The 72,089-nt window shown below is 45.7% G+C and overlaps 1 pseudogene; it reads left to right on the top strand.

The window, feature by feature from the left end:
• The first annotated feature begins 42,547 nt into the window (after positions 1-42,547).
• LOC123396830 lies at positions 42,548-46,289 on the top strand (annotated as a pseudogene).
• The last annotated feature ends 25,800 nt before the right edge of the window (positions 46,290-72,089 follow it).

Genomic DNA, 72,089 nt, shown 5'->3' with positions numbered 1-72,089 from the left:
GTCGTGACTATGCCGATGAAATTGCCGGATTATCTAGTACTCTTGAAGAAGAGCGCACTCTTCGTTTGGCTCTTGAGGAGTCATATAACGATGACTGCACTAAAATGCAAAAGAAACTGGATCATGATGTTGTTCTTACTCGCATGCTTAAATCTGAAAAGTATGCTCTTGAGGTTGGCCGTGACAGACTCAAAGAAGAGTTTGACATACTTGACAAGGCCCACAAAGCCTTGAAAGGTGCTCATTTCGCTCTGAAAGAGTCTCATGATCAACTCCAAGCAAAGCTTACCAAGGAGATCTCTACTTGTCCTCCCTTTGTGCTAATTGATAATACTTGTGCAACTAACCCTTGTTGTGAGCATGTTCATCTTGTGGAAGAAAATGCCAAGTTAAAGGAGAAACTTGAGAAGGGCCTTGTGTCATGCAGACAAGGTGAGAAGAGTCTGAACGATCTCTTGAGCACTCAAAAGGGTGTTGTAGGAAAGGAAGGAATTGGACTTACCTCCAAGTCAAAAGGTAAAAGAAAGAACAAGAACAAACGATCTCTCACCCTCATGGACATCTTTGTCAAGGAGGGTGAGGGTACTCAGAAGGTGAACAGGAACAAGGTGGACTATGGGAACCTCAAGAAGGGCATAGCCGCTCCTACTAACACAGCCGGCAAACTCAATTCCTCTTATGTGTTATGTTGTGCTAGTGATGGGCATGTTTATGCCAGATTTATTGGTTCCTACGATGAAGATATTGAATGGGCTATCTGGGTTCCTAAGACCCTTGTCTCTAACATGAAAGGACCCATTAAAAAATGGGTACCTAAAACCAAGCCTTGATCTATTGCAGGAGTTTGCTTCCGGTGGGGTGTCATGGTTGCTCGATAGTGGAGCAACAAATCATATGACCGGAAGCAAGGACTTAGTGGTGGATGTGCACCCTTCTCCATCTATGCCCACCCATGTCCAATTCGCTGATGCATCCTCGTCAAAGGTATTGGGATTTGGTAAGGTGGTCGTCTCTCAAGATTTGTCTATTGAGAAGGTCATGCTTGTTGAGTCTCTTGCCTACAATTTACTTTCCGTTCGTCAACTTGCAATCATGGGTTTTTCCACATTCTTTAATCTTGACACTGTGGTCCTCCTAAGGAGCAAGACTCTTAAAGTAGCCTATGTTGGACATGTCGAAAATGGTCTCTATGTGGTAAACTTTTCAAAGCGACCCACTAAGACTGCGACATGTCTAATGGCTAAAGTTGACGTGGGCTGGCTTTGGCATCGCCGTTTAGCTCATGTCAATATGAGGTCTTTGCAAAGTCTTCTGACAGGGGACCATGTTCGTGGACTAACAAATGTGAGCTTTGCTAAAGATCGTGTTTGCAGTGCTTGCATTGAAGGAAAGATTCATGAAACTGCTCATCGTCCATCAACTCTTATCTACACTAAGAGGCCATTGGAACTTCTTCACATGGATCTGTTTGGTCCTCCAACATTTGATAGTCTTGGAGGCAGAAAGTATTGCTTAGTAATTGTTGACGACTACTCAAGATATACCTGGGTATATTTCTTCAAAAGGAAGAGTGAAACTCAACAAACGGTTATCAACTTTGCCAATGAAGCGCAACGTCAACATGAAGCAAAGATCTTGATGATTAGGAGTGACAACGACACCGAGTTCAAGAACTACACCCTAGATGAGTTTCTAGGTGATGAGGGGATAAAGCACCAATATTCTGCACCATACACCCCTCAGCAAAACGGCGTGGCAGAAAGGAAGAACCGGACCTTGATAGACGCGGCAAGAACAATGATGGCAGAATTCAAATCTCCATACAACTTCTGGGCAGAGGCCATCAACACAGCATGTCATGCGTCCAATCGGCTCTACATCCGCAAAGGCTTGAACAAGACTCCGTATGAGATTCTAACTGGAAACAAACCCAATCTCAAGTACTTCCGGGTATTCGGTTGTAAGTGTTTCATTCTCAAAAAGGGAGCTCGGTTAGCTAAATTTGATTCTAGAGCACATGAGGGTATCTTTGTTGGTTATGCTACAAACTCTCATGCTTACCGTGTCCTCAACAAGTCCACAGGACTAATTGAGGAGACGTGTAACGTAGAGTTTGACGAAAATAATGGCTCCCAAGTGGAGCAAAGTGGTCTTTGTGATATAGGTGACGAAATTCCTCCCGAAGCCATAAGAAGAATGGGGATTGGTCAAATACTCCCCATTGAGGAACCCCTTGTGGCCGAAGGAGAAGGACAATGCTCTACTCAAGTGGAGCCATCACCCCCACAAGCCCCACACGCTTCCGATGAACAAAGAGAAGACTCTCAACAAGTTGATCAAGCTCTCGGTCAAGATCACTTGCCTAACAATGGTGATGTGCCCCATGATATTCAAGCACTACCCCAAGACCCCGAACCTACTCATGATCAAGATCAAGTGCAACCCCGAGATCTAGAACGAGTAGAAGCACAAGATCAAGATCAAGAGCAACCACTAATACAAGATCAAACTAGTGAACCTGCTCAAGTCGAAGGACAAGATGATCAGGAGACTGTCTCACAATTCCCGTCTGGAGCTCCAACAACCGGCTCAAGACGCAAGGGCAAACAGAAGCAACAAGTCGATGCTCCCCCGTTATCTAATGAAGAACTCTTGGAGCGCCGAGCAGCCAAGCATGCGAACAAGCTGAGAGTCAAGTCACATCTTATGAAGAATGTCCTTGGCAGCTTAAAAAGGGGAGTATCCACTCGTCAACAGCTTTGGAATTATTGTGAGCATCACGCGTTTGTCTCGTATTGTGAACCTCAACAGGTACAGGAAGCGCTCGATGATGAGGATTGGCTTATGGCCATGCACGAAGAACTTAACAACTTCGAGCGCAACCAAGTCTGGGATTTAGTGCCTCGGCCAACGGAGGAACATAATGTCATCGGGACCAAATGGATATTCAAGAACAAGCAAGATGCAAATGGAATTGTGATTCGAAATAAGGCAAGATTGGTGGCTCAAGGCTACTCCCAAGTCGAGGGTATCGACTACGGTGAAACCTTTGCCCCTGTCGCTCGTCTAGAATCTATTCGCATGCTACTTGCTTTTGCTTCTCATCATAACTTCAAATTACAGCAAATGGATGTGAAAAGTGCATTTCTTAATGGTCCTTTAAATGAGTTGGTATATGTCAAACAACCCCCGGGATTCGAACATCCCAAGCTCCCAAATCATGTGTACAAACTCAATAAGGCACTCTATGGTCTTAAACAAGCCCCACGCGCGTGGTATGAGTACCTTACTGAGTTGTTACAAGATCGTGGGTTTGAAATTGGGAAGATTGATCCCACTCTTTTTACTAAGAGGGTTAAAGGGAATTTATTCATATGCCAACTATATGTTGATGATATTATCTTTGGCTCTCCTAACATTTCATTCAATGAAGAATTTGCCGCGCTAATGACTGAGAAGTTTGAGATGTCCATGATGGGAGAGTTGAAGTTTTTCCTCGGATTCGAGATTAAGCAAGGTCTAGAAGGGACATTCATCAAACAAGCCAAGTACACTCAAGACATGCTCAAACGGTTCGAGCTCGAAGATGTCAAACCGGTCAAGTTTCCCATGCCAACCAGATGCAAGCTTGACAGTGATCCAAATGGTAAAGCAGTGGATCAAAAGGTATACCGCTCCATGATTGGATCCCTCCTTTACCTTTGTGCATCTAGACCGGATATTATGTTGAGTGTAGGGATATGTGCACGGTTTCAATCCGCACCAAAAGAAAGTCATTACATGGCTGTCAAACGAATCTTTCGATATTTGGCTCATACCCCAAACTTTGGCCTCTGGTATCCCAAAGGAGCAAACTTCAATCTAGTTGGCTATTCTGACTCAGACTGGGCTGGAGATTGTGTGGAGAGGAAGTCAACATCTGGAGGGTGCCAATTCCTTGGTCGCTCTTTGGTAAGTTGGTCGTCAAAGAAGCAGAACTGTGTCTCCTTATCATCCACCGAAGCTGAGTATGTGGCAGCTGCAAGTTGTTGTGCACAATTGCTATGGATGAGGCAAACTTTAAAGGATTATGGTGTCACTTGTGACAAAGTGCCTCTTCTATGTGACAATCAAAGCGCCATCAAGATCTCCCTCAACCCAGTGCAACATAGCAAAACCAAACATATTGATATTCGTCATCAATTCATCCGTGAACATATCAAGCTAGGTGATATTGAGGTTCATTTCATTCACACTGAAGAGCAACTTGCAGATATTTTCACCAAGCCACTTGATGAAGCAAGGTTCCGGGAGTTAAGGCACGAGCTAAATATCATTGATTCGAGTAATGTGGATTGAAACTAGGCATATTGTACCTCACTTCACATTTCATCTTGGTCTAGATGTAGGCATGGACATAGGGGGAGTGTTGTTCTCTCAATGAACTCTCCCTCCCCCCATTATGCGTAAATCAATCTAGTCTTTCACTTTAGCCATTTTCAAATGGCACTTGTGCCTCAAAGACGAGCATTGGTCATGAACCCAAGGATAATTCTTCGCGGTGTCATACCATTGTCTCAAACATAGGTGGCCTCGGCCACCGCCCCTCCATCCTCTCTTACGTATAAAGGAGAGGATATACTATGACAAGTCGATACCTCTTCTTAGAAGTCATCCCTTTTTTTTCTCACTTGTCATATGCCCAAGTTTTCCCGCCTTCCCTAGCCGTGTTGAAACATGTACAGCGGTACTACCGCCAGGGTAGCGGTACTACCGCCAGGGTAGCGGTACTACCGCCAGGACCCTAGCGGTACTACCGCCAGGGGTAGCGGTACTACCGCCAGGACCCCAGCGGTACTACCGCCATGGTTAGCGGTACTACCGCCAGAGTTCAAAATCGAACTCGGCCGGCCGGAATATTTCTAGGGTTTCGAGGGGGAGCGGTACTACCGCCAGGGGGAGCGGTACTACCGCCAGGACCCCAGCGGTACTACCGCTGCATCCAGCGGTACTACCGCTGCACTCCAGCGGTACTACCGCTGCCTATACCCCTTGGGCTATATAAAGGGAGGGGGAGCCCGATTTTCAATCTATTTCTTCTTCCTTGCGGCTCCTCCCTCCCCTACCCCGAAAACCTGCTGCTTGGATCTTTCTTGGAGGAGCTCCCTCTTCCCGTTGGTGTGGAAGGCTGATTTACTTCTTCTTCCTCCTCCAAAGCCATGAATCCCGGTAACAAAAGCTCCTCCCCTCTTCTATTTGGTTGTTTTTCGTGTTCTAGGGTTAGGAGCATTGGGGATGGCATTCATCTTGTTGATCCAATGGCTGGTTGCTAAGATTGCTGCCGTGGTCTATGGTTTCATCGTCTTAGATCGGATAGTTGAACCTTTTCGTTTAGATCTAAAATGTGCTCTCTCTCTTGCCTATGCATGTTTGTATCTCGTATTACTATGTGTTCCTTTTGACAATAGGGCTGATGGATACGTATTTATGATTATATATTCAGTCCATGCCCTAGAATACAAGTTTTATATGTCTAGATCCGACAGTCAAACCCCAGCGGTACTACCGCCAGGACCCAGCGGTACTACCGCCAGAGGTAGAGGTAGTACCGCTTTGACCCCCAGCGGTACTACCGCCAGGACTGGCGGTACTACCGCCAGGACTCCCAGCGGTACTACCGCCAGAACTGGCGGTACTACCGCCAGGGCCGACGGTACTACCGCCAGGTGTGGCGGTACTACCGCCAGGAGCATTCACGGTGTTTTCTCCTTGGGCTTAGCAATGCATGTTTTCTTTTGTTTCTTTTCTCTGCACTTTCAAGATTCATTGCCTTGACTTTTCGTGTTGCCTCTTTTTCGCTTTGTGGTCTGTGTCACAAGTGGCTCTGCTCGCCGTTCGAATCCCCCACGGGACACGGCATCCAAACAGTTTCGCAACACAGAGGCGCCCGAGGGGTCTGCCACGTCTGGTCTCCCCCCTAAGAAGAAGTCCTTCAAAAGGTTGCCCACAAGGACAAGAGGGTGAACATCCGAGCAATGTCTCCTAAAGAGTTTCTGCAGTTTCGCACCAAGAACCACTATCTCCAGGAGAGGGAGACGATCGAGGGAGTTGAAAATGTCTGGGTTAAGGACCATTGCAGGATATATCGAGATGTCATTGGAAGCTTCAAGAAGAACTACGTCTCTGTCCAGTGGATTGATTTGGCACATCTTCAGCGGCATACAGATTACTTTGGTGATGCTCTTGCTTTGATTGACAAGATGGGGCTCAAAAACATCATCACCTTCAAGACAGATTTTGATCCCACGGCAGTTGCTCAGTTCTACGTCACTGTTCATTTCTCCCATGATGAACAGCGCTCCATGATTTGGATGACTGGGTCACAGAAGATGACTGGTTCCTGGTCAGAGTTCATGCAGTTCTTGCACATTGATTTTCAGGGTGCTGACACCCCTCTTGGGCTGCGTCCTCACGCTCCAGTCCCCGCTGATAAGGGCCTTGCAAAGGACAGACTGCAGCAACTATATCTGAGGAAGGGGGTGCTTCCCAAGCACCTGGACATTATGCACCGCATCTTTCGGAACACCCTCTTCCCTCGGAGTGGTAACTTCGATGAGGTCCATGGCGTCTTGGCTGAGATGTTGTTACTATGTGAGGAGGCTATGTCTGTGGAGTCTGCTCAATTGGATATTGCAGATGTGATGTTCACAGAACTATGGAACTGCATCATCAACCGTAAGGTCCCTATCTACGGGCCTTACCTGTTTGCTTACATCTGCCACAAGTGGCAACAGGCATTTCCGGGTGAGGTGCTCTACGCACAGTCTGACTATATTGTGCATGACCCAATCAAGCTGCGCATCAAGGATAAGTGGACCAACCCATCTTCCTCCTCTCAGCAAATGGACACAGATACAGAGACCGCTGCTGGTAGAGGACCTGCCTCTCAGCCCCGCTCGTCTGCCATGCCATCGTGGGCTATCAAGTTGCAGGACAAGATGAAGACTCTCTTCTGTATGCAGGCCAAGGGTCAGTATCAGTCACACGTGGCTGAGAAGCAGAGCCGCCAGAGGCATAAGCGTGTTCTCAGGACCTTGGATGTGGACATCTCCAGTGGCTCAGAGGACGACATCACGCCGGAGGCCACCTGGATGCAGGCTCAGGGGTACCAGTGGTCGGGTGATGAGGCGGAAGATGAGGAGGAGACTGACCAGGAGGGGACCGACGAGTCTGGTGATCCGGAGGACGAGGAGTAGCTACCTGTGACATTAGGTGTGCCCCTTTTTGGTGTCTTGTGCCAAAGGGGGAGAGAGTCTAGGGATTTGATTTCTTTCGAACTTTGCATTGCTTTGCTGATTTGCTTTGAACTTGGTTCGCTTTGTTTGCTATCGTGTGTGAGACATGATCTACCCTATGTGAGTTTAGATTTATTTCCATCATATGCTGTGAGTCATATGTCATATATCTCCATCCTTTTTATTCTCATATTATTATCCATGCAAATCCGGTATTGTCATCAGTCCACCAAAAAGGGGGAGATTGTTGAGGCATAATTTATGCGTAAGTAATTTTGGTGATTGATGACAGTACCGTACAGGACTAATCGTGTGTGTCAAGGTTTCAGGCAACATTCGTCAACGGCACAAGACGACACGACTCCTCTCTTCGGGAACGGAAGCACGGCGCTATCTTAGATTCTCTTCATCTGAGTCATAGGAAAGCCGTACTATTAAGAGGGGATCCGTAGTGGAAAGGTTTGGGTGGAATCTATCTTTGCACACGCACATCTCTATTTTCTCCCTTTCCTTTATCCTTGGAGTGGCCCTCGCCTGTTTGTTCTTTGCGTCTCGGCAAAATGGTCCCCAGCGGTAGTACCGCTGGTCTACCAGCGGTAGTACCGCTGTATCCAGCGGTAGTACCGCTGGCTGGCGGTAGTACCGCCCCTGTTCAGCGGTAGTACCGCCCCTGGTCAGCGGTAGTACCGCTCCAGGTGCCCTGTTCCACCTGCCTAGCGGTAGTTCGTGGACGGACCCTTTTGCGAAGACTTTCTCGGCGGTAGTAGTGTTTATACACTACCAAGGGCCAGCGGTAGTACCGCTGCTCCAGCGGTAGTACCGCTGGAAGCCCCAGCGGTAGTACCGCCAGACAGCGGTAGTACCGCTCCTTCCCAGCGGTAGTACCGCTGGATCTCGGGCAGAGAGTGGGAAAACGGTCTGAATTTTCCCCCCACTATATAAAGGGTTCTTCTAGCTGAGGAACCCTATCTCTTACCTCTCTAAGCTCCATTGTTGCTCCACAAGCTTAAAAGTGCCCGATCTCTCTCCCTAGCCAATCAAACTTGTTGATTCTTTAGGGATTGGTTGAGAAGGCCTAGATTCACACTTCCACCGAGAGAAAAGTTGATTCCCCCACCTATCCCTTGCGGATCTTGTTACTCTTGGGTGTTTGAGCATCCTAGACGGTTGAGGTCACCTCGAAGCCATATTCCATTGTGGTGAAGCTTCGTGGTCTTGTTGGGAGCCTCCAAGCTTTGTGTGGAGTTGCCCCAACCTTGTTTGTAAAGGTTCGGTCGCCGCCTTCAAGGGCACCTATAGTGGAATCACGGTACCTTGCATCGTGCGAGGGCGTGAGGAGAATACGGTGGCCTTAGTGGCTTTTTGGGGAGCATTGTGCCTCCACACCGCTCCAACGGAGACGTACTTCCTGTCAAAGGGAAGGAACTTCGGTAACACATCCTCGTCTCCATCGGTTCCACTTGTGGTTATCTCTATCCTTTACTTTGTATTTGCTTTCTCTTGTGACTATATCTTAGTAGTCTTAATAGCTCTCGTTGTTAGCTTCTATAGGGTTCACCTCATTGTCATATTATTTGTGAACCCGTATAGTGTTTACCTTAACTTGCTAAGATTAATTAAAAAGTGGTCGTTGTCTATTCACCCCCCCCTCTAGCCAACCATATCGATCCTTTCAGTGTTGTTGCTTGATAACTGGATCACGTCATTGGGAGAATCACGTGATGGACTAGACCCAAACTAATAGACGTAGCATGTTGATCGTGTCATTTTGTTGCTACTGTTTTCTGCGTGTCAAGTATTTATTCCTATGACCATGAGATCATATAACTCACTAACACCGGAGGAATGCTTTGTGTGTATCAAACGTCGCAACGTAACTGGGTGACTATAAAGATGCTCTACAGGTATCTCCGAAGGTGTTAGTTGAGTTAGTATGGATCAAGACTGGGATTTGTCACTCCGTGTGACGGAGAGGTATCTCGGGGCCCACTCGGTATTACAACATCACACACAAGCCTTGCAAGCAATGTGACTTAGTGTAAGTTGCGGGATCTTCTATTACGGAACGACTAAAGAGACTTGCCGGTAAACGAGATTGAAATAGGTATGCGGATACTGACGATCAAATCTCGGGCAAGTAACATACCGAAGGACAAAGGGAATGACATACGGGGTTATATGAATCCTTGGCACTGAGGTTCAAACGATAAGATCTTCGTAGAATATGTAGGATCCAATATGGGCATCCAGGTCCCGCTATTGGATATTGACCGAGGAGTCTCTCGGGTCATGTCTACATAGTTCTCGAACCCGCAGGGTCTGCACACTTAAGGTTCGACGTTGTTTTATGCGTATTTGAGTTGTATGGTTGGTTACCGAATGTTGTTCGGAGTCCCGGATGAGATCATGGACGTCACGAGGGTTTCCGGAATGGTCCGGAAACGAAGATTGATATATAGGATGACCTCATTTGATTACCGGAAGGTTTTCGGAGTTACCGGGAATGTACCGGGAATGACGAATGGGTTCCGGGAGTTCACCGGGGGGGGGTGGGGGCAACCCACCCCGGGGAAGCCCATAGGCCTTGAGGGTGGCACACCAGCCCTTAGTGGGCTGGTGGGACAGCCCAAAAGGGCTCTATGTGCCAAGAAGAGAAAATCAAGAGAAAAAAAAGAGGAGGTGGGAAGGAAGGGAAGGACTCCCTCCCACCAAACCAAGTCCAAGTCGGTTTGGGGGGGGGGGAGTCTTCCCCCCTTGGCTCGGCCGACCCCCTTGTGGCTCCTTGAGCCCCAAGGCAAGGTCCCCTCCCTCCCACCTATATATACGGAGGTTTTAGGGCTGATTTGAGACGACTTTTCCACGGCAGCCCGACCACATACCTCCACGGTTTTTCCTCTAGATCGCGTTTCTGCGGAGCTCGGGCGGAGCCCTGCTGAGACAAGGTCATCACCAACCTCCGGAGCGCCATCACGCTGCCGGAGAACTCTTCTACCTCTCCGTCTCTCTTGCTAGATCAAGAAGGCCGAGATCATCGTCGAGTTGTACGTGTGCTGAACGTGGAGGTGCCGTCCGTTTTGTACTAGATCGTGGGACTGATCGCGGGATTGTTCGCGGGGCGGATCGAGGGACGTGAGGACGTTCCACTACATCAACCGCGTTCACTAACGCTTTTGCTGTACGATCTACAAGGGTACGTAGATCACTCATCCCCTCTCGTAGATGGACATCACCATGATAGGTCTTCGTGCGCGTAGGAAAATTTTTGTTTCCCATGCGACGTTCCCCAACAGTGGCATCATGAGCTTGGTTCATGCGTAGATGTCTTCTCGAGTAGAACACAAAAGTTTTTGTGGGCGGTGATGTGCGTTTTTCTGCCCTCCTTAGTCTTTTCTTGATTCCGCGGTATTGTTGGATTAAAGCGGCTTGGACCGGCATTACTCGTACGCTTACGAGAGACTGGTTTCATCGTTACGAGTAACTCCGTTGCTCAAAGATGACTGGCAAGTGTCGGTTTCTCCAACATTAGTTGAATCGGATTTGACCGAGGAGGTCCTTGGATGAGGTTAAATAGCAACTCATATATCTCCGTTGTGGTGTTTGCGTAAGTAAGATGCGATCCTACTAGATACCCATGGTCACCACGTAAAACATGCAACAACAAAATTAGAGGACGTCTAACTTGTTTTTGCAGGGTATGCTTGTGATGTGATATGGCCAACGATGTGATGTAATATATTGGATGTATGAGATGATCATGTTGTAATAGAAAATATCGACTTGCACGTCGATGGTACGGCAACCGGCAGGAGCCATAGGGTTGTCTTTATACTAACGTTTGTGCTTGCAGATGCGTTTACTATTTTGCTAGGATGTAGCTTTAGTAGTAATATCATGAGTAGCACGACAACCCCGATGGCAACACGTTGATGGATGATCATGGTGTGGCGCCGGTGACAAGAAGATCGTGCCGGTGCTTTGGTGATGGAGATCAAGAAGCACGTGATGATGGCCATATCATGTCACTTATGAATTGCATGTGATGTTAATCCTTTTATGCACCTTATTTTGCTTAGAACGACGGTAGCATTATGAGGTGATCTCTCACTAAAATTTCAAGACGAAATTGTGTTCTCCCCGACTGTGCACCGTTGCTACAGTTCGTCGTTTTGAGACACCACGTGATGATCGGGTGTGATAGACTCAACGTTCACATACAACGGGTGCAAAACAGTTGCGCACGCGGAACACTCGGGTTAAGCTTGACGAGCCTAGCATGTGCAGACATGGCCTCGGAACACATGAGACCGAAAGGTCGATCATGAATCATATAGATGATATGATTAGCATAGGGATGCTTACCACTGAAACTATACTCAACTCACGTGATGATCGGACTTGAGATAGTGTAGGTGGATCATGAACCACTCAAATGACTAGAGAGATGTACTTTTTGAGTGGGAGTTTAGCAAATAATTTGATTAAGTTGAACTCTAATTATCTTGAACATAGTCTAAGTCCACTTTGAATATATTTGTGTTGTAGATCATGGCTCACGCGACAGTCATCCTGAATTTTAATACGTTCCTAGAGAAAGCTAAGTTGAAAGATGATGGAAGCAACTTTGTAGACTGGGCTCGTAATCTTAAGCTAATCTTACAAGCTGGGAAAAAGGATTATGTCCTTAATGCTGCGTTAGGAGATGAACCACCCGCTACGGCTGATCAGGATGTTAAGAACGCTTGGTTAGCACGTAAGGAGGACTACTCAATAGTTCAATGTGCAGTCTTGTATGGCTTAGAACCGGGACTTCAACGTCGCTTTGAGCGTCATGGAGCATTTGAGATGTTCCAGGAGTTGAAGTTTATATTTCAGAAGAACGCCCGGATCGAGAGGTATGAGACCTCCGATAAATTCTATGCTTGCAAGATGGAGGAAAACTCATCTGTCAGTGAACATGTACTCAAAATGTGTGGGTACTCAAACCGTCTAGCTGAGCTAGGGATTGAACTCCCGCAAGAAGCTATCACTGACAGAATCCTTCAATCACTGCCGCCAAGCTATAAAGGCTTTGTGTTGAACTACAACATGCAAGGGATGAACAAGTCTCCCGGCGAGTTGTTTGCGATGCTAAAAGTCATAGAGTCTGAACTCCGTAAAGAGCATCAAGTGTTGATGGTGAATAAGACCACTAGTTTCAAGAGAAACGGCAAAGGCAAGAAGGGCAATTCGAAGAAGAGCGGCAAGCCTGTTGCCAATCCGACGAAGAAACCCAAAGCTGGACCTAAGCCTGAAACGGAGTGTTACTATTGCAAGGGTATGGGTCACTGGAAGCGCAATTGCCCCAAGTATCTGGCAGATAAGAAGGCGACCAAAGAAAAATCAGGTATCTTTGATATACATGTTATTGATGTGTACTTAACCGGCTCTCGTAGTAGTGCCTGGGTATTCGATACCGGTTCTGTTGCTCATATTTGCAACTCGAAACAGGAACTGCGGAATAGACGAAGGCTGGCGAAAGATGAAGTGACGATGCGCGTAGGAAATGGTTCCAAGGTTGATGCAATCGCCGTCGGCACAGTGTCACTTCAGTTACCGTCAGGATTAGTGATGAACTTAAATCATTGTTATTTAGTGCCTGCGTTGAGCATGAACATTATATCTGGATCTTGTTTATTGCGAGACGGTTACTCTTTTAAGTCAGAGAATAATGGTTGTTCTATTTCTATGAGTAACATCTTTTATGGTCATGCACCGAATGTGAGAGGATTGTTCATATTGAATCTTGATAGCGATACGCATATACATAACATTGAGACCAAAAGAGTTAGAGTTAACAATGATAGCGCCATATTTTTATGGCACTGCCGCTTAGGTCATATTGGTGTAAAGCGCATGAAGAAACTCCATGCTGATGGACTTTTGGAGTCACTTGACTTTGATTCACCTGACACATGCGAACCATGCCTCATGGGCAAGATGACTAAGACTCCGTTCTCCGGAACAACGGAGCGTGCAAGTGACTTGTTGGAGATCATACATACCGATGTGTGTGGCCCGATGAGCGTGGAGGCACGCGGCGGATATCGTTATTTTCTCACCTTCACTAACGATTTAAGTAGATATGGTTATGTCTACTTGATGAAGCACAAGTCTGAAACATTTGAAAAGTTCAAGCAATTTCAGAGTGAAGTGGAAAATCATCGTAACAAGAAGATCAAGTTCCTGCGGTCTGATCGTGGGGGTGAATATCTGAGTTTCGAGTTTGGTACTCACTTAAGACAATGTGGAATTGTTTCACAGTTAACACCGCCTGGAACACCACAGCGTAATGGTGTGTCCGAACGTCGTAATCGTACTCTATTAGAGATGGTGCGATCTATGATGTCTCTTACTGATTTGCCGTTATCGTTTTGGGGTTCTGCATTAGAAACAGCTGCATTCACTTTAAATAGGGCACCATCAAAATCCGTTGAGACGACACCATACGAACTGTGGTATGGCAAAAGGCCAAAGTTGTCGTTTCTTAAAGTTTGGGGATGTGATGCTTATGTCAAAAAGCTTCAGCCTGAAAAGCTGGAACCCAAAGCGGAAAAGTGCATCTTCATAGGTTACCCAAAAGAGACAGTTGGGTACACCTTCTATCTCAAATCCGAGGGCAAAGTGTTTGTTGCTAAAAACGGAGCTTTTCTCGAGAAGGAGTTTCTCTCGAGAGAATTGAGTGGGAGGAAGATAGAACTTGACGAGGTTGTCGAACCTCTCATCCCTCTGGATGGTGGCGCAGGGCAAGGGGAAACCTCTGTCGTTGCGACGCCGGTTGAGGAGGAAGTTAATGATGATGATCATGAAACTCCAGTTCAAGTTTCTGTTGAACCACGCAGGTCGACGAGATCACGTGCTGCTCCAGAGTGGTACGGTAATCCCGTCTTATCAATCATGTTGTTAGACAACAACGAACCTGCAAATTATGAAGAAGCAATGGTGGGCCCAGATTCCAACAAATGGCTAGAAGCCATGAAGTCCGAGATAGGATCCATGTATGAGAAAAAAGTGTGGACTTTGGAAGTACTACCTGAGGGCCGCAAGGCTATTCAGAACAAATGGATCTTTAAGAGGAAGACGGACGCTGACGGCAATGTGACCGTTTATAAAGCTCGACTTGTGGCAAAGGGTTTTTCACAACTTCAAGGAGTTGACTACGATGAGATATTCTCACCCGTAGCGATGCTTAAGTCCGTCAGAATCATGTTAGCAATAGCTTCATTTTTCGATTATGAAATTTGGCAGATGGATGTCAAAACGGCATTCCTTAACGGTTTCCTTAAGGAAGAATTGTATATGATGCAACCCGAAGGTTTTGTCGATCCTAAGAATGCTAACAAGGTGTGCAAGCTCCAGCGATCCATTTATGGACTGGTGCAAGCATCTCGGAGTTGGAACAAATACTTTGATGAGGTGATCAAAGCATTTGGGTTTATACAAGTGGTTGGAGAATCTTGTATTTACAAGAAAGTGAGTGGGAGCTCTGTGGCGTTTCTAATATTATATGTGGATGACATATTACTGATTGGAAACAACGTAGAGTTTTTGGAGAGCATAAAAGGTTACTTGAATAAAAGTTTCTCTATGAAGGACCTAGGAGAAGCTGCTTACATTCTAGGCATTAAGATCTATAGGGATAGATCAAAACGCCTGATAGGACTTTCACAAAGCACATACCTTGATAAAGTTTTGAAGAGGTTCAAAATGGAACAGTCCAAGAAAGGGTTCTTGCCAGTTCTACAAGGTACGAGATTGAGTAAGACTCAGTGCCCAGCAACTGATGAAGATAGAGAGCATATGCGCTCCGTCCCCTATGCTTCAGCCATAGGTTCTATCATGTATGCAATGCTGTGCACTAGACCGGATGTTAGCCTGGCCATAAGTATGGCAGGTAGGTTCCAGAGTAATCCAGGAGTGGATCACTGGACAGCGGTCAAGAATATCCTGAAGTACCTGAAAAGGACTAAGGAGATGTTTCTCGTGTATGGAGGTGACGAAGAGCTCGCTGTAAAAGGTTACGTCGATGCAAGCTTTGACACAGATCCGGACGACTCTATGTCGCAAACCGGATACGTATTTATTCTTAATGGGGGTGCGGTAAGCTGGTGCAGTTCCAAGCAAAGCGTCGTAGCAGATTCTACATGTGAAGCGGAGTACATGGCTGCCTCGGAGGCGGCTAAGGAGGGTGTCTGGATGAAGCAGTTCATGACGGATCTTGGAGTGGTGCCAAGCGCACTGAATCCAATAACCTTGTTCTATGACAACACGGGTGCCATTGCCTTAGCAAAGGAACCACGGTTTCACAAGAAGACCAGACACATCAAACGACGCTTCAACCTCATCCGCGACTACGTCGAGGGAGAGGACGTAAATATATGCAAGGTGCACACGGATCTGAATGTAGCAGACCCGCTGACTAAACCTCTTCCACGGCCAAAGCATGATCAACACCAGAACTGTATGGGTGTTAGATTTATTACAATGTAATTCACATGATGATGTGAGGGCTAGATTATTGACTCTAGTGCAAGTGGGAGACTGTTGGAATTATGCCCTAGAGGCAATAATAAATATAGTTATTATTATAATTCCTGTATCAAGATAATCGTTTATTATCCATGCTATAATTGTATTGAATGAAGACTCATTTACATGTGTGGATACATAGACAAAACACCGTCCCTAGCAAGCCTCTAGTTGGCTAGCTAGTTGACCAAAGATAGTCAGTGTCTTCTGATTATGAACAAGGTGTTGTTGCTTGATAACTGGATCACGTCATTGGGAGAATCATGTGATGGACTAGACCCAAACTAATAGACATAGCATGTTGATCGTGTCATTTTGTTGCTACTGTTTTCTGCGTGTCAAGTATTTATTCCTATGACCATGAGATCACATAACTCACTGACACCGGAGGAATGCTTTGTGTGTATCAAACGTCGCAACGTAACTGGGTGACTATAAAGATGCTCTACAGGTATCTCCGAAGGTGTTAGTTGAGTTAGTATGGATTAAGACTGGGATTTGTCACTCCGTGTGACGGAGAGGTATCTCGGGGCCCACTCAGTAATACAACATCACACACAAGCCTTGCAAGCAATGTGACTTAGTGTAAGTTGCGGGATCTTGTATTACGGAACGAGTAAAGAGACTTGCCGGTAAACGAGACTGAAATAGGTATGCGGATACTGACGATCAAATCTCGGGCAAGTAACATACCGAAGGACAAAGGGAATGACATACGGGGTTATATAAATCCTTGGCACTGAGGTTCAAACGATAAGATCTTCGTAGAATATGTAGGATCCAATATGGGCATCCAGGTCCCGCTATTGGATATTGACCGAGGAGTCTCTCGGGTCATGTCTACATAGTTCTCGAACCCGCAGGGTCTGCACACTTAAGGTTCGACGTTGTTTTATGCGTATTTGAGTTGTATGGTTGGTTACCGAATGTTGTTCGGAGTCCCAGATGAGATCATGGACGTCAAGAGGGTTTCTGGAATGGTCCGGAAACGAAGATTGATATATAGGATGACCTCATTTGATTACCGGAAGTTTTTCGGAGTTACCGGGAATGTACCGGGAATGACGAATGGGTTCCGGGAGTTCACCGGGGGGGGGGGGGCAACCCACCCCGGGGAAGCCCATAGGCCTTGAGGGTGGTACACCAGCCCTTAGTGGGCTGGTGGGACAGCCCAAAAGGGCTCTATGCGCCAAGAAGAGAAAATCAAGAGAAAAGAAAAAAAAAGAGGAGGTGGGAAGGAAGGGAAGGACTCCCTCCCACCAAACCAAGTCCAACTCGGTTTGGGGGGGAGTCTTCCCCTCTTGGCTCGGCCGACCCCCTTGGGGCTCCTTGAGCCCCAAGGCAAGGTCCCCTCCCTCCCACCTATATATACGGAGGTTTTAGGGCTGATTTGAGAAGACTTTTCCACGGCAGCCCGACCACATACCTCCACGGTTTTTCCTCTAGATCGCGTTTCTGCGGAGCTCGGGCGGAGCCCTGCTGAGACAAGGTCATCACCAACCTCCGGAGCGCCGTCATGCTGCCGGAGAACTCTTCTACCTCTCCGTCTCTCTTGCTGGATCAAGAAGACCGAGATCATCGTCGAGCTGTACGTGTGCTGAACGCGGAGGTGCCGTCCGTTCGGTACTAGATCGTGGGACTGATCGCGGGATTGTTCGCGGGGCGGATCGAGGGACGTGAGGACGTTCCACTACATCAACCGCGTTCACTAACGCTTCTGCTGTACGATCTACAAGGGTACGTAGATCACTCATCCCCTCTCGTAGATGGACATCACCATGATAGGTCTTCGTGCGCGTAGGAAAATTTTTGTTTCCCATGCGACGTTCCCCAACAGTATGGCTATCCTATGATGTTTGAGTAGATTCGTTTTGTCCTATGGGTTGATTGATGATCATGATCGGTTTGAGTTGCATGTTTTATTATTGGTGTTGTCCTATGATGCTCCCCGTGTCGCACAAGCGTGAGGGATCCTTGTTGTAGGGTTTGGAATATGTTTATGATTCGCTTATGGTGGATGGCGTGAGTGACAGAAGCACAGACCCGAGTAAGTAGGTTGTTTGCGTATGGGAATAAAGAGGACTTGATACCTTATAATGCTATGGTTGGGTTTAACTTAATGATCTTTAGTAGTTGTGGATGCTTGCTAGAGTTCCAATCATAAGTGCATATGATCCAAGTAGAGAAAGTATGTTAGATTATGCCTCTCCCTCATATAAAATTCCAATAATGATTACCGGTCTATTTATCGATTGCCTAGGGACAAATAAACCTTCTTGTGACAAAAAGATCTCTACTAAGACCAGCTTAGTTGTTTCTTTATCTTAGCAGCCCCTAGTTTTTATTTACGTGTTCTTTATTTTCGTGCAAACCTATCCTATCACACCCACAAAGTACTTCTAGTTTCATACTTGTTCTAGGTAAAGCGAACATTAAGCATGCGCAGAGTTGTATCGGTGATCGATAGAACTTGAGGGAATATTTGTTCTACCTTTAGCTCCTCGTTGGATTCGACACTCTTACTTATCGAGAAAGGCTACAATTGATCCCCTATACTTGTGGGTTATCATAGCGCAGCACAGAAAGATGTTTGTGTGGAACCTACGACAGTTGAAGAGGAATCTAATGATGATGATCACGAAACTTCAGACCAAGTTGTTATCGGACCTCATAGGTCGACAAGGGCACGCACTTCTCATGATTGGTATAGTAACCATGTCTTATCAATCATGTTGTTAGACAATGATGAACCTACGAGCTATGGAGAAGCAATGGTGGGCCCCAGTTCCAACAAATGGTTAGAGGTCATGAAATCCTAGATAGGATCCATGTATGAAAACAAAGTATGGACTTTGGAAGTATTACCTGAAGGGAGAAAGGCTATTCAGAATAAATGGGTCTTTAAGAAGAATACAGATGCGGACGGTAATGTCACCGTCTATAAAGCTCGACTTATGGAAAAGGGTTTTTCACAAGTTCAAGGAGTTAACTACGATGAGACTTTCTCACCTGTAGCGATGCTTAAGTCCGTCAGAATCATGTTAGCAATAGCTGCATTTTTTTATTATGAAATTTGGCACATGGATGTCAAAACAACGTTCCTTAACGATTTCCTTAAGGAAGAGTTGTATATGATGCAACCGGAAGGTTTTGTCAATCTGGAGAATGCTAACAAAGTATGCAAACTCCATCGATCCATTTGTGGACTGGTGCAAGCATCTCGGAGTTGGAATCATCGCTTTGATGATGTGATCAAGGCATTTGGGTTTATACAAGTTTATGGACAAGCTTCTATTTACAAGAAAGTGAGTGGGAGCTCTATAGTGTTTCTAATATTATATGTGGATGACATATTGTTGATTGGAAATGATATAAACCTTTTGGGAAGCGTAAAGGATTATTTGAATAAAAGTTTTTCAATGAAGGACCTGGGAGAAGCTGTTTACATATTGGGCATCAAGATCTATAGAGATAGATCAAGACGCTTGATAGGACTTTCACAGAGCACATACCTTGATAAATTTTTGAAGAAGTTCAAAATGGAACAGTCCAAGAAGGGGTTCTTGCCTGTGTTAGAAGGTATAAAGTTGAGTAATACTCAATGCCCAGTGACTGTAGAAGATAGAGAAAAGATGAGTGTCGTCCCATATGCTTCAGCCATAGGGTCTATCATGTATGTAATGTTGTGCACAAGACTTGATGTCAGCCTTGCCATAAGTATGGCGGGAAGGTTTCAAAGTAATCCAGGAATGGAGCACTGGACAGCGGTCAAGAATATTCTGAAGTACCTGAAAAGGACTAAAGAAATGTTTCGCGTTTATGAAGGTGACAAAGAGCTCGTCGTAAAGTGTTACGTCGATGCAAGCTTGACACTGATCCGGATGACTCTAAGTCACAAACCGGATACATATTTATTCTTAATGGGGGTGCGGTAAGTTGGTGCAGTTCCAAGCAGAGTGTGGTAGATGATTCTACATGCGAAGCATAGTACATAGCTACCTCGGAGGCGGCTAAAGAAGGTGTCTGGATGAAGCAGTTCATGACAGATCTTGGAGTTGTGCCAAGTGCACTGGATCCAATGACTCTGTTCTGTGACAACACTGGTGCCATTGCTCTAGCCAAGGAACCAAGGTTTCACAAGAGGATTAGACACATAAAGCGACGCTTCAATTCCATCCGCGATTACATCAAGGAGGAGTACATAAATATTTGCAAAAGTGCACACGGATTTGAATGTTGCAGACCCGTTGACTAAGCCTCTTCCACGAGCAAAACATGATCAACACCAGAACTGTATGGGTGTAGATTCGTTAGATTGTAAAACACATAGTGATGTGAGCTAGATTATTTACTCTAGTGCAAGTGGGGGACTATTGGAAATAAGCCCTAGAGGAAATAATAAAATAGTTATTGTTATATTTCCTTGTTCAAGATAACCGTTTATTATCCATGCTAGAATTGTATTGAATAGAAACTCAGATACATGTGTGGATACATAGACAACACATTGTCCCTAGTAAGCCTCTAGTTGACTGGCTCGTTGATCAAAGATGGTTAAGGTTTCCTAGCCATAGACAAGTGTTGTCACTTGATAAAGGGGTCACATCATTAGGAGAATGATGTGATAGACAAGACCCAAAGCATGTGATCGTGTCATTTCATTGCTACTGTTTTTCTGCATGTCAAGTATATGTTCCTATGACCATGAGATCATTTAACTCACTGACACCAGAAGAATACCTTGTGTGTATCAAATGGCGCAATGTAACTGGGTGACTATAAAAGTGATGTACACGTATCTCCGAAGGTGTCCGTTGAGTTAGCATGGATCAAGTGTGGGATTTGTCACTCCGTATGACGGAGAGGTATCTCGGGGCCCACTTGGTAATACAACATCACAACAAGTCTTGCAAGCATTGCGAATAAAGAGTTAGGCACGGGATTTTGTATTACGGAACGAGTAAAGAGACTTGCCGGTAACGAGACTCAAATAGGTATAGAGATACCAACGATCGAATCTCGGGCAAGTAACATACCGAAGGACAAAGAGAATGTTATACGGGATTAGCTGAATCCTTGACATAGAGGTTCAACCGATTAAGATCTTTCTAGAATATGTAGGATCCAATATGGACATCCTGGTCCCGCTATTGGATATTGACCGGAGAGTGTTTCGGTCATGTCTACATAGTTCTCGAACCCGCACGGTCTGCACACTTCAGGTTCTATGATGTTTCGGTATAGTTGAATTATGGATGTTGGTAACCGAATGTAGTTCGGATTCCCGGATGAGATCCAGGACATCATGAGGAGTTCCGGAATCGTCCGGAGATGAAGATTGATATATAGGAAGTATCCATTTGGCTTCCCGAAGGATTTCGGGCATTACCAGTAAAGTACCAAGAGTGACAAATGGGTTCCGGAGTTCCACCGGGATGGGCCACCCACCCGGGAGGGTACCAAACTGGCCAAAGGGTGGGGCACCAGCCCCTGGTTGACTCGGCGGCCAGCCCAAGTGGGCCTATTCGGCCGAAGTGGAGAAAGAGAGAGAGGTGGGCCAAACCGACTAGGAAGAGGAGTCCTCCTCCACCAAACCGATTTGGAGGAGGACTCGTCCCTCCTCCTTGCGCCGACCTAACCCTAGGGAAAGTCCCTAGGGCGCCATACCTCCCTCCCTCCTATATATAGTGGAGGAAATAAAGGCTTTTTGTTCCACAAGCCACGACGCAACCCTCTCTCCCTCCACATCCTCGTGACAACCCGTAGTTATTTCGGTACGATACGGCGAAGCCCTACCGGAGTAGCTCCACCATCATCACCGCCACGCCGTCGTGCTACTGGAGAATTCAGCTACCTCTTTGTCTCTCTTGCTGGATCAAGAAGGCGGAGACCGTCATCGAGCTGCACGTGTGCTGAATGCGGAGGTGCCTTTCATTCGGCGCTAGATCGTGATTGAGTCGTGTGATGGATTGCGATTTGTATCGCAAAGATGTTCGACTACATCAACCGTGTTTCTTAATGCTTCTCACTTAGCGATCTACAAGGGTATGTGAATCGGATCTCTCCTCTCGTAGATGGTCATCACCATGGATAGATCTTATGTGTGCGTAGGAAAAAAATTGTTCCCCATGCAACGTTCCCCAACACCTTTTGCTAGCCAAAACTTCGTACTAAGTAGAGATACTACTTGTGCATCCAAAAACCCTTAAACCTAGTTTATTGCCATGAGAGTCCACTATATCTACCTATATGCGGTATTACCCTGCCGTTCCAAGTAAATTTTCATGTGCCACCTCTAAAATTTCAAATGAGCATTTGTTTTGTGTGCCTGGACCGCTCATGGAGCGACAGAGGGCGGTCAGTATGTTCCATGTTAATTAGATTATTCTGATGATGAGTGTTTATTCACTCGTCCTTGCACGAGAGGGGCGGTAATAGGGATTCCCTGTCCCGAAGAAAAAATGCAAATAATTAAACAAAACTCCCCAGGAATGTTCTTGGTATGGATGGTACTCGTGGATTCGGCTAGACGTGGAGTATGTTTGTTTGTGGAGGGGGAGTAAACCTTTACTTTTACCGCTTGGGAACCGCCGCTAATGTGTTTAACATGGAAGAACGTTGACATGAAGGGTGCACCTCCCAAAATTACATATTCATCTCTGTTTTAAACAATGAGCTCTAGCACATATGCAAATCACTGCTTCCATCTTTGAAGAGACAATATATTTACTTTCATTTTATTTATTTTTCATGTTGAGTCAACTTCCTATTCCAACCTCAGTCTATTAGTTGGCAAGCATCATGTGGTGGGGAATGATCTCGGCACATACGACCAGTCAATTATATTTGATCATGACTTATTATTGTTGACAATTATCTCTATGATAAATGAATACGGAGGCAAAATATTAAGCCCCTGTATTTCTCTGTATTCGATGGATGCCATTTGTTCTAAAAATATGCTTTGGGTACTAGCAATCATCGAAGACTATATGATGATTGAGTATGTGGAGCTCTTACTTAGACTTTGTTGAGAATAAGTTGAATTGCAATTGTTTGGTGACTAAGAACATAGTTTGTTAAGTTTCAAGAGAATTCATTTTTTGAACCATAACATGTGAATTGGTTGCTGCTTTATCATGATGAGTTTTATGAGAAAGAGTTTCTATTATGATGATAGGAAAAGTGGTTGAAATTATCATTGACCAAACTTATGCACTATGCTAGCATTCACACTAAATAAATTATTTCTTTTATCATTTACCTGCTCAAGGACGAGTAGGAATTAAGCTTCGGGATGCTGAGACATCTCCAATGTATCGATAATTTATGAAGTATTCATGCCATATTCACTTATGTTTACAATACTTTTATATGGTTTCGATGCACTTTGCATGATTTATCTAGAACTAACCCGGACTAACGTTGTTTTCATTAGAACTACCGTAGTGTTTTTTGTGTGTGGAAATCAAAGTTCTCCAAATACACTTTTGTTGATTTTTTGATGATTTTTTGGAATAAAAGAGGCACTAGAAGCTTCCTTGGACGCCCATAAGAGCCACGAGGTGGGCACAACCCACCAGGGCGCGCTAGAGGCCCCAGGCGTTCCCTGGTGTCTTGTGCTCTCCTCGTGTCCCATCTTCGCGTGAAGCCGACGGCCAAAAATTCTATAAATACAGAAACCTCCAGAAATAACCCTAGCCGAGAAGTTTCGCTGCTGCAAGCCTCTGTAGCCATGAAAAACCAATCTAGACCCCGTTCCGGCACCTTGACGGAGGGGGAGATCATCTCCGGTGGCCATCTTCATCATCCCGGCGGAGGCCATGACGAGGAGGGAGTAGTCCACCCTCGGGCTGACAGTTTGTACCAGTAGCTATGTGTTCAATCTCTCTCTCTCTCTCTCTCTCTCTCTCTCTCTCTCGTGTTCTTGAGATGGCACGATATTGATGTATCACAAGCTTTTTTAATATACTTGGATCATATGGTATTTCCCCCTCTCTATCTTGTTGTGATGAATTGAGTTTTCCCTTTGAGATTTCGTTATTATCGGATCGAATATTTTTATGGATTTGAGAGCGCTTGGTATATGTCTTACATATGAATACTATTGGTGACAGTGGGGTATTATATTGATTCACTTGATATATGTTTTGGTACTCAATTCGCGGATTCTCGAGGTGACATTCGGTAATCTATGCATAGGGGTTGATGCACGTTTTCGTCCTACTTTCTCCGGTAGAAATCTTGGGGCACTCTTTGAGGTTCTTTGTGTTGGATTGAGTATTATGACTCTGAAATTGTTTGATGTGTATCGTATAGTTAACTCATGGATACTTGTGGTGACATTGGAGTATCTAGGTGACATTAGAGTTGGTCGATGTGTATCATATGGTGTTAATTTAGTACGAACTCTTGAATAGATCGATCGAAAAGGATAACTTGGTGTTATGTTATTATGAACTCTTGGATAGATCGATCAGAAAGGATAACTTTAAGGTGGTTTCATACCCTACAAACAATTTCTTCTTATGTTCTCCGCTAGATAAGAACTTTGGAGTGATTCTTCATTGCATGTTGAGGGATGGTTATGTGATCCAATTATATTAGCATTGTTGACAAATTGCACTAGCGAAAGTACGGACCCTAGGCCTTGTCTTCAAGCATTGCAATACCGTTTAGCCCACTTTTGTTACTTGCCACCTTGCTGTTTTTATTGTTACTATTACAAAATTCAATATCTACTATCATTACTACACTTGTATCACCATTTCTTCGCCGAACTAGTGCACCTATACAATTTACCATTGCATTTGGTGTGTTGGGGACACAAGAGACTTTTTATTATTTGGTTGCAGGGTTGTTTGAGAGAGACCATCTTCATCCTACACCTCCCATGGATCGATAAACCTTAGGTCATCCACTTGAGGGAAAATTACTACTATCCTACAAAACTCTGTGCTTGGAGGCCCAACACGAGTCTACAAGAAAAAAATGTGTGGTAGACATCACAGGCGGAGCCGATGACATTCGCGACGGCCTGGTTGTCCCACCCGTAGAGCAGAAGGCCCTCGAGACACAGCTGGACATGGTGATGGAGGTCCACGTTCTCCGTGTGTGCCGCCAGGTGCCAGGCCAAGAGCTGCAGTTTGGTGTCGCCGTAGGGATGCTTGTAGACGAAGCGCACCCGATATTTCTCCAGGAAATGCAGGACGACGATGACATCGGAGGTGAGGGTACCAATCTCGCCCGCGATGGCCGTGACGACCTCATTGGTGGAGGCGCGATGGGGGCAGGTCAGCAGGGCGGGGAGGAGCGGCTGCAAGGTGGACGGTGGCGCCGGAGTGAACGCCGCTCGTATGGCCGGTGGAGGGCGGGGAGCGGAGCCGGAACCGGACCCGGCATGGTACTCCAATTTGCAAAATTATTGTAATTTGGTTTTGGACAAGCCGGACGTGTACGTGCTGAATTCGTGTGGTGTGTATGTGTGTGTGTTTTGATGTTTGTTCTTTTTTTCATATAGAAGCTGAAAGGAAAACAACAACAAGGTTGAAGTCACGCTACGTCTTCATCTTCTCTTTGATTTTCTCTCCAAAATCAAAGGTAATTTGATTGCTAGAAAATCCTATGTTCCTCCAATGTTCTGCTTGAAAGATGATGTGCATGTTGAGTTGTTTTTGTTGAAGTAATACCATTTGTAGTTGAGGAAGTAATAACATTTGTACCGTTGCATTTCTTATCTTATCTTACCTACTAATAAAGCAAATACTGTTTCTATCGTACGTCATCAAAATTACCCCTAAAGTTGACATAAATTACCAACCATGCCACCCGTAAGTCAAAAAACGATTCAGTTTTTCTTTAAGTCACCGCCCGACGCACATTCCTTATACCGACCTATGCCAATGTATATTGATTGTCGAACACTAGCGGGATGGAGAGAGCCTTGCTCTTCTAACCTGAAGACCTAGGTTCGAATCCCTTTACTTCCTTTTTACTTTTCTATGCTTTTTTTTTTCTTTTTTAATGAGTACATGTTTCACACAGTGTAATAATTCGGTCCGGATTCTCTGTTTAACTTCTCTACACCTTTTTGGCAGATTAAATACTTTTTAAAATATTCATATATTACAAAAATAGTTAATCATGTTAATCATTAAAGTAGTTAATACTTTTTTACATAATAGACATTTTCAAGGGAATAGAAAAGGCTCTGACCGGCATATTATGGAGCATGCAGCCTATACGTACTTTTTTACACAATACATATTTTCAAGGAAATAGAAAAGGCCGGTATATATTATGAAGCGTGCAACCTATACATGCCCAATAGGCGTTGCGTCGTGATTGGTTTATTAATAAGTGATCCGTTAAATTGCAACGAACATAGGAGTGGCGCACTAGTTGGGGTACCAAACTTCTACACCTAAGATCCAGATTTGAGTCCTGCATATCTCACTTTTTTGTTTATTTTTTAAATCGGGCAAGTACACTCATATGACTTGGCGGGAAGCACATAAAATGTAATTTGGTATTATATGTGAAGCAATTGTAATCTGAAGCATCAAAAGATCAGTTTATCTTAAGTATTTTCAATTGCTGAATCTTTCAGACCGGGCCAAGGAAAACTATACCTTTTATGATTCTATATGAAAAACACATATGGGGATGTATCTGGTGCACCGGATCCCCGTTGCACATTCTAAAATGTTCGAAAAAATTCAAAAAAAAAATAGTGCATTGACACAACATAAATGTATGTTGCCACAAAAAATCAAATCAAAATTCAAAACATTGCCTATAGTGTCGAAACTGAAGATGGATCATTGTTTCTACTATAAACGACGTGGACGACAAGAATTGATCATGTTTGTTGTTAATAGATGAATATTACGGTCGTACAATAAAAATGCAATACAAATAAAGCATCATGTGTGTATGGATTTGTTTTATCCGTTGCAACGTACGGACATTTTTTGTTAGTAGATGAAAAAAAACAAAGACGTTAATTTAATTACGACCGAGGGTATGGGATCATGAAGCATGGTGATCTGTTAGAGCAAGGCCTGGTCCGAGTAGCACATAAGAAAACAACCGAGGTGGAAATCGAGGATCACCCAACTCATGTCCATCTATACGCGGGTTGAGCCCAAGTAGAGAGCCACTACTGAGCAAGCGTTCCTTCGGAACCTTTCATCAAGGACTCTCGCGCGCCGTCATTTGATGTGTTCTCAACCATCGTCATGTGTCATATTTTGAACGTTTCTTTTGAATTTTATTTTTTATTTTTCGCACACGTTTTCGATGTTTTAGATTGGTTTCTTTTTGATCTTTTTGGTGTACCGGAATTTTACCGATCATTCTTAGTTTTTCGACAAAATAAAAAATAAAAAAAGTTCGTGAAAAACACGTTTTTTTACGAGAGGCACAGTTTTACTTTCGCGAGAGGCAAGATTTTGCTTTCGCCGTGCCTCTCGGAAACGAAAAAAAACGTGTTTCTATTTTTTTACAAGAGGATGATTTTGCTTTCGCGGAAGGCAAGATTTTGCTTTCGCGAGAGGAACGGTTTTGTCTTCGTGAGAGGCACGGTCGTGCCTCTTGGAAAAGGAAAAAAACGTGTGTTCTGTTTTTTTTACAAGAGTCATGGTTTTGTTTCCGTGAGAGGCATGCTTTTGCCTTTGTGAAAGGCACGTCCGTGCCTCTCGGAAAGGGAAAAACGCGTTTTTTTTCTTCCAGAAGCACGATTTTCCTTCCGTGAGAGGCATGATTTTGCCTTCATGAAAGGCGCGGTCGTGCCTCTCGGAAAGAGGAAAATGCGTAAAAAACGTGTTTTTTGTTTTTTTCTATCGCGAGAGGCATGATTTTTTCGTAAAAAATCGTCAAAACCTATCAACATGGGATCTAGTTTTAAAGATCTCAACGCGAGAAATCCAACGGTGAAACCGGTTCGAGATTTGAACGCATGATTCAGGAGATTAAACGTTTTGAAAAATAAATGTACAAAAAAAGGAAAACTTTGAGGTTGCGACAAGTGGCATGCATAAAGTGCGTCACTTGTCGCAACCTGGATCGAAAGTTATCTTTAAAATGAATACTCCCTAATTAATAATTTTGACCCAAGTAGATTGGTTTTATGTTTTGTTTCTTTGATTATTCTTAGCTAGCGGGTTGTCTTGTGCATTAGGGGCAGCTAAAATGCTACTCTTTCCGTCCGGAATTACTTGTCATATAATTTTATAAAAATAAATGTATATAAATTTATAATACATCTAGATACATTCATTTATTCATTTTTATGACAAGTATTTTCTAACGGATGAAATACTTTGAAAAAACTAGCATAGCATTATGTAATTTTGAATATGTATTGTTTTTGTAATAAATGTACTTTTGTGCACTTCATTAGTAATATTAGACGCATAACATATATATACTTATGTATGCCAATATATCCTAAGTTTAGCTCAAGATCTCAAGGATATAAATACTCGAGTAGCTTGCCTTGACGATCTAGGCTACTTGGTTTGTTGTTAATTATAAAGTCGAACATTCTAATTTTTTAAATTATTACATGGGAAAATCTTCATGTGACATCAAGGTTAACATCTTTAGTCGTACTTCTAGTTTTCACCTTGATATGATGTATCCAATATTTCAGAAAACATGATTATATAGCCTTTTTAAATGCTAGTTTAAAAGGTAACCAACTAAGTGATAACAAGATATATAACAAAGAACAATATGACTATCATAAAGTAAAGTGCACAAGTAAAGGGTTTGGGTAAGAGATAACCAAGGCACGCAGGGACGACAATGTATCCCGAAGTTCACACCTTTACGAATGCTAATCTTCGTTTGGACCGATGTGGGGGCATAATGCTTCCCAAGAAGCCACTAGAGACACCATAATCTCCTCACGTCCTCACACAACGCAAGATATCGTGATTCCACTAAGGGGCCCTTGAGGACGGTCACCGAACCCATACAAATGACAACCCTTTGGGGCGGTCACCGAACCCATACACTTTGGCAACCCTTGGGGGCAGTCATCGGTACATGTACAAAATGCTCTAGGCAATCTCCACAACCTAATTAGAGACCCCGACGTTTGCTCGGAGCATTACACCATAATGATTGAGCTCAGAGACACTACCAACCATCTAGGGCGCCAAAGCACCCAAGATAAATAAGCTCTAGGATGCTCAAACACCCAAGAGTAATAAGCTTCTCAACTTCTCACTTTCACATGTCATAGTGGAAAACTCAAACCGATGCAATTAACGCAATGGCAAGAACACACGAACTGGTCAAGTCCCTCACACTCAAATCACATCACAACAACAAAAGTTATAAAGAAATATGAGAGGGAGAAACAGGAGCTCACGAAGAACTCCAATATCTAGATCCAAAGGGTTCCCCTCACATAGAGGAGAAAGTGATTGGTGGAAATGTGGATCTAGATCCCCACTCTCTTTTTCCTCAAAAAGGAGAAAGAATCATTGGAGGGATTGAGAGTTAACAAGCTCGAAGAAGGTCAACAATGGGGAAAGAACACGTGCTCAAAGGATGGGGACCATTGGGGAAGAAGCCCACAACTCGTGCTCAAGCGGTACTACCGCTCGGGGAGCGATACTACCGCTTAGCATGGTTAAAATAGCCCAACAAGACAGAAAAACATCAGCGGTAGTTCTGCCAGAGAGGTAGTACCGCTTGAGTGGTACTACCACTCGGGAGAGCGGTACCACCGCTAAGAGAGGTGCTATCGCTCTCTACTACCGCTCAAGCAGATTTGGCACCAGAAGCATAAAATAAGCAAAAGTGGTTGCGGTAGAAGGAAGCGAAAGTACCATTTAATAGGTACTACCACTCGGGGGAGTAGTACTACCGCTTAAAGGAGTACTACAGCCCAAGGAAAACCAAAGCGCCAAAACCGAAACCGTCATAACTTTCACATACGGACTCCGAAATGAGCAAACTCAAGCTTGTTGGATAGACGACAACTACTATCCAACAATGAATGGTTATAGAAAGTACAAAAAATGGAGAAAAAATGCCAATAGAATAAGGAAGATAACCTTCCGAAGTATTATTTGGCAAAATCTCCAACACTAAAAACACAAATATGATACATATGAAATCCATTTTTCGATGCGCTTGAACTTATCATGATGAAGGCCATAAGCTCCAAAACTCCCAAAGCGAAAAGCCAAACAAGAACCAAGAAAGTGATGATGCCAAGAATGCAATGATTTGAGCTCTCAACAAACAATACGATCAAGCCACTCACTCGAGAGCCTCCCCCCTTGATTGTACGGCTATCGATCCTATAACCCGGACTCCCAACTACAACCATGAGACCGGTAAAATAGAAAAAACCTATCATGGTCAAATCTTTGCCTTGCGCATAGTCCACATGAGCTAGATGATGACGATCTTATCCTTCTCAAGATGGACCACCTTTTTTGATTGCATCGTCCCGATGAAGACTAGTAGATTGCTCCCCCATACTCCACTATAGGCGAGCCTCTCTTCGGCACATCTTCACATGTACATTATCATCATAATGGACGACAAGATTCAAGCATGTGATCTCTTTGTGATTCTTCACTTGACCTTGCAAACCTCAATCGTGATGGGATCACCACTTAATGTCATCCTTCATGGGTCGTATGAGATCTTCCTTTTGACGCATGTCATGGAAACATACCTAACCCCATAAAGAACACTTACAAAGATCATGGATTAGTACACAAAGCATAATGGACAATACTTATCATACCATGAGATCACTTGATCCCACTTGGTACATCTTCTACGCTTTGTCTGCTGATCAACTTGAATCACTCTTTCACTACTCGAATTCACAAATTTGCCGTGTGCCTTTCCTTTGCCGTCAGCTGACACATGGCAAAGAGCTTCTTTGCCATCAGCTGGCGCAAAGCAGACGGCAAAGACAACACCTAAGGAAAACAATTTCTTTGTCGTCGGCCTTCCCTATGCCGTCGGCTAGCGGACGGCAAAGCAACCAAAGGCGGACGACAAAGGGGTGGCAGACGGCAAAGGTGTGCCACCGTACACCCCCTCCCACCCCATAACGGGCGCTCCCTTTGCCGTCTGCCCTCCTTCTCTTTGCCGTCGGGGGGCTGACGGCAAAGCGAGGCCCCCCTAACGGCCATCTCCCTCTCCCTCTCACTCTCATCCGCTCCAACAGCCTCCTCCGCTCCGACAGTTACTTCAGTCGCTCGTCCCCCGCCCGCCGACCGCCTCCCCTCCCGTCGGCCGCCTCCTCCCCTCCCGCGGCACCCCTCCTCCCCGCCCGCCGGCTGCCCCCTCCTCCCTGCGCCCTCCTCCCCGTGACCTCCTCCCCGCGCCCTCCTCCCCGCCGGCCACCTCCCCTCCCGCCCGCCGGCCGCCTCTGCTCCCGTCTGTCGGCCGCCGCCCCCTCCTCCCCGCGGCATCGTCCCCGCGCCCGCCCGCGGCACCCCTCCTCCCCGCCCGTCGGCCGCCTCTGCTCCCGCCTGCCGGCCGCCTCCCCTCCCGCCGCCGGCCGCCTGCCGCGCGCCCCCTGCCCCCCTGCCGTTGTCCACCGCCGCCGCCGCCACCCCCTGCCGTCGTCCACCGCGGTGAGTTGCAGTTCTTCTTCCTTTTCTTTTTAAAAAAGTGAATTACTTTAGTTAGTTTATTAGGTTAGTTTTTTATTGTATATACGGTAATTTAGTTAGTTTATTTGGTTAGATTATTAGGCTAATTAGGTTAGTTAGTTAGGTTAGAAGAAAAAAAGAGGAAAAGCAGAAGGAAAAAAATGAAAAATAAAAAAGGAAAAGAAGAAAATAATTAGAAGAAGAACGGAAAGAAGAAGGAGAAGAAGAAGAAGAGGAGGAGGAGGAGGAGGAGGAGAAAAAGAAGAAGAAGAAGAAGAAGAAGAAGAAGAAGAAGAAGAAGAGGAGGAGGAGGAAGAGGAGGAAGAGGAGGAAGAGGAGGATAAGGAAGAAGAAGAAGAAGAAGAAGAAGAAGAAGAAGAAAAAGAATAGGAGGAGAAAAAGAGGAGCTGAGTAGGAGGATAAAGAAGAAGAAGAAGAAGAAGAAGAGAAGAAGAAGAAGAAAAAGAGGAGAGAGGAGAAGAAGAAGGAAGAGGAAAAGGGAACCCCGGCACCCCGAAACTGACCCTCGACCCCGGACCCCTGACGGCCGACGCCACTGACCCCCGACCATCGACCCCCGACGCCACTGACCCCCGACCCCCGACCCCCGACGCCACTGACCCCCGACGCCACTAGCCCTCGACCCTCGACGCCACTGACCCCCGACCCAGACCCTCGGCCCACGACTCCCGACCCCTGACGCTCGACGCCACCAACCCCCGACCCCCGACGCCACTGACACCCGACATCACTGACCCTGGACCCCCGACGCCAGTGACCCCCCACAACCGACGCCACTAACCCCCCGACTCCCGATGCCACCGACACCCGACACCACCGACCCTCGACGGCACTGACTCCCGACGCCACTAAGCCCCGACCCCCGACACCTCTTCTGCCTTCTTTTGAACGAGAAGGTGCTTTTCGGCCTTCTAGAGGCCCACGAGGTCATAGTTTTGTAAATTATGAGTTAGGTCACATATTTTCTGATTATGTTAATTATAAAAACATCGTATTTGTGTTGATCGCGTGAATTTCAATGTGCAGTTGTTCGACGACCTTCACGTGCGTTGGATGAGCTCCGCCCTTGCGTTTGTTGGTGAGCACAAATGACTTCTCCTCCTACCCCCTTAATTTTCTCTGTCCCGATCTTCGTGCCGATGAAACTTGATAGCTATAGGTTTCTTCAATCATGAGTATGCGTGACCAGTATGCGTCTCCCGTTCGAAAGGGCAACATCTATAAATATGCATTTCTTTGCATATTTATAACCGCCATCCTTCCGAATTGTTCAACATTATCCATGGACAGCCCGAGTATGTGTAGATTGGGTTTGTTTTCCCGTATGCTGTGCTCCGTATCCGATGCGGAATTTCGTCAGTGCCCCCCCTGTTGTTCTCCGGGTACACATCCTCTCTGCTTATTGCCGAGACGTGTATCAGGAGAACAGCGGGGAGGTGCTACCGAAATTCTGCGTCGCATCTGGAGTAGAGCATGGGAAAACGAACCCAGTCTACACATACTCGGGTGGGATTAGGACATATCTTTACCTATTAGCGTGTAGGTTGCATGGACGTAATAAAACTGACAAACTTGATTAGCGTATGAATATAGATGATGAATTATATATTTATTTCTTGTGCCCCCATAGGTAGCTAGGCAACATGAGTGATCGTGCTTGGATGTACACTGGTCACCCTAGTCAGAAAGACATAACCCATGAATGGTTAACAAAAACCAGGGGGTTTGTGAGAGCCGCATTTGCAAATGGCCAGCAAAAAACATGGTGCCCCTGTCCCAACTGCGACAACTGGAAAAAGCAGACATAGTTTGAAATGGGTAAACACCTGCAGAAGTGGGGTTTTATGCCTAATTATACGGTGTGGACTTTTCATGGTGAGTCTGACTAACGTGCCAGAGCTAAGGTGATTCGTCGTCGCACCGATGAGCATGGTACCGGGATTGAAGACATGGTGCAAGACTTTGATGATGCTCGATATTCGGACGATGAGATGGAGGAATCTGCAAAGGCCTTCTATGAAATGTTGGAGTCTTCAAAACGTCCTCTCCACGAGCAGACTGAGCTTTGTCAGCTGGATGCCATCGTGCAAGTAATGGTCTGAAGGCTCAATTCAACCTAGGCAGAGAATGCTATGACGCGATGATGACGATATTTGGACGCTTTCTACCCAAAGGCCATGTACTGCCTGCAAACATGTACCAGTCAGAGAAAATCCTCCGTGTACTTAAGATACCCTATGAGAAGATACATGCCTGTGAGAATGGATGTGCCTTATTTAGGCTTGAGTATGCGTCCTTGAACTATTGCCCCATTTGCAATTCTTCCAGGTATATTGTGGTAGACAACGGCATGGGTGAGAAGAATCAGACCAAAATCCCCATTAGTGTTCTTCGTTATCTGCCAATCGTACCAAGACTTCAACGTCTTTTCATGGTCGAAGAGACGGCCAGACAGATGACATGGCACAAATTGGGCAAAAGAACCGAACTAGATGCGGATGGGAACAGGATGCTGGTACACACTTCAGATGGTTTCGCGTGGAGGCACTTCGATGCATTACATAAGGATAAATCGGAAGATCCAAGGCAACCTAGAGTTGCCATCAGCACGGATGGGTTCAATGTATATGGTATGACGGTAGCACAATACAGTTGTTGGCCTGTATTTGTCATTCCACTAAATTTGCCACCCGGAGAGATTATGAAAAGAAAGAACATTTTCCTGACGTTGATAATTCCAGGGCCCAACTATCCGGGGAAGAATATGAATGTGTACATGCAGCCGCTTAAGGATGAGTTGCAAGAAGCCTGGGATAATGGGATCAAGACCTACGACGCGGCTACCAAAACAAATTTCAAAATGCATGTGTGGTACATGTACTCGACGCATGATTATCCGGCGTTTGCGCTATTCGCTGGCTGGTGTGTGCATGGAAGGTTCTCGTGCACCACATGCAAGGCAGCTCTTCAGTTCCGTTGGCTGCAGGCTGGTCGCAAGTATTCTTGCTTCGACATGCATAGACAATTCCTGGATCCTGACCATAAGTTCAGAAAAGACAAGAAGAATTTCATCAAAGGTAGAGTTGTCAAAAACACCGCACCAGCTGCGTTGACAGGCCAACATACCCTTGATCAGTTAAACGCTCTCGAGCCTGATCCTTTGCGTCCAAGATACTTCAAAGGGTATAATACGGAACACGCCTGGACTCACAAGTCATGCTTATGGGATCTGCCTTACTTCAAAGACCTCCTTTGCCCACACAACATTGACGTGATGCACACTGAAAAGAATATTGCGGAGGCCATTTTTGGTACATTGTTCGGCATATAGGGGAAGTCAAAAGATAATCCTAAGGCTAGAATCGATTTGGAGGCTCTATGTGATAGACCGTTGCAAAACTTGCGACAACAGAAAGGAAAGCAAAGCATAGCGAAGCCAAAGGCATGGTTCAATCTTGAAAGGCCAGCTATGAGGGAAATGCTATTGTGGGTGAAAATGCGGTTGATGTTCCCCGATGGGTATGTTGCGAATCTAAAGAGGGGAGCGAGTCTTGAGAAATTGAAAATATTTGGGCTCAAGAGTCATGATTGGCACATATGGATTGCGCGGGTAATGCCGGTGATGTTGCGTGGCTTTATCCGTGAGGATGAATGGCTAGTACTTGCAGAGCTGAGCTATTTCTTCCGTTCTCTTTGTGCGAAAGAACTATCTCCTAGCGTGCTAGATGAAATGGAAGAGTTGGCGCCGGAGTTGATCTGCAAATTAGAAAAGATCTTTCCACCGGGCTTCTTTAATCCAATGCAACATTTGATTTTGCATCTCCCGACCGAGGCAAGAATGGGGGGGCCCGTTCAAAATTGATGGTGCTACTCAACTGAGAGGATGTAGAAGACGCTTCGAGCTAAGTGTAAAAATAAACGTAGAATTGAAGCATCGATGGCCGAGGCATTCATTACTGAGGAGGCGGCAAACTTCGTGACAGCACACTACGAAGCCAAAAATCATCATTTGCATAACCCGAAGCCTCGGTACAATGATGGCGATCGAAAAAAAGTTTGATCCAACCTCAGCCTATTCAAAGGGAAGCTCGCACCATCCGGTGCTTCGAAAGGAAAATCGTTGGATGTCGAAGAATGGCGGACCATTTCATTGTATATCTTCACCAACCTAACAGAAGTGCGGCCGTACATCAAGTAAGTTCTCGGTAATTTATTGTTCCGCAATTTCTAATTGCTTTGAACTACTGTTATTCCCGGATATTTGATATAGTTGATACGTCACCGAATTCTCGGATGGAGCGGTCATCGAAAAGGATTTCGTCAAAGAGTATGAGCTTCTCGCAAAGCATGGAGGCGACTGTCCCGGTTTCATCTCTTGGTTCAAACAAAGGGTAATTAATTACCATTAAGGGCCCATTTGATTTCTTGGTCTAATTTGCGGCTAATGCATCCATTCTTTCGTATTAAACTTGTAGGCTGATGCAGAGTCTATGGACGCCGAGTTGAGACAAGTCGCTAATGGTTTTGACTATAAGGTCCGTTCATTTGACAAATACAACATCAACGGGTATCACTTTCGTACCTTTGGCAAAGAGCTATCTATGCCCGACCTAAAGTCTACAAATTGTCCTGTCTCTGCTATCGGCAAAGGAGACACCGAGTATTATGGAAGAGTTGAAGCAATTTATGAACTTCTATTCTATGGTAAAAACCCACCGACCGTCGTAGTCTTCAAATGTTATTGGTTTGAGCCGAGGGAGACTAGAAGGACTCATGAACATATAGGACTAGTCGAAATCAACCAAAACACCCACTTAGATGTTCCCGATGTCTATATTATGGCTCAACAGGCGACACAAGTTTTCTATCTACCGTGGGCCTGCCAAACTGATCCAAATCTCAAAGGTTGGGATGTCGTTTATGAAGTGCCACCACATTTTAGACCACCTACTCTCAATGAAGAGGATTACGAACCTTACATTAACCCAGACACATATGAAGGAGAATTCTTCCAAGAAACACGTATGTCCAAAAAACATTTCAAGAACCACTCTACTTCACCCCAGAACATTGAAGTAGACAGCGACAGTGAATCCGTCTTAACCCCTGAGCCCGAACAGGAAGAGCTGGAAGAAGAAGAGGTTACTGCTGCGGATGACCTGTCACTTCTTGACCGATTACATAATGGTGGCCTTCCACATGTTCTTCGTGATAGTGATGATGATGATGCATTTATTGATGATAGTGATGATCATGATGCATTTATTGACCCCGAAGCATATATAGACGAGCACGATTGTTATTAGTTCATGTCAGGTATTCAACTATTATACTATATATAAATTTTGAGTTCATGTTAGGTATTCAACTTTTATTAGTCATGTTGGTATTTATGACGATGATACACTTAAATTATATACATTTTATTAGTCCTGTTGGTATTTATGTTGTACTAATTTCATTTACTCTTTGTCATGACAGGTGTTGAAAGATGGTGGGAAAGGGTCGAAAGCACTCCGCGGCTTCTTCTTCGTCAGCGGGTGATGGGATGGGTACTTCCATTCCTGCCTCGCCTCTTCAGAGAGTGTTGCTCTCTACTATGCAAGGAGCGCCCCTCGTGAGAGGAGGTCGACCCCCCGCGAAGCCGAGAGGCACTAAAGGTACACGTTGTATTCATGTTGGTATTTATGTTGTACTCATGTTGTATGCATATTGGTATTTATATACATTTTATTACTCATGTTGGTATTTATGTTGTACTAAAGGTACATGTGGCTGCGGGAGAGGTAGGGCGGTGGCTGCCACGCCTTCTAAGGTGGCGGCTACACGATCTCCGCCACCACCCCAAGCTGATTCACCTGAGCACATGACTTCTAGGGTGGATTCGTCTGAGGTGGAGGCTACACGGTCTCCGGTTCACGAGCCTCGGGTCGACGAGCCTTCGACCCACGAGACTCGTGTCCCAGAGGCTTCATTCCAGGTGACTCCGGAGCAAAGCAGGGATGAAGGTACGTCCCAAGAGACCCAGTGGGATACCTGGGCTAAGCCAAGTGGCCATGCTGGTAGCGACGAGGAGCTGGGTGAGGGGGCTACCGTCTACCAGCGTGGTAGTTTGGGGCTCCCGCTCGTGCCAGCGACCCCCGAGCAGAGGTGGTCGATTAGGCCAAATGGGGACAAGTAAGTTAATTTACTCTTATTTAAACTTTTGCCTTCGCGTTTTCTCAAATATCTAATGTTTTGGCTTTAATTTGTCATACTGTAGGGGTTGGATTGTTGCCAAGGGTGTCCGCAAGCCCAACAGCATCCTTGGTGTTCTTTGCCGTAAAAACTTCCCAGGGTTTGTTACGTTGCCCGGTCAGGAGCGAGAGGTAGGAATGACCTGGGAGCACTACTTGGGTGCCCCGGCCCCGCCGGAGGTGTAGATCGACGGTGTTTTGTGCGACACGAGGCGGACATGGTGATCCTAAAGTTCTCGGTAATTTCTCCTTCACATAATTATAAATCAACCATAGCTATTTATTGTACTAATCGGTGTTGTCTCGTTTGCAGACCTACTACAGGTGTGAGGAGGGATACGAGGAGGACGCGACAAAGGTTATCGAAACTGAATGTCGCCGCCTACTTCAAAACTTTCGGCACGAGGCTCGGGTGCAGGCTGTTCGAGACTACTATGCCACGCGCCGTATTAGGCTTGACAAGGCGAAGTGTCGTGATGCTAAGATGGAGAAGGAGCATTACATGAAGGTAATTACATATTATTAAGGCTTTGTAGTTAGTTTCCTTCATTTGGTTCTTACGCGCTCAAATTTCTCTTTATTAACTTAGGTGCCCCCGAGATGGTGTGTGGATAAGATGGATTGTTGGGAGGCCTTGGTGGATCAGTGGTGCTCCGAAACGTGGGAGGCCAGCCACAACAACGCCAAGGAGAGGCGTGGCAAAATGGTTGGCGTGCCACACCATCAAGGGAGCGTCAACTTAATCCAATTTGGCGAGAACTGGGTATGTGGTTTGCTTCATGCCTCATGCAATTCATTCTTAATGATATCTTGAGCCCTTTACTAATACAATTTTCCTCTCTCTCTTTTAGGCGCGCCACAATAAGACGGAGGCGCCAAAGATGTACGACCTGTATGCGATGGCCCATACTGCCTCGTACAAGAAGGTCAAGGCATTCTGTGAGTCTGACCTCGAGCATCCAGAAAACTTCACCAACATCTCCTCCCACCACAAGCTCGTGAAGTACAGAGATCACGGGAAGGCGAGGAAAGGGGAGCACTTTAACTCGAGCGAGGGGCCTATTGATCCAGAGCTGGTGATGATAGCTGGCAACGGGAGGCCCCATGGCTCGATCGCCATTGGAGACGGCCTTATACGTTGTCCTAGAACTCTCCGGCAGATAAAGGCATGCCAAACGAGCTCTTGTCCGGAGATAACACGTCGTCCACGGCCAGTCGAGCTCGCCATCGAGGTTAGTTTAATGGACTCAACTATCTTTCCGCATTATGTTGTGCGTTGGAACCAATATGATTACATTGCTAACAATGAGTTGTGTTGCAGGCTGCTATTCAGAAAGAGAGAGAGGCAATGCAGGCGGCTATGGCAGAGAAGGATAAGGAAATTAGGGAGCTGGAGGAGAGGACGACTGCATTGGTGGAGGTGAAGGGCACGGAATGATGCGTCTAACAAGGCCATATACGAGCTCTTCGTGGTATGTTTCTTCTTCATGTTATTTCAAATCTTGCATTTGAATGTCCGGTTCATTAATAAATAAAAAGTTTGACTTGTCGAAACCAAATGTACAGTCTATGTGCGAGAAGAACGGCCAAGTCCCTCCGCCGATGCCAGTCATTAACGTGGCGGGGACGGTGAGTTTCATTTCAGTGCAGTGATCTTAAGAGTGTCCTCATGCTAACTACACATTGCAAACGATGTTTGGTGCAGAATATCTCCCGAAACGCATCGCACGACCCTTCTACAGTCGAGCCTTCTCCAGGGCAGCCTTCTCCAGGTGAAACAAGCCAGGGCCACCGTGCTTCACCGCTGTGATGATGATAATGGTATGTTATTTCTAGTGTTTTAATAAAAAATACCTAGACTTCCATCTAAATGACATAATTAGCTTAGTTAGCTCCAAGAAAGGCTAAATTGGCTAATTATCCTACGAAATGACATAATTAGCTTAGTTAGCTCCAAAATGACCTATTTAATAAAAAAATGACCTACAGTTAGCTAAGTTATCTCCTAAATGACATAATAAGGCTTACGTAGCTGCAAGATGACATATTCCCCCTAACTTAGGTATTAAATGGCCTATAATTAGCCTAGATAGATCCAAAATGGCTTAATAAGCATAGTTTGCTCTAGAATGACTTATTTTACCCAAGTTAGCTCCGAAACGACCTATAGTTAGCTAGGGTTCCACCTAGATGACATAATTAGCTTAGTTAGCTCCTAAATGGTCTATTTAATAAAACATGACCTATACTTAGCTAATTATCCTCGAAATGACATAATTAGCTCCAAAAAGGCATTCTTAGTCAATTTAGCCCGAAGAAGGGGACAAGAGGAGAAGAAAGAGGAAAAATGAAAGGAAGGAAGGAAGAAGAAGAAGAAGAGAAGAAGAAGAAGGAGAAGGAGGAGGATAAGGAGAAGGAGAAGAAGGAGGAGAAGAAGGAGAAGGAGCTCCACCTTCTCCTTCTTCTTCCTCCTTCTTCCTCCTTCTCCTTCTTCTTTTCTTCTTCTTCTCCTCTTCCTTCTCCTTCTCCTCCTCCTCCTTCTTTTACTTCTTCTTCTCTTTCTCTTCTTCTACGTAGCTTAGACTCATCCAAGAAAGGCTAAATTGGCTAATTATCCTACAAAATGACATAATTAGCTTAGTTAGCTCCAAAATGACCTATTTAATAAAAAAAATGACCTACAGTTAGCTAAGTTCTCTCCTAAATGACATAATAAGGCTTACGTAGCTGCAAGATGACCTTTTCCCCCTAACTTAGGTATTAAATGGCCTATAATTAGCCTAGCTAGATCCAAAATGGCTTAATAAGCATAGTTTGCTCTGGAATGATCTATTTTACCCAAGTTAGCTCCGAAACGACCTATAGTTAGCTAGGGTTCCACCTAAATGACATAATTAGATTAGTTAGCTCCTAAATGGTCTATACTTAGCTAATTTCTCTCCGAAACAACCTATATATACACTTCTTAATCTAGTATTATTCTTCTAACTTTCTTATTTGTCATTTTGCAGATTACCTTCACTTCACGGGAAGCTTGGATTATATTGATGGAATGCTTGAAGATGTTTTCCTGTACCATGGCTTGTATTGAAACTATTGTAGTATATGGATATATATGAAACTTTGTATGCATGTGGATGAAACTGGTGTAATATATGGTTTGGTACGGATGCAACTTGCATAATATGTATGCACTATGGATGAGAGTTATTTTAATATGGTTATGAGTACGGAAAGAAATTTATTTATGTCAAATATATATATATATATCCTGATTATTGTTAAAAATGCTGGATATAATAAAAAATAAATTAAAATGGGGCAGGTTCCCCTCTTTGTCGTCTGCCCCCACATGGCAAAGGGGGTTGGGCAGACGACAAAGGGGGGAATCTGCCCCCTCTGTTTCCCCTCTTTGCCGTCTGCTCCCACATGGCAAAGGGGCGTGGGCAGACGGCAAAGGGGGGAATCTGCCCCCTCTGTTTCCCCTCTTTGCCGTCTGCCCCCACATGGCAAAGGGGGTGGGCAAACGGCAAAGGGGTGAATCCGCCCCCCTCTCTCCCCTCTTTGCCGTCTGCCCCCACATGGCAAAGGGGGGACGACAGACGACAAAGAGAAGACGCCTGTCGTTAACACTTAACGGGGCCGTTGCAGTATATGCCGTCCCAGTTAATTTGCCGTCTGTACCCTCATGGCAAAGATTCTTTGTCGTCCGCTTTACAAAAGCAGACGGCAAAGAACCTCTTCACCGGATTTTTTTACCGTCTAGTTTGCCGTCTGCTCACCGACGGCAAAGCCTTTGCCGTCCGTGGTTCCCCCCTTTGCCGTCTGCCATGGCAGACGACAAATTTCTGAATTTCAGTAGTGTTTGCCTTAGTCTTGATCAACCTTGTATCTTACCTTCTATTTTCATAAAGATGATGTCTTGAAGGTAACCATGAATGTTCACACTATCTTCGTCTTCAAGACATGCTTGCAATAAGCTCAACACTCACACGACCAATCTTTTGATAAATCCTTGAGTACCACCTTGATGACCACACAAACTCCTTAAAACCAACAAATGGACTTCAAAAAATGCCTATGAACAAATCCTCAAAATAAAACTCAAAGCAACCATTAGTTCATAGGGATGTCATCAATTATCAAAACCAACACATGGAGAAATGTGCTCTAACAAAGGCACATACAACTGGTTTAGGAGGGCAAAATTGACTTTTTGCATAGATTGTCGAATCAGAACCTTTTCTGATCGGTCGCATGTAAAAACTTATGAACTCCGACGTTTTTGGTTGTGAAGGTTGCATACACATATGCACTTTCATTTCTAATCAAATTACTATTTGGGTGTTATTAATTAACATTTACACTTCAAATGTATCTAAATGGGGCCGAACCCGAGGCAGATGGTTTGGGCATGTAGTTGGAAGATCAGCTCATGTATCCGTGTCCACAGAGGAATAGTGAGTCCGATTTGTAGCACGACTTTGGAGATCCCCTCAAGCACACATTGTGCTTTTAGTGCTGCTCGCAGTTGAAAGCAAAAAGGATGGGCATCCAAGAGATTTGATCCCACGACCTATTGAAGGGTATGCACAATAAATCTCTCCCTAATAATAAAGCAAATACAGTTTCTGGTCGTCCGTCGTGGCAATTTTGCGAAAAAGCCCCTCCGTTTTTGAGGATTCAACCCGCAGTCCTTCTGTAAGTCAAGTCGAACCGTTATTTTACGTTTTGCACAAAACCCCCTATATTTTATCTGAACTAACCCGTCCCTCCTTTTCCCCTCTCTCTCCCCACAACCCCCACCCCGCAAATGGCGACGCCGCCGGCTCTGGTAGGCGTAGAGGGACCTCCGCCGCTGCTCGCTCCTCCTCCGACCCGAGCTAGCCATCGTCGCCGACCTCTCCGCCCACGTCGCCGCCCGCTTCCGCCTCCACTGCTCCTGCCCTTGCGCCCTAGATCTGTCTCGCTGCCGACCCTGCACCTCCACCACGCCATGCCGCTGGCGGCCTTCCTCGTCGGACCTCCGGCCGCTCTGCCACCTCGTCGGGTGTGGGACAAGCTGGCGTCCGCCAGGGTCGTCTACCTCGGCGAGGCCGAGCTGGTGCCCCGTGCACACTCAGCGCTCAATCTTGCTACGCGATGCACACCCAGGTAGATGCGCTCCTCAGTACAACATGCAGCTTTGGAAGACCCATCGAAAAATCCGAAAGCTACCAGATCGTATGAAAAAAGCACTCGGGGAGAAGGTGGACCAGGCAAAAAAATCCTCTTGCTGATTTGAATTTGCAGTAACTAATTTTATTTGATTTTGTAATATCTATGAGATCCAAAAACATGAGATTGGGAGGCACAATTCATCTTTTTGCAGATTTGATATATGTGAACTCGAGCTCCTGTAGATTTTAATTTGTTTACTAGAGCTCCTGCAGATTGACATTCATGGACATATACTCCTGCAGATTTCATCCAAGGTATATCACACCCAGTAGTTAGACCATGGTGAGAACGATATGTAGCTGTTGTCTGCTGATGCCCAAGATTATATTACAACTAATTCCATGGCCTTGGCAGCTCAAAGGTGAGTGCAAGTGTATAATTTCACATGATAATTTTCTTGGAAAAAGTTACAACATACTTGGTATATAATAGCATTGCAAATTTTGGTAATCAAAAGTGTGTGCATATGGATACTTTGATTGTCAATGCAGGGATGCACTCAGTTTTCTAAAGGAAGACCCTGTACGCAGATACATCATACATGTATCACTTTAGAACATCAATACATGAACGACATTAATCTGCCTGAACAAAATCCCATGTGTGAAGAATGTGGTATTGTTTACCTCGACTCAATGTTTCTTGCTGTATAGAGATGTTGTATTTGGATGAAGTTAAATATTTGCATAGAAGAAATGAACATGTATATTTACTTTTACTGCTCCATGTATATCTCAGTAAGTTATGGGTCATACAATTTCCGTAAACGGACTCTAAGCTAAGGCTAATCATGTCTTATCATCAATTGTCTCCATAGGAGTTCCTGTTGTTGTTCACCTCTCACCAATCAATTCATGTGTAGGCGTGCTTGCAGAATGAGATATACATGCACATGTGGCGTTGCTGCCAGCGTACTTCTCCACGGCCAACCATCATTGTCCGTTGCAGGTATCTTGCTGATGTCTCAATCCACACGAGCTGTAATCCTGTGCTGAGTTCGTCTTATAATTCTGATGTTGAGTGATGGGTCGTCGACACCCACAACTTATGTGCACTCCCATTCTCACGTAGCAAATTTTATACTAATCGCCGAACTCAACATTATGTATACCATGGTGATGGATGCGTGTATTCTTATAATACATGAGGAATGTTGAGATAATATAGTACATCAAGCGTATGTGCTCACCGTGAAGATCGATGTGTGTTTTCTGTTAACTCTGGATATTTTTAATATATTTTTCTGTTCCAAATGACAAACTGCACGCATGATTAAGTTCATGGATCCATATTAAGGATCAATATAGTTAACAAGCATTCATATGCACTGGTTTCAATAACTTGCACAATCATAAGATCCATAGTGCATCAATGATTCAAGGTTTGTTCACGGTAATCACAAAAAGGTGTGTTCACTTAACTATTATTTAGTCCATTTAGCTATTAGTATAAAATTGCATGATATCAATATTACACAACCAAGATGCATGTAGTAATTGGTTTCGGTACAGGAGTTTTGCCCATTGTCAGGAGCATCACTATGCTTGCCTTGCAGAAATTATGCAGGGCAGCATGACTGTAAATGTCGGCCCTTCATTCTCTTTACTAGATAGAATCACAAAATGCCGATTTGGATGATCCTTGAACACGAACATGCAGTTTTTAAAGATAAAATGTGTGGATGCGATGTGTTTTTTCTCCCGGTGCAACGCACGGGCATATCTTGCTAGTAGTAGTTCATGTACATGAACAAAATAATATGAGGTAATAGCACCCCAGATCCTAGAACTTGCAATGAATGTGATGATTTGGTCCTACAACTTGCAAAGTGACCCTATTTAGTCCCAGAACTTGTAAGTTTTGTGCAATTCTAGTCCACAGCCAATCACAGCACGCCAAGTGGACAGGGTGGGTCAGGGTGGATCATTTTACATACAGCCCCTTACATTTGTCACTTATTAATCGGTATCTGAGAAACACCTACCATCATGTACCGGATGAGGTAATTAAATAACTAAAAAAACCTAATATAATCTTTCCATCATGCATGTCCTACGTACTACTAATAATATACTCAGCTCATTTCATTTGTTACTTATTCCCTGTCCTGTGAATGAACTATTTACTTACTTAATCCTGCATGAGGAGGAGGAGGAGGAGGAGGCAAAGAAGAAGGAAGAATCACCGGCACCCGCCGCCGCACCCGAAGCTGCACCGGCACCGGCACCGGCAGAGGAGAAGAAGGACGAAGCAGCATCATCACGACCAGCCGACCAAGACAAACCCAAAGAGGAAGAGGCATCTCCTCCGCGCCGGTGTCGGTGGTCCTGGGCGTGGAGGTGCACTTCACGGGCTGCGTCAAGCGGATCAAGCGCTCCCTCCTCCGCTGCAAGGGCGTGGAGGCCGTCGACGTCGACATGCCAGCCAACCAGGTCACCATCAAGGGTGCCGTCGACCCGCATGCCCTCTGCGCCCGCCTCCGCGCCAAGACCAAGCGCCACGCCACCCTCATCTCCCCCTTACCGCCTCCCCCGCCTACCGAGGGCGAGGAGCCTGCGCCGCCGCCTCCTCCGGCGCCGCCGCTCATCACCGAGGCCCGCACCATGGAGCTGCTCGTCAACATGCACTGCGAGGCCTGCACGCAGCAGCTGCAGACCAAGATGATGAGGATGAAGGGGGTGGTCAACGCCGAAACCGACCTCGCCGTCGGAAGGCTCACCCTCAGTGCCACCGTGGACGATGACAAGATCGTGCAGTACATCCACCGCCGCACCGGGAAGATCGCCTCCGTCGTCCCGCCGCCGCCGCCCCCGGAGCCGCCCAAGGAGGAGGACCCACACCCACCTGCTGCTGCTGCTGATGCAGATCAGCCACCCAAGGAGGAAGCACCAGCAGTGGACGGCGACAAGAAGGAAGATGGCCCGACTGCTGCAGAGGCCGGGAAGGAGAAGAAGGAAGGCGAGGAGGACCAGAAGCCAGGGAAGCAAGAAGGTGTGGTGGTGGACGGCTTCCCGCCGGAGGAGATGATGAAGCGGATGATGTACTGGCCCTATGGCGGCAGCATCCACTACAAGATGCACCCGGCCGACACCGAGGAGGCCATGATGGCCAGGAGGATGGCCATGCACGCCATGCCCCCACCTCTTCCGCCGCCACCGCAGCACCACCACCACAATCCCTACGCCATGATGCACCAGCAGCAGCACCAGTGGGCGCCTCCGCCGCCGCCTCCTCCTCCGATGTACAGCAACTACAACTACGGCAACAGCTACATGATGGAACGGCCGCCGCAGATGTTCAGCGACGAGAACCCCAACGCATGCGTCATCTCCTAGCTAGCTAGCTCGGATCCATGCATCCATCCATCCATCGAGACGTGGATCATATAGATCATCCATACACATTTGTATAAAATCAGGAATTGAAGAATCCCAAAAGCCTGATGATCTAGCTAGAGATAAATGATTTTTTTTTGCTAATCCATTTGCTACGTACCTCGTTTGCTTCACGAAAACAATTAATGGGTATAAGTCACCTTTGAGAAATCTCCTTGAAACTGCTTACACTCCATGCATGACACTTGACACATAAGATTATATTGGAAAGATGTATCCACATTGAAAGGATCGATATGGTTGGCTAGAGGGGGGGTGAATAGACAACGACCACTTTTTAATTAATCTTAACAAGTTAAGGTAAACACTATACGGGTTCACAAATAATATGACAAAGAGGTGACCCCTATAGAAGCTATCAACAAGACCTATTAAGACAAGTGAGATATTGTAACAAGGAAAAGCAAATACAAAGTAAAGGTTAGAGATAACCACAAGTGGAACCGATGGAGACGAGGATGTGTTACCGAAGTTCCTTCCCTTTGACAGGAAGTACGTCTCCGTTGGAGCGGTGTGGAGGCACAATGCTCCCCAAAAAGCCACTAAGGCCACCGTATTCTCCTCACGCCCTCGCACGATGCAAGGTACCATGATTCCACTATAGGTGCCCTTGAAGGCGGCGACCGAACCTTTACAAACAAGGTTGGGGCAACTCCACACAAAGCTTGGAGGCTCCCAACAAGACCACGAAGCTTCACCACAATGGAATATGGCTTCGAGGTGACCTCAACCGTCTAGGATGCTCAAACACCCAAGAGTAACAAGATCCGCAAGGGATAGGTGGGGGAATCAACTTTTATCTTGGTGGAAGTGTGGATCTAGGCCTTCTCAACCAATCCCTAAAGAATCAACAAGTTTGATTGGCTAGGGAGAGAGATCGGGCACTTTTAAGCTTGTGGAGCAACAATGGAGCTTAGAGAGGTGAGAGGTAGGGTTCCTCAGCTAGAAGAACCCTTTATATAGTGGGGGAAAATTCAGACCGTTTTCCCACTCTCTGCCCGAGATCCAGCGGTACTACCGCTGGGAAGGAGCGGTACTACCGCTGGCTGCAGCGGTACTACCGCTGGGCCGCCAGCGGTACTACCGCTGACACCAGCGGTACTACCGCTGGGGCTTCCAGCGGTACTACCGCTGGCCCTTGGTAGTGCATAAACACTACTACCGCCAAGAAAGTCTTCGCAAACGGGTCCGTCCATGAACTACCGCTAGGTAGGTGGAACAGGGCACCTGGAGCGGTACTACCGCTGACCAGGGGCTGTACTACCGCTGGACAGCGGTACTACCGCTGAACAGGGGCGGTACTACCGCCAGCCAGCGGTACTACCGCTGGCTGCAGCGGTACTACCGCTGGCAGTCCAGCGGTACTACCGCTGGGACCAGCGGTACTACCGCTGGGGACCATTTTGTCGAGACGCAGAGAACAAACAGGCGAGGGCCGCTCCAAGGATAAAGGAAAGGGAGAAAATTGAGGTGTGCGTGTGCAAAGATAGATTCCACCCAAACCTTTCCACTACGGATCCCCTCTTAATAGTACGGCTTTCCTATGACTCAAATGAAGATAATCTAGGATAGCGCCGTGCTTCCGTTCCCGAAGAGAGGGGTCGTGTCGTCTTGTGCCGTTGACGAATGTTGCCTGAAACCTTGACACACACGATTAGTCCTGTATGGTACTGTCATCAATCACCAAAATTACTTAGGCATAAATTATGCCTCAACAATCTCCCCCTTTTTGGTGGATTGATGACAATACCGGATTTGCATGAATAATAATATGAGAATAAAAAGGATAGAGATATATGACATATGACTCACAGCATATGATGGAAATAAATCTAATCTCACATAGGATAGATCATGTCTCACACACGATATCAAACAAAGCAAACCAAGTTCAAAGCAAATCAGCAAAGCAATGCAAAGTTCGAATGAAATCAAATCCCTAGACTCTCTCCCCCTTTGGCACAAGACACCAAAAAAGGGGGGGCACACCTAATGTCACAGGTAGCTACTCCTCGTCCTCAGGATCACCAGACTCGTCGGTCCCCTCCTGGTCAGTCTCCTCCTCATCTTCCGCCTCATCACCCGACCACTGGTACCCCTGAGCCTGCATCCAGGTGGCCTCAGGCGTGATGTCGTCCTCTGAGCCACTGGAGATGTCCACATCCAAGGTCCTGAGAACACGCTTATGCCTCTGGCGGCTCTGCTTCTCAGCCACGTGTGACTGATACTGACCCTTGGCCTGCATACAGAAGAGAGTCTTCATCTTGTCCTGCAACTTGATAGCCCAAGATGGCATGGCAGACGAGCGGGGCTGAGAGGCAGGTCCTCTACCAGCAGCGGTCTCTGTATCTGTGTCCATTTGCTGAGAGGAGGAAGATGGGTTGGTCCACTTATCCTTGATGCGCAGCTTGATTGGGTCATGCACAATATAGTCAGACTGTGCATAGAGCACCTCATCCGGATACGCCTGTTGCCACTTGTGGAAGATGTAAGCAAACAGGTAAGGCCCGTAGATAGGGACCTTACGGTTGATAATGCACTTCCATAGTTCTGTGAACATCACATCTGCAATATCCAGTTGAGCAGACTCCACAGACATAGCCTCCTCACACAGTAACAACATCTCAGCCAAGGCGCCATGGACCTCATCGAAGTTGCCACTCCGAGGGAAGAGGGTGTTTCGAAAGATGCGGTGCATAATGTCCAGGTGCTTGGGAAGCACCCCCTTCCTCAGATATAGTGGCTGCAGTCTGTCCTTTGCAAGGCCCTTATCAGCGGGGACTGGAGCGTGAGGACGCAGCCCAAGAGGGGTGTCAGCACCCTGAAAATCAATGTGCAGGAACTGCATGAACTCTGACCAGGAACCAATCATCTTCTGTGGCCCAGTCATCCAAATCATGGAGCGTTGTTCATCATGGGAGAAATGAACAGTGACGTAGAACTGAGCAACTGCCGTGGGATCAAAATCTTTCTTGAAGGTGATGATGTTTTTGAGCCCCATCTTGTCAATCAAAGCAAGAGCATCACCAAAGTAATCTGTATGCCGCTGAAGATGTGCCAAATCAATCCACTGGACAGAGATGTAATTCTTCTTGAAGTTTGCAATGACATCTCGATATATCCTGCAATGGTCCTTAACCCAGACATTTTCAACACCCTCGATCGTCTCCCTCTCCTGGAGATAGTGGTTCTTGGTGCGAAACTGCAGAAACTCTTTAGGAGACATTGCTCGGATGTTCACCCTCTTGTCCTTGTGGGCAACCTTCTTGAAGGACTTCTTCTTAGGGGGGAGACCAGACTTGGCAGACCCCTCGGGCGCCTCTGTGTTGCGAAACTGTTTGGATGCCGTGTCCTGTGGGGGGTTCGAACGGCGAGCAGAGCCACCTGTGACACAGACCACAAAGCGGAAAAAGAGGCAACACGAAAAGTCAAGGCAATGGATCTTGAAAGTGCAGAGAAAAGAAACAAAAGAAAACATGCATTGCTAAGCCCAAGGAGAAAACACCGTGAATGCTCCTGGCGGTAGTACCGCCACACCTGGCGGTAGTACCGTCGGCCCTGGCGGTAGTACCGCCAGTTCTGGCGGTAGTACCGCTGGGAGTCCTGGCGGTAGTACCGCTACCCCTGGCGGTAGTACCGCTGGGTCCTGGCGGTAGTACCGCTACCCCCTGGCGGTAGTACCGCTACCCCCTGGCGGTAGTACCGCTGGGGGTTTGACTGTCAGATCTAGACATATAAAACTCGTATTCTAGGGCATGGACTGAATATATAATCATTAATACGTATCCATCAGCCCTATTGTCAAAAGGAACACATAGTAATACGAGGTACAAACATGCATAGGCAAGAGAGAGAACGTTTTAGATCTAATCGAAAAGGTTCAAATATCCGATCTAAGACGATGAAACCCTAAACCACGGCAGCAATCTTAGCAACCAGCCATTGGATCAACAAGATGAATGCAATCCCCAATGCTCCTAACCCTAGAACACGAAAAACAACCAAATAGAAGAGGGGAGGAGCTTTTGTTACCGGGATTCATGGCTTTGGAGGAGGAAGAAGAAGTAAATCAGCCCTTCCACACCAACGGGAAGAGGGAGCTCCTCCAAGAAAGATCCAAGCAGCGGGTTTTCGGGGTAGGGGAGGGAGGAGCCGCGAGGAAGAAGAAACAGATTGAAAATCGGGCTCCCCCTCCCTTTATATAGCCCAAGGGGTATAGGCAGCGGTAGTACCGCTGGGTCCAGCGGTAGTACCGCTGACCTGGCGGTAGTACCGCTGGACTACAGCGGTAGTACCGCTACCTAGCGGTAGTACCGCTGGGGTGCAGCGGTAGTACCGCTGGGGGTCCTGGCGGTAGTACCGCTCCCCCTCGAAACCCTAGAAATATTTCGGCCGGCCGAGTTAGATTTTGAACTCTGGCGGTAGTACCGCTACCCCTGGCGGTAGTACCGCTGGGGTCCTGGCGGTAGTACCGCTACCCCTGGCGGTAGTACCGCTGGGGTCCTGGCGGTAGTACCGCTACCCTGGCGGTAGTACCGCTGTACATGTTTCAGCACGGCCAAGGAAAGCGGGAAAACTTGGGCACATGACAAGTGAGTAAAAAGGGATGACTTCTAAGAAAAAGTACCGACTTGTCATTGTATATCCTCTCTTTTATACGCAAGAGAGGATGAAGGGCGATGGCCGAGGCCACCTATGTTTGAGATAATGGTATGACACCGCGAAGAATTATCCTTGGGTTCATGACCAATGCTCGTCTTTGAGGCACAAGTGCCATTTGACAATGGCTAAAGTGAAAGACTAGATTGATTTACGCATAATGGGGGGAGGGAGAGTTCATTGAGAGAACAACACTCCCCCTATGTCCATGCCTACATCTAGACCAAGATGGAATGTGAAGTGAGGTGCAATATGCTTAGTTTCAATCCACATTACTCGAATCAATGATATTTAGCTCATGCCTTAACTCCCGGAACCTTGCTTCATCAAGTGGCTTGGTGAAAATATCTGCAAGTTGCTCTTCAGTGTGAATGAAGTGAACCTCAATATCACCTAGCTTGATATGTTCACGGATGAAGTGATGACGAATATCAATATGTTTGGTTTTGCTATGTTGCACTGGGTTGAGGGAAATCTTGATGGCGCTTTGATTGTCACATAGAAGAGGCACTTTGTCACAAGTGACACCATAATCCTTTAAAGTTTGCCTCATCCATAGCAATTGTGCACAACAACTTGCAGCTGCCACATACTCAGCTTCGGTGGATGATAAGGAGACACAGTTCTGCTTCTTTGACGACCAACTTACCAAAGAGCGACCAAGGAATTGGCACCCTCCAGATGTTGACTTCCTCTCCACACAATCTCCAGCCCAGTCTGAGTCAGAATAGCCAACTAGATTGAAGTTTGCTCCTTTGGGATACCAGAGGCCAAAGTTCGGGGTATGAGCCAAATATCGAAAGATTCGTTTGACAGCCATGTAATGACTTTCTTTTGGTGCGGATTGAAACCGTGCACATATCCCTACACTCAACATAATATCCGGTCTAGATGCACAAAGGTAAAGGAGGGATCCAATCATGGAGCGGTATACCTTTTGATCCACTGCTTTACCATTGGGATCACTGTCAAGCTTGCATCTGGTTGGCATGGGAAACTTGACCGGTTTGACATTTTCGAGCTCGAACCGTTTGAGCATGTCTTGAGTGTACTTGGCTTGTTTGATGAATGTCCCTTCTAGACCTTGCTTAATCTCGAATCCGAGGAAAAACTTCAACTCTCCCATCATGGACATCTCAAACTTCTCAGTCATTAGCGCAGCAAATTCTTCATTGAATGAAATGTTAGGAGAGCCAAAGATAATATCATCAACATATAGTTGGCATATGAACAAGTCCCCTTTAACCCTCTTAGTAAAAAGAGTGGGATCAATCTTCCCAATTTCAAACCCACGATCTTGTAACAACTCAGTAAGGTACTCATACCACGCGCGTGGGGCTTGTTTAAGACCATAGAGTGCCTTATTGAGCTTGTACACATGATTTGGGAGCTTGGGATGTTCGAATCCCGGGGGTTGTTTGACATATACCAACTCATTTAAAGGACCATTAAGAAATGCACTTTTCAGATCCATTTGCTGTAATTTGAAGTTATGATGAGAAGCAAAAGCAAGTAGCATGCGAATAGATTCTAGACGAGCGACAGGGGCAAAGGTTTCACCGTAGTCGATACCCTCGACTTGGGAGTAGCCTTGAGCCACCAATCTTGCCTTGTTTCGAATCACAATTCCATTTGCATCTTGCTTGTTCTTGAATATCCATTTGGTCCCGATGACATTATGTTCCTTCGTTGGTCGTGGCACTAGATCCCATACTTGGTTGCGCTCGAAGTTGTTAAGTTCTTCGTGCATGGCCATAAGCCAATCCTCATCATCGAGCGCTTCCTGTACCTGTTGAGGTTCACAATACGAGACAAACGCGTGATGCTCACAATAGTTCCAAAGTTGTTGACGAGTAGATACTCCCCTTTTTAAACTACCAAGAACATTCTTCATAAGATGTGACTTGGCTTTCAGCTTGTTCACATTCTTGGCTGCTCGACGCTCCAAGAGTTCTTCATTAGATAACAGGGGAGCATCGACTTGTATCTTTTGTTTGCCCTTGCGTCTTGAGCCGGTTGTTGGAGCTCCAGAAGGGAATTGTGAGACAGTCTCCTGATCACTTTGTCCTTCGACTTGAGCAGGTTCACTAGTTTGATCTTGTATAAGTGGTTGCTCTTGATCTTGATCTCGTGTTGGTTCAAGGTCTTGGGGTAGTGCTTGAGTGGGCATATCACCATTGTTAGGCAATTGATCTTGACCGAGAGCTTGATCAGCTTGTTGAGAGTCTTCTCTTTGTTCATCGGAAGCGTGTGGGGCTTGTGGGGGTGATGGCTCCACTTGAGTAGAGCATTGTCCTTCTCCTTCTGCCATAAGGGGTTCCTCAATGGGGAGTATTTGACCAATCCCCATTCTTCTTATGGCTTCGGGAGGAATTTCATCACCTATATCACAAAGACCACTTTGCTCCACTTGGGAGCCATTATTTTCGTCAAACTCCACGTTACACGTCTCCTCAATTAGTCCGGTGGACTTGTTGAGGACACGGTAAGCATGAGAGTTTGTAGCATAACCAACAAAGATACCCTCATGTGCTCTAGAGTCAAATTTAGCTAACCGAGCTCCCTTTTTAAGAATGAAACACTTACAACCGAATACCCGAAAGTACTTGAGATTGGGTTTGTTTCCAGTTAGAATCTCATACGGAGTCTTGTTCAAGCCTTTGCGGATGTAGAGCCGATTGGACGCATGACATGCTGTGTTGATGGCCTCTGCCCAGAAGTTGTATGGAGATTTGAATTCTGCCATCATTGTTCTTGCAGCGTCTATCAAGGTCCGGTTCTTCCTTTCTGCCACGCCGTTTTGCTGAGGGGTATATGGTGCAGAATATTGGTGCTTTATTCCCTCATCACCTAGAAACTCATCTAGGGTATAGTTCTTGAACTCGGTGCCGTTGTCACTCCTAATCATCAAGATCTTTGCTTCATGTTGACGTTGCGCTTCATTGGCAAAGTTGATGACCGTTTGTTGAGTTTCACTCTTCCTTTTGAAGAAATATACCCAGGTATATCTTGAGTAGTCGTCAACAATTACTAAGCAATACTTTCTGCCTCCAAGACTATCAAATGTTGGAGGACCAAACAGATCCATGTGAAGAAGTTCCAATGGCCTCTTAGTGTAGATAAGAGTTGATGGACGATGAGCAGTTTCATGAATCTTTCCTTCAATGCAAGCACTGCAAACACGATCTTTAGCAAAGCTCACATTTGTTAGTCCACGAACATGGTCCCCTGTCAGAAGACTTTGCAAAGACCTCATATTGACATGAGCTAAACGGCGATGCCAAAGCCAGCCCACGTCAACTTTAGCCATTAGACATGTCGCAGTCTTAGTGGGTCGCTTTGAAAAGTTTACCACATAGAGACCATTTTCGACATGTCCAACATAGGCTACTTTAAGAGTCTTGCTCCTTAGGAGGACCACAGTGTCAATATTAAAGAATGTGGAAAAACCCATGATTGCAAGTTGATGAACGGAAAGTAAATTGTAGGCAAGAGACTCAACAAGCATGACCTTCTCAATAGACAAATCTTGAGAGACGACCACCTTACCAAATCCCAATACCTTTGACGAGGATGCATCAGCGAATTGGACATGGGTGGGCATAGATGGAGAAGGGTGCACATCCACCACTAAGTCCTTGCTTCCGGTCATATGATTTGTTGCTCCACTATCGAGCAACCATGACACCCCACCGGAAGCAAACTCCTGCAATAGATCAAGGCTTGGTTTTAGGTACCCATTTTTTAATGGGTCCTTTCATGTTAGAGACAAGGGTCTTAGGAACCCAGATAGCCCATTCAATATCTTCATCGTAGGAACCAATAAATCTGGCATAAACATGCCCATCACTAGCACAACATAACACATAAGAGGAATTGAGTTTGCCGGCTGTGTTAGTAGGAGCGGCTTTGCCCTTCTTGAGGTTCCCATAGTCCACCTTGTTCCTGTTCACCTTCTGAGTACCCTCACCCTCCTTGACAAAGATGTCCATGAGGGTGAGAGATCGTTTGTTCTTGTTCTTTCTTTTACCTTTTGACTTGGAGGTAAGTCCAATTCCTTCCTTTCCTACAACACCCTTTTGAGTGCTCAAGATATCGTTCAGACTCTTCTCACCTTGTCTGCATGACACAAGGCCCTTCTCAAGTTTCTCCTTTAACTTGGCATTTTCTTCCACAAGATGAACATGCTCACAACAAGGGTTAGTTGCACAAGTATTATCAATTAGCACAAAGGGAGGACAAGTAGAGATCTCCTTGGTAAGCTTTGCTTGGAGTTGATCATGAGACTCTTTCAGAGTGAAATGAGCACCTTTCAAGGCTTTGTGGGCCTTGTCAAGTATGTCAAACTCTTCTTTGAGTCTGTCACGGCCAACCTCAAGAGCATACTTTTCAGATTTAAGCATGCGAGTAAGAACAACATCATGATCCAGTTTCTTTTGCATTTTAGTGCAGTCATCATTATATGACTCCTCAAGAGCCAAACGAAGAGTGCGCTCTTCTTCAAGAGTACTAGATAATTCGGCAATTTCATCGGCATAGTCACGACTATGTCCATGAAGCTCGGAGATGGTCTCCTCATGAGACTCAATAAGGTCAGTGGCCTCACCCAATTGTTCCAAGAGAGCAACAAAATGCTTCTTGGTTTCTCCCTTAATAGTGCATAGAAACTTATCAAGATCATGCTCATTAAGTTCTCCAACATCACTATCTTCTACACAATTTAACAATGAAGGAGTAGAAGTAATGTTGGTCTTAATGATAGAAGTTACCTGATTGGTACCTTTTGCCATGAGGCACTTGGTGATGTGGCTCTCGTTGGGGGCGTTGAAGAGAGACACCTTCTGGGAAGGGGTAGTGGCTATAGCAACAGTTGTCGTTGCCATTGTATCATCATCATCATCATCATCAGAAGGATACTCCTCCAGGGCCACCATTCCTTTTGGGTGAGGTTTCTTCACAAAGTTGTTCTTGATTGGAAATGATTTGGTTTTGTCTTTGCGAATGAGCTTGCCTCCATTGTCTTCTCTCTTCTCATATGGACATTCTGCCACGAAGTGACTCACGTTGCCACAGTTATAACATGTCCTTACTCGTTGTTTGGGTTTGAAACCACTTGAGTTGTTCTTGTTGAAGGTTGGTCTTGAGTTCCTTTTATTTCCCCAGAATTGCCTTGATGCAAGAGCCATGTGCTCATGATAGGCATACTTTGTGTCTTCCGGGCAGCTCTCCTCTTCCTCATCTTCTTCTTCTTCTTCAAGCATTACTCTTGCTTTCAACGCAAGTTTGGGTGAAGTGATTTTTGATCGGACACGAGCAAGTGCATTGTCGGCTGTTTCGTTCATGATTGACATTGCAATGAACTCATCCAACACTTCACTGGAAGACAAAGAGTGAAAGTCTGGCCGCTGACGAATGACAGATGACATGGCTTTGTTGAAAGGCATGATGGCTTTGAGAAACTTGCGCTTGACCCAAGTGTCATCCACATCCTTACTTCCATGGTCCTTTAGTGCCACAGCAATAGCAGTCACCCTCCGATAGAGGTCACGAGGGTCCTCTTCTTCCTTCATCACAAACTCATCGGCCTGATCAAGTATCACTTCATAGTTGGATCGTTGGATACTTGAGCTTCCCTTATACAACACCATAATATGCTCCCAACAATCTTTGGCCAATGTGAAGGGACGTAAGTGGGGAAGATCTTTAGGTGGCACAGCAGACTGAAGGATAAACAACGCGGAGTGATTATATTGATTGTCTGCATCTTCTCTTGGAGTGAGGTTGCTTGGGTCATGGGGGTAATATCCTTGCTCGATAATTCTCCACAAGTTTGTTGAGCTGTGATTCAAATGAGACTTAATAGAAAATACCCAGTTAGCAAAGTCACCTTTCACAAGTTTAGGAGGAGGACCAACAGGATTAAGACGAGGTGCGAGAACGGGTCCTCCATAAGTCATGGGAGGTGGAACAGAGGCATGTGTTCCAGTCCCATCCTTTTCGTGAGGTGAAGCGGGTTGCATACCTTTAGCCGCTTCCATAGAGGAGTTGGCCTCCGAATCGGAAATGGTGGGTTTAACCACTAAAGCCGGTTCGGGTGAACTTCTAAGACCATCAATTAATTCCTTAAGCATGGTTTTGACTTCGCTTGTCAAGGACGTCTTGAGGGCTGCCATAGCCGTATTCAAGTCGTCCCTTGTGACCGAAGTCAAGTCCATGCCCTCGGGTTGCCCATGGTTCACTCCCTCTTCGCCTTCCATACTCTTCGGGTGGTTAAACCCTTAATAAAGAGACGTGGCTCTGATACCAATTGAAAGGATCGATATGGTTGGCTAGAGGGGGGGGTGAATAGACAACGACCACTTTTTAATTAATCTTAACAAGTTAAGGTAAACACTATACGGGTTCACAAATAATATGACAAAGAGGTGACCCCTATAGAAGCTATCAACAAGACCTATTAAGACAAGTGAGATATTGTAACAAGGAAAAGCAAATACAAAGTAAAGGTTAGAGATAACCACAAGTGGAACCGATGGAGACGAGGATGTGTTACCGAAGTTCCTTCCCTTTGACAGGAAGTACGTCTCCGTTGGAGCGGTGTGGAGGCACAATGCTCCCCAAAAAGCCACTAAGGCCACCGTATTCTCCTCACGCCCTCGCACGATGCAAGGTACCGTGATTCCACTATAGGTGCCCTTGAAGGCGGCGACCGAACCTTTACAAACAAGGTTGGGGCAACTCCACACAAAGCTTGGAGGCTCCCAACAAGACCACGAAGCTTCACCACAATGGAATATGGCTTCGAGGTGACCTCAACCGTCTAGGATGCTCAAACACCCAAGAGTAACAAGATCCGCAAGGGATAGGTGGGGGAATCAACTTTTATCTCGGTGGAAGTGTGGATCTAGGCCTTCTCAACCAATCCCTAAAGAATCAACAAGTTTGATTGGCTAGGGAGAGAGATCGGGCACTTTTAAGCTTGTGGAGCAACAATGGAGCTTAGAGAGGTGAGAGGTAGGGTTCCTCAGCTAGAAGAACCCTTTATATAGTGGGGGAAAAATTCAGACCGTTTTCCCACTCTCTGCCCGAGATCCAGCGGTACTACCGCTGGGAAGGAGCGGTACTACCGCTGCCGGGCGGTACTACCGCTGTCTGCAGCGGTACTACCGCTGGGCCGCCAGCGGTACTACCGCTGGGGCTTCCAGCGGTACTACCGCTGGAACCAACGGTACTACCGCTGGCCCTTGGTAGTGCATAAACACTACTACCGCCGAGAAAGTCTTCGCAAACGGGTCCGTCCACGAACTACCGCTAGGTAGGTGGAACAGGGCACCTGGAGCGGTACTACCGCTGACCAGGGGCGGTACTACCGCTGGACAGCGGTACTACCGCTGAACAGGGGCGGTACTACCGCCAGCCAGCGGTACTACCGTTGGCTGCAGTGGTACTACCGCTGGCAGTCCAGCGGTACTACCGCTGGGGACCATTTTGTCGAGACGCAGAGAACAAACAGGCGAGGGCCGCTCCAAGGATAAAGGAAAGGGAGAAAATAGAGGTGTGCGTGTGCAAAGATAGATTCCACCCAAACCTTTCCACAACGGATCCCCTCTTAATAGTACGGCTTTCCTATGACTCAAATGAAGATAATCTAGGATAGCGCCGTGCTTCCGTTCCCGAAGAGAGGGGTCGTGTCGTCTTGTGCCGTTGACGAATGTTGCCTGAAACCTTGACACACACGATTAGTCCTGTATGGTACTGTCATCAATCACCAAAATTACTTAGGCATAAATTATGCCTCAACACACATTTATTTTGAAAATACCACCCCATGCATGGTTTCTCACTAGTGGAAAACGGGCCTTTGGCCGGGACCCTTTAGTCCCGGCCTGGCTCTGGGCCGGGACTAAAGGCCCGACCACGTCGCCCCAAATCGCAATGCCTCCCTCGAGGCTTTAGTCCCGGCCCGTAAGGAGCCTTTAGTCCCGCTTCGTGTCCCAAACCGGGACTAAAGGGCTACGCGGGGGGCAGTGGTGGTGGCAACCGTTCGTATCCCCCTTTAGTCCCGGTTGGTGGCTCAACCCTGGACTAAAGGCCTAACATGTGGCCTGCCGTAGTGGTGGCAACCGTTGGTATACCTCTTTAGTCCCGGTTGGTCGCTCAACCCAGGACTAAAGGCCCAAATGGTTTGCATCCCGCGTCGTTTCGGGCGATGAAAAGCACGAACCGAAGCAGAGTCGCCATTTCTCTGTTTCTTCTTCTCTCTCGCTCTCGCTCTGTTCTTCTCCTCTCTTCTTCCCTTCTCTTCTTCCACCATGCCAACTCGCTTTGGAGAGGTGCTCGCACATGGCAAGACCAAGCTCGATGTCGTGTACACGAACGAGAGCAGGGAGATGCCGTATTTTCTTGAACAGTTGAAGGAACGATGGCTTGACGCCGCAATGGATCATGAGAAGTTCTTGGGGCATGATCTGGAGTACACGGCCGATCAACGCGGTGTTGCCGTCATCCAACTATGCTTCGCACACCATGTCTTGATCTTCCAATGGGCGAGGTAAGTTTTGAGGCTTTCTTTGATCCAAGGTAATGACATTGTAAGTTTATTTGTTTCAATCATAATTGGTTCCCTTCAAATAGTTGTAGTGAAACAATTTTGATTAGTTGAAGGGGAACACAATCTGATTGGAATAGTGTTCCATAATCTGAAAAATCGTATTAGAATCAACTAGTGTTTAATATGTTCCATTGGAATCATAGTTGGTTCGCTTCAAATAGTTGTAGTGAAACAATTTTGATTAGTTGAAGGGAACACAATCTGATTGGAATAGTGTTCCACAATCTGAAAAATCTGATTGGTTCAATATGTTCCATTGAAATCATAGTTGTAGTGATACAATTATATGCGGTGTTCTTTGATCCAAGGTTATGAAAATTGCATATAGCTAGTTGTTAGAGCATATATCTCCATATGTGGTTTTGGTACTTGATGACAATTCCTATGGACTAATGGTTGCCTTAAGTTACATTTATAGGATTTGTCCATAGGCACTTCTTGAAGTCCATCTGTTGGGTTCAAGGAGTTTATATGATGACCAAGATGGTATTCAAGGTATTATCCAAAGAATGGTCATAGAGACACATGGTTGATCAAGATCTCAGACAAAGAGTAAATCAAGATGATCAACACACAAAGCGTACAAGATGTACCCAGAGGGATCAAGTGATCCCATGGTATGGTAAGCATTGTCCATTACGTGTTTGTGTACTAACCCATGGTCTTCGTGAGAGTTCTATGTGGGGGTTAGGTGTGTTTCCATGGGCTTGCGTCAAAGGGAAGATCTCATACAACCCATGGAGTATGACGTCAAGTTGTGATCGTCATCAAGATTGCGATGTGCAAGTTCAAGTGGATCAGCACGAAGATAGCATGCTTGAAGCTTGCCGTCCATTGTGGTGGCAATGGACTTGTGAATATATGCTAAAGAGTGGCTCACCCATAGTGAGTATGGGGGAGCAATCAACTAGTATTCATCAATCCAACGCAATCAAGAAAGGTGGTCCATCTTGAGGAAGCCAAGATCATCATCATCTAGCTCAAGAGGACGAGGTGCAAGGTATAGGTTTGCCCTTGATAGGTTTTCTGGTTAGGATAGATTGTTGTACTATCAAGGGGGGCTCTCAAGTGAGTAGCTTGATCGTATCGTTCGTTGAGAGCTCAAACCATTTGCATCCTTGCATCATACTTCTTGGTTCTTGTTTGGTGTTTCTCTTTGTGAGTTTTAGAGCTTATGGTCATCTTCGTGACAAGCTCGAGTTCATCGAAAACGGAGTCCATATGCATCTACTATGATGTTTTCGATGTTGGAGTTTTTGCCGGTTCTTCATTCATAGAGGACTCACATCTCTATATCATTGGCATTTTCATATCTGCATGGTCTTAAGATTTTGTTGTCCTGAATCCAACAAGCTTGGGTTTGCTCGATTTGGAGCTCGTATGCGAAAGTTATGGCCGTTTCAGTGGCGAGCGGTAGTACCGCTGGACCTAGCGGTAGTACCGCTAGAGTTGGCGGTAGTACCGCTGGCCCTAGCGGTAGTACCGCTGGCTGGCGGTAGTACCGCCCCTGGTCAGCGTTAGTACCGCTCGAGGAGCTTAGTACCGCCTGCCTAGCGGTTGTTCGTGGACGGACCTTTTTGCGAAGACTTTCTTGGCGGTGGTAGTGCCTTTGCACTACCAGGGGCCCAGCGGTAGTACCGCTGGGGCCAGCGGTAGTACCGCTGCAGTCAGCGGTAGTACCGCTGGAGTGCCAGCGGTAGTACCGTTGCAGCCAGCGGTAGTACCGCTCGAGCTCGGGCAGAGAGTGGGGGTAACGGTCTGATTCCTTCCCCCACTATATAAAGGGGGTCTTCTTCCCCCTTGGCCTTATCCATCCGTTGAGCTCTTGTTCTACCTCCATTGTTGACATTCTTAGAGCTTGCTTACTCTCAATCCCTCCAATGATTCTTGCTTGTTCTTGAGGGAGAAGAGAGAGGAGATCTAGATCCCCATCTCCACCAATCACTTTCTCCTCTATGTGAGGGGAACCCCTTGGATCTTGATCTTGGAGTTCTTTGTGAGCTCCTTGTTCTTCCTCTCATATTTCTCCATAGCTTTCGTTGTTGTGGAGGGATTTGAGTGTGAGGGACTTGACCACTTCGTGTGTTCTTGCCATTGCATTAGTTGCATCGGGTTGAGTTCTCCACGGTGATACGTGGAAGTGAAGTTTGAGAAGCTTATTACCTTTGGTACTTAGTACCCTAGATATTGTTCTTCGCGGATGCTTTGGCGTCCTAGAAGCTTGGTGGTGTCTCGGAGCTCAATCATTGTGGTGTGAAGCTCCGGGCAAGCGTCGGGGTCTCCAATTAGGTTGTGGAGATTGCCCCGAGCAATTTGTACGGGTTCGGTAACCGCCCCCAAGGGTTGCCACGTGTACGGGTTCGGTGACCGCCCCCAAGGTTTGCCATTTGTACGGGTTCGGTGACCGCCCTCAAGGGTCCCTTAGTGGAATCACGGCATCTTGCATTGTGCGAGGGCGTGAGGAGATTACGGTGGCCTTAGTGGCATCTTGGGGAGCATTGTGCCTCCACACCGCTCTAACGGAGATTAGCATCCGCAAGGGTGTGAACTTCGGGATACATCATCGTCTCCCCGTGCCTCGGTTATCTCTTACCCAAACCCTTTACTTATGCACTTTACTTCGTGATAGACATATTGTTTATTGTAATATATCTTGCTATCACTTAGTTGTTTATCTTGCTTAGCATAAGTTGTTGGTGCACATAGGTGAGCCTAGTTGTTTGTAGGTTTTGTGCTTGCCATATTAAACGTTAGTTTTATTCCGCATTTGTTCAAGCCTAAACCTTAATTATTTTAAAGCGCCTATTCACCCCCCCCTCTAGGCGACATCCACGTCCTTTCACTAGTGATCTCTCTAGGTTCCATTGGATAGCAATATGATATGTCATAGTCATGAAAATTGCATATAGCTAGTGATCTCTCTAGGTTCCATTGGATAGCTATAGTGATCTCTCTAGGTTCCATTGCATATGTTCTGTTTGAATCCTAAAGATAATTTTCTCTTTAGTTGTAGTGAAACATGTTTCCTTATTGCAGCAGTACGTAACATTTGTTCCATTTTAATTTGTTTCTGTTGCAGTAGTGACAAGCATTGTCCAGAACTCATGGACTTCCTTCGCAGCGGCATCACTTTTACTACCGTTGACATAACGAACGACAAGCTGAAGATGAGGTACAGCTTCGGTATTGAGATACCAACTGGTTACCTCATTGATCTCCAAACGGTATTCAGGCTTCGACATGTCAGGACTTCGATGGCTCATATGGCAGTTGCCTTGATCGACGAGGAATATGGTGATATGAAGACCAATTTCCCAAAGTCTCAGCACAAACTTTGGGAGAAGGCCCCACTTGATCGTATCAACATTGAGTATGCAGCAAAAGATGCATACGTTTCATACGAGTTGTACCGCAAGATTCGAGTCGTCAACTATGGCCAGCGTCACCTCGAATAAGGTGGACATTCTGATTCGAGTCGTCAACTATGGCCAGCGTCACCTCGAATATATATATCTATGATAGCTATTATTATGTACTGTTTGGACTAGTATCATGTACTGCTTGGACCAATTTATATATGTCTAGTTTCTGTTTGTGCCATTATAGTTTCCAAATTTGAATGGTTTAGCCCTTTCTAACTTCATTTGCTACTTTTGAATGGTTTAGCCCTTTCTAACTTCATGGTATCATGCATTTCGACCACATATATATACAAAAAGTCTTCAGTTCAAATAAGTTCAAAAAATGAAATCCCTTTTGTAACAGATCTGTTTTTGATTAAAACAGTCATTTAAAAATGAAAGACCATTAGTCCCACGTGGCGTGCAGCGGAACCACTTTTGTTGTGGGGGTCGATTTTCCTTCTTCTCCTTGTGCTAGATATTTGTTATGCATTAGGGAAAGAAGGAATAGCGACCATCATCGACGGTCAGAAAATCAGGTGAGGGAGTTCCCACCATACATGAGAGAAGAAGAATGCCGACTGTTGTTGTGGGGGTTGCTTCTCCTTCTTCTCTTTGTGCTAGATATTTGTTATGCACTAGGGGAAGAAGGAGTAGCGACCATCATCGACGGTCGATAAATCAGGTGAGGGAGTGTCCACCATACATGAGAGAAGAAGAATGTCGACTGTTGTTGTGGGGGGTCGTTTCTCCTTCTTCTCCTTGTGCTAGATATTGGTTATGCACTAGGGGAAGTAGGAGTAGCGACCATCATCGACGGTTGAAAAATCAGGTGAGCTAGTGTCCACCATATATGATTGGATGGTTAGAGGCACAGTGTCATTCCAGCCCATTAGAGTTTAAATCATGATGCTTACATCATTTTTGTATTTATTTCAGGATTTTTGATGATATGCTTTCAGTGGAAGGAGACGTTTCCATCAACAACGAGGCGTCTAAGATGACTTCATAAATGTCAAGATCATATGCCGGCTTAGTCCCTCGAAGATGCTCAAAAAATAAAATATGCGTGGGTATATTCATAGAAATAAGCATATGCATGTGTATATAAGTGTTTGCATATGTAGTGTGTTATAAAAATTAAGCATTTTTTTTGCAAGCGACCACATGTAGCAAGTTGAAGGCCTCGCCACGTGGCGCGGCACACATATCTTACCAAGCGTTCATGTTAATTCCACGTGCATCCAGTTGCCGACCAAGAAGCTTCAAGTGCCAGTGCCACCGCGGAGCACGAGCAGAGCAGCACACGCGAAGGATGACAACGCACGGTGCATGCAAGTGCCACGAAGCTCACTTGGGTGCCAGCCAAGCGGCTGTCGCCCGTCCTTAACCGAAGCGGCGGGACAAGACGGAAGACCCCCATCGACTCGACTTGACTGACATGACATGAGACGGAGAGCACTTATCATTCTCAGCTACTCCGCTCTATAAAAATCTCAACTCGTGCTCCAACCATCATTATCTCCGTGCAGTCTACACTCTTACACTAATAAGCAACGTGCAGGTGAGCGAGCTACCCTACCTACTTTAAGAATTTTTAATAAACATAGTTTTTAATTGAAAATAATAAAATAGATAATAGTTTGGATAGTCAAAATTATTAATTATGAAAATAGAAAATATTTTTGCATTATTTATTCAATTTCAAACACTTTTCAAACACTTTTCATTATCATAGTTTTGTCAAATTCTCAAATATGCAAAAAGAATTTTTAATAAACATAGTTTTTAATTGAAAATAACAAAATAGATAATAGTTTGGATAGTCAAAATTATTAATTATGAAAATAGAAAATAGTTTTGCATTATTTATTCAATTTCAAACACTTTTCATTATCATAGTTTTGTCAAATTCTCAAATATGCAAAAAGATTTTTTAATAAACATAGTTTTTAATGGAAAATAACAAAATAGATAATAGTTTGGATAGTCAAAATTATTAATTATGAAAATAGAAAAAAATTGAAACTATATGAGAATTTATAGAGAAAATTCAATCTAAATTCAAAGTGAACTCACTTTGAATTCAGGTTGAATTTTCTCCATAATTTCGAATATAGTTTCAATTTTCAGTGAGTTTAGGCCCGTAAGCCTCCTTTAGAGAGGAGCTCGATGGAGAAGCTGCGACGGGGCTTATAAACAAGTGTTAGTCCCCCTCGCTGGGCGAGGTGGGACTAAATCTATTGTCCAGCCGAGGAGGGGCTGTAGTCCCGGGTGGAGCCACGCCCTGGGACTAAAGACACCCTTTAGTCCCGGTTGGAGCGCCGCGCCGGGACTAAAGGCCCCTGCTTCCCGCCTTCTGGTCTGCCGAAAAAGGGCCTTTAGTACCGGGTCGTGGCTCCACCCAGGACTAAAGGGTGTCTTTAGTCCCAGATCGAGCCCCGAACCGGGACTAAAGATCCACCTATATAAGCGGGAGTTAGAAAATTTCCAACCCAAATCGCATTTCCTTCTCTCCTTCTTCCTCGTTCTCCTGCCCGGCGCGGCACAACGACGAACTCGACGACGCCGTCAGGCTGCCCGCCGTCCTGCTCGCCGTCGCCTGCCGTCCTCCTCGCCGTCGCCGTCGTCCTCCTCGCCGCGCACCGTCGACACCTTCGGATGGTAAGCCCCCCGCCCCCTCCTCCCCAACACTCCGGCCAGTAGAAGAAAAGAAGAAAAAGGAGAAGAAAAGAAGAAAAAGGAGAAGAAAGGAAGAAAAAGGGAAGAAAAGAAGAAAACGATTTTTTTGTCATTTAATTCCTATTGTTATTAGGTTTGTGCTAGATTATTAGGGTTAGTAATATTTAGAATTAGTAAAAAGGAAAATAAGAAGAGGAGGAGAAGAAAAGAAGAAAAAGGAGAATAAGAAGAGGAGGAGAGGAGAAGAAGAGGAAAAATAGAAGAAGAGAAAAAATTAGAAGAGGAGGAGAGGAGAAGTAGAAGAAGAGAAGAGGAGAAGTAGTAGAAGAAGAGGAGAATTAGAAGTAGAAGAAGAAGTAGAAGAAGAGGAGAAATAGAAGAAGAGGAAAAATTAGTTTAGGGTTACAAGAAGACGAAATATTGTATAGTGTATATGCTTAAGTGTTAATAGTGTTTCTTAGATTATTGCTTAATTTTTCTATTGCATATGCTTAAGTGTTAATAGTTTAATTTTTCTATTGTATATGCTTAAGTGTTAATAGTTTATTTTTAGCAAGAAAATTAATAGAACTAGTTTATTTTTTTAGTTCATTTTACGATGCCTATCCCGCATCCTCGTCGTCGACTCAGCGGAGGACACCTGCTTGATCAGAGGGGCCCTGTCCGGGACTCGGCTCCACCCGGCTGGTATTGGGAGGTGCTACCTTCCGGGGGGCGTAGGTTGGTGAGGAGCCAGCCCGTCGTTGACCCGATCCTTGTTTGGTGGCGATCGCGTGGGCCAGTGAGGGTGATGAGGCTTCCGGACACCGCGGAGGTGGTACGTCACCGTGTCACCGAGGAGGATGAGCACGTCCGTCGCTACATGGTTGCGTTGGAGGGCAGGTTCGAGCATACCTGGCAGGTTCTTCGGGGATCTCACTGGAGCTATGATCCTGTGATGGTTCCTTCTCTTTGGGTGTCCACCGCCCGCGCCGATACCCGTCGGGCGCTACGGTTCTAGATGTATCAGTGATGCTATATGTATGATAGTATTCGAGGAGTATTAGTGATAATATTCGACGATGTACGGACAAAAGAGATGATGTATTTGCTTATAATTGAATGCATGCTAATTTGAATACTACTTTATTTTACGATTTGGTTTTGCTTATTGAATGCTCAAATTGGAAAAGTACTCCTACTTTGAATACTATGCAGAAATCTAGGAGTCCCGGGTGGAGCCACGACCCGGGACTAAAGTTGTTTTGGAACGGAGTTCCTGATAGAATAATTCTTTTTTGGTACAAAGGTTAAGAGAACCCGTTTTTTGCAGAACTATCGATCCACATATCAGGAACCTCGAAGAGGAAGAACTTCTCGAAGATATAATCAAAGACAGCCCCGACGTTGAACCAGCTGAATCTCCGTCGTCATATCTAAACCCCTCCGGATATGGAACGGAGGTCGAGCGACACGAAGATGAAGCCGATGGGGCAGGAGATAGGTCCAACGACGGAGAAGGTGATAGCTCCACTGATGGAGAAGCCGGTGGAGAAGCCGCTGAAGAAATAATAAAGTCCGGCGAGGTATACATATGAAGTTCGACAATCACTTGTAATATGTGAAAAATATTGGAGATAGCTCTATACTGTATACATATACATTCATTTGACGAATGTTTCTCCCTCTTAGGCCTCCACATCGAGCAAAGCTACGAAACGAGGCCCGACTAGAAAGTTGGATGCACGGACGCATTACACCTTTGAGGTGATATTGCCTACGGGCGAACCCAAGCTTCCTAAGAATGATGCTGACACATTCAAGAAGCAATGCGGAGTTCTCGTTAGGGATCACGTCTCGATCAGCGTTCGGGAGTGGAACAAGCGCAAAGGGGCAGCCGATAGTGACTATGTCGCCGAAAGGTACAAAGATAATCTTTGGAATGATCTCATGCCACATTTCAACCTGTCAGAATGTGAGAATGAAGACGCCGCAGACAAACTGAGGGCCAAAGTCAAGCAGTGGACTCTAAAGAAGATGGCCGAACTGTTCCATAGCTGGAAGAAGAAGCTATGGAAAAACTATCTGAAGACAAAGAAAGTGTTAGTATTCGAGGGGTATCTAGCCAAGCAGGCGAATCACTGGAAGGCATTTCAAGAGTACAAGGAGTGAGAATATGCCCAGGCATTATCAGAAAAGAACAAGATAAATGCCGACAAGAAGAAATATCACCACAAGCTGGGGCCAGGGGACTATGAGACTGCCATCCCAAAGTGGGATAAGAAAGAGCAAGATCTACTAGATAAATGCATCGTACCTGAACCACTCCGTGATGAGTGGGAATTGAGAGCAAGAAATTGGTTCCTTGCGCATGGTGGGTCGTACGACGAAAAAACAGGGAACCTCATCTGAAGTGACGGTCTTAGGATACCCAGGGAGAATTGGAAAAGGATAGTGAAAGAAATTAAGGAGGGAAAAAGAAAGTTCACTGCAGATAGAGAGAAAGATTTGCTCACACTGGTCCTCGGCAATGACGAACAAGGAGGACGAACGCGAGGCTTCGGTCCTTCTTACCCGTGGTGGCTTGGGTTAGCCAGAGACCAAGACACTTACAGAAGCCGAGAGAGAGCAAAGAAGCGGCAGCAGGATGAGGAGAATGACAAGTTCAACCAGTTGCTTGCCAAGATTAACGAGCAACAAAAGCAGATTGATGAGCTTAGAGGAGTAGCGCGCCAGGAAGATCCTGCACTTGATATTACCGGCGCCCCATCTAAGCGGAAAATCAGCGTGGCTGAATCTGAGGCCCCGCCCGACGATGCACGAAGAATGATAGAGGGCGGTCCTAGCTACCCCGTGGATGGAATCAAGGAGTCAACATCATGTGAACTCCATCAGAAATTCAAGAACATATCCATGAAGGTGGCCATTGGACAAGCTTTCCTTCTGGCCCTGATGCACGCTGGCATGGCCGTGAGATTCCAGCTGGCTTTGCTAAAGTCGGGGGGGATGAAATCATGGCGGGGTTTCATGATATGGAGCTCGACATAGCTGGACCCGAAGATGAGAGGACACTCGGAGAAGTACTGGGTGGAGTCATCCTATGGGACAAGAACTACATCAAGCTTCCAGGCTCGGCCCCAAGGACAACACCGCCTCCGAGTCGTCACAGGTCACCTACACCTCCATTACCTCCAAGCCCTCCACATGACGTCGGCCAGCACAACACGGGTACATCTCGATCACCGCCGCCGGACTTGGGTCGTCCGTCTCCGCCGCCGCCCGCACAGGATACTAAGCGGAAGCGTGCCACCAAGAACGCTCCGCCGATGATTTCTATGCGACGGAGGCCCCCAAAGCGCAAACGGTCGCCCCTCCCAAAGGTACCTCATGCTAATCTTCCTATCAGACCTTATGATCGTACCCCCGAGGAAAACGCCAGGATAGCAAAGGAACATCATGATGCGCAGATGAAAAAGAAGGAACCCGAGCCCCGTCCGGAATACACCGAGAAGCAAATAGCATTTGCAAAATACTTCACGACCCTTCCATCACAGTATGGCTTACACCATAAGCCTGATGACTATACACGCACATTGCAGAAGGAAGTGAAAAAGAGCAGATCACGTGCAAGTGCAAGTGGGAGCAAATCAAGTTCAACTACATGCAAGAAAAAATCAGACGTTCCTCAGCTTGGACAACAGGCCAAACAGTCGATCCCACCCCTCAAGGTGTTAACCGAGAATGTTCCCCCTCCGGTGCAGGGGCAAGATTTTGAATTAGCAAAGAAGTGGGCGGCTGAATGGGGTGTCTCGGTTGAAGATGTTCTGGCTTCCCAAGACGACAGGTTACCCAAGGCCGTGGTAGCCCCTAAGCCACAGTTTGTCATGGGAGAGCCTTCGGTCAGCAAAGATGGTCTCCCAACAAATGTGCATTACTTGCATACATGGTACTTAAGTGAATCAAAGAATGGGAGAACGATGATCGTGGTGAGTGTCCCACGGGAGTACTACGGCCGCCCCGAAGAAATCCATATCGACTTTGATGAACTCTTCCAGATGTACAATGGCGACGCCCTCGACAAATCGCTTATGAGTTGCTATTGTCTGTAAGTTTTTCAATTCGTTGTCTACATATAACATGTTTAGTTATTTCAATTCATTGTCTATATATAACTTGTACTCTATTATGCAGAATGAAGATTCTGGATTGTAAAAGTAAGAACATCCTAAATATTGGGTTTATTGACCCAGATAAAATACATATAGCGACGCTAACTGATAAACCCAAGGAGACGGAGGAAAACCTTCTAAGGTTTCTAACAGATCAAAATTTCTGTGACCACATACTATTTCCATACAACTTCAGGTGAGGGTCTTTACTCCGTTGTGTCCATTCACTTATAAGTGTAATTGATAAGTTACTGACACACACATATATATATACATGTGCAGCTTCCATTGGATTCTGTTGGACATTCAAATTGATAAGGGAAGAGTTGATGCCTTCAACCCATTATCGAGACCCTTGGAACAGTTCCAAAGCCTGCAGGACATGCTCCAAGGGTAATTTCAATCATTCTTGCGCTCTATCGGTCTCTTTCGATGATTTTCTGATATATCAATTAATGAAAAACTTAGCAAATCATTATCCTTGTCGGGCAGGGTTTGGAAGCGGTTCAAGTGCGTGACTCCCGGTAACTTTCCTGAGAAGCTGACCTTTAGAGCGGCTCAGGTAAGTAGTAGTATGATATACTTCTATTTTCAATACATTTATGATGCTAGATTATTATTTTGATTATATATATTCTATTCTTGTAAAGTGCGACCAGCAGCCACGGGAAACGCATCTATGCGGATACTATGTTTGCGAGACCATTCGCACGTTTACCTCTGAGCACAAGGATCACAGATTCGACGTAAGGAATGAACATTCACACCTCTATTTTTACCCGTCATTCTTTGTTATCATGATTGATATTCATATTCATCTCCTCTTCTTATATAGTACACGGCCATGAGGACGAAGGTCCTACCAGAGCAACGCGCGGTTGCTGTTGCAGAGGAGCTTGCGACCTTTCTGAGGATGGAAGCTATAGATGACAAAGGACGATTTAGTGTAGCTAGGGGACATTACTGATGTTCGTCCATGTAATCGAATAGACGGGCTCTAGTCCCGATAATTCAGATCTCCATATAATTGTATATTTATGCTCGCTCGTAAGATAAGTTAATCTTATATATATATGCATAATTATTTCTATTTAAATTATATGAAAACTAATTCCCGAACACCAAACGAGGCATCACGTTAATCTCCCGAACACCTAAACCCTAAAACCCTAAAACCCAAAAAATAATTTCATTCAAAAAAAAACCCAAAAATAAGCAAAATCTGAAACTCTTTAGTCCCGGTCCGTGTAACGAGCCGGGACTAAAGGGCCTGTCCCTGGGGCGCTACGAGGCGCCCACGTGGAGCACCTTTAGTCCCGACTTGTAACAGGGCCGGGACTAAAGGTTAGGCCTTTAGTCCCGCCCCTTTAGTCCCGGTTGGTGAACCGGGACTAAAGCCCCTTATGGGCCGGGGCTAAAGGCCCCGTCCCCACTAGTGTCTTCAATTGATGATCATACTTCCCCACCGGACCTTTTGACGAATATGCTCCAGATAACCTGTGTTTTGATTTTTGACCCCAAAAACGGATTTCGGTCGTCACAGCCTGGGGTGGACAGTACCTTTCGACTGGCAAAAATAGTTTTTTTGGTCAAATTTCAGCCAACTTCTCGTCAAACTTCTGTTGAGTTTTTTGAAAATAGCTGAAATTTGGCCATCAAACAACCCAACCGGCAGTCCAAGTCAGCAGAAGTTTCAGCTATTTTCAAACCTGGGACGATTTTTTTTTCACAAACTGGAAATTAGGAAGTACTCACCCTGGGCCACCCTGTCAACCAGCAGTCCAAGTCAGCAGAAGTCAGCAGATCTTTCACAAACCTTTCAAAGATCAAGGAGATTAATAAGTGACAAATGCAAGGGGTTGTGTGCAAAACGACCCACCCTGTCCACTTGGCGTGCTGTGATTGGTTATGGGGTGCTATTACCTTAAATAATATATTGTAACTTTGTTTTGTTTTGAATTAAAAATCCATACAAATATCTTGGGCGAACAAATTCAAAAAAATCAATGTTTTTCAAAATCCGGTTATTTCGATCCCTACCGAAAGAGAAACAGTAACGAGAAAAAAAAAACTTGATGGTACCCCAACCCACCAAGTATCAAACCATAAGTTTGACATTTTGAAGTCTCATAAAGGTGGAATATTTGCCTAAAAAAAGGCAGAACATTTGTTTAGCAGGAGGCAATGTTCACTGATAGCAGCGGTGATGACTTCTTCAATCCTGGCTCAGCTCAGTCTC

The sequence above is a fragment of the Hordeum vulgare genome, chromosome 5H (assembly GCF_904849725.1).
Source record: "Hordeum vulgare subsp. vulgare chromosome 5H, MorexV3_pseudomolecules_assembly, whole genome shotgun sequence".
NCBI classification, from domain to species: domain Eukaryota; kingdom Viridiplantae; phylum Streptophyta; class Magnoliopsida; order Poales; family Poaceae; genus Hordeum; species Hordeum vulgare.
The sequence above is the reverse complement of the archived record's forward strand: the minus strand, read 5'-3'. Positions and strand labels throughout refer to the sequence as shown.